We start from the raw sequence: 72,089 nt of genomic DNA on the forward strand, positions 1-72,089 counted from the left end.
ACTGTAAAAGAAAACCACTCAGAGCTTCTGTGTGCTAAACGGTTCTGAATAAAAGCTCCAGTGACAAATGAAGTTATATAATCAGGTATAATACCAGTATAGCAAATATGAAAAGACTAAATGTTATGGCTAACTTATGGCTACTCTATGAACAAGTGAGAAGAAAATACTCAAGTTCAAGAAAAAGTTCAAGAAATTGTATATAATCAACAAAACATGGCTGCCTAAGCCGGTGGCACGCGGCCATGCTGGGTCCATGAAACACGGGCTGTAGGCTGGCCAGATTTCATTGTCCAACTGCAGTGTAAAAGACACAACTCCATACATCATAATGATCCCTACCTCCCCACTCAACCTGTTATCATGATTCAGTTTAGTGCCGCTGTTCCTTGGAAAAGAAAGAACCTCATCCATGTCCAACCATATAAAGTATATTTAATGTTTGGCAGATGTTCCGTCATTGTATGTCTGAGAAATAAGGTTCGGACATGTGGAGTAGAAATACCTCAAGATCTGTCCGGCAGGGGCTTACGCCCCTCTTCCCAATCAGAATACATGCACTGCATTTGTGTGTGTTGGGGGTCAGGAATAATAGCTGTTGGCTAAATACTCAGTGATTGTGTCCACCTTCAGGTTACATGTCCATGACTGTGGGCTTCTCTTGGGCCACAAGTAAATTTGGGCAGGAACAGTACCTGCTCTAAATCTTGTGGTTTAGGCAGTCGGTTTATACCTGGAGCCATGGCTTTTGTACAATGAATAAAGTGCTAGCTAGCAAAACAACTGCTAGCACATGGTCAAAACAATGGTTGTGGGCAAGAGCCTTTAGTTATAATTATTTCTAGGAACTTTGCCACATAAACAATTGCTCCTGGGGCTGTAACCTATATTTAAAAGACTAAATCTATTTAAATCTAAACCAATCTTATTTTTATCCAACTCTATTAATATGTTTGATGAATGAGAATAACTGATATATGAGAAACAAAACAAAATAAAACATTTTTAACCATCCATCTGTACCCTATCAAATCTTTTCCTAGGATAAATGATCTGAAAGTCCTTTTACAACTGAGCGACACTCAAATGAATGTGGCCATTGAATTACATTTTTTTTTCTGAAGATGCTGCTTTATTTTTTATGGGGGACAAATTATAGGTAAGTCAAAAATAAAGTACACAGCCCCTTGTAAAAAAAAGAAAAAAAGAAAACTGCTTTCCAAGCAGGTTATTGCTGTACATAGAATTGCTAACATTTCCTAGAAGTGCCTGAATAAAGACATGTTATCATAATAGCCTATTACTAGTTTACTGCACTTAGCACCAAAAAAAATCATGGTGTGGCTTTTATGAGGTGATCCATTGTCTAGTCATGTGGCTTCCCCAGTTTATACTAAAATATAATGGATCCATTGATAAAAAGAAGGGTCTGCAGCCTGGATAGTCCAGGTTTTTGTATTCTAATTTATATAAGAAACGTTCTTGTACCATCACTAGAATTATCATCATTCAAGAGAAAATAAAATTCTCTGCTGCTCACCTATCCTGATTCCTCGCTGTCTGCAGGGATATGCAATACACCCTCAAGGCTTCATGTTCTGGACTGACATCAAGTTCTTTGGCTCGAGAATTATTTTTCAATACTAGTTCATTGCATAAATCAGAAGATATGAATCACTCTGCTTTATTTTACTCTCAGGTATATACATTATACCTTATGATTAATGTCCAGAAACGATATTTATCTCATATTTATACAGCATTGACTGTTCTCCTGGCAAAAGCCCAAATCTGATCAGAAAGATAGTGGATGTGCACACTTTCGGCCTTTAACTAACCTTCTAGACTCTCTTCAGATACAGTTGGCCTCTGAATAAGTGTTACTATTTTGCTTATCTTCAAAACACAGCACCAAAGTTTATAAAGTTAGAGTCTCTTAAAGGAGCCACTTTGTTGAGGTTTCCTCTTCTAGGGCTGGTTAACATATCTCCGACATCAAGTTCCCACCATAATAGAGCGTAAATGCTGGCGAGAAACTGATGGCAGAAAATATCCGACATTCATGATGCATGAATGGTGAATTTGGCGCATCTTCACATAGGCATCATAATCCTCTACCTGTTCCCACTAAGCACTGGCCCTTTTCATTTATGCCCTGCCCTCTTGTCAGTCAAAGCAAAGAAATTACTTTCAGATTTATGTATTTCAATTTCTTAAAATTTTTGAAAACATCTGAATGGGAGATACTCCACTCTATTTTTGCTAGGGTCTTTAGACATTGGGTTAGAGCAGATAAATAACAGGGCACACACCAAAACTTAGATGTCAATGAAACTGATATATTTGGTATATTAGGCTAAATGGACACCGACGAGCCAATTCATGGCTGATTTGCATTAGTCTGGCATCCTTTGTTCACAGATCCTCATAAGATATAGTCTGTGGGTGATCCGTAAACAACGGGTCTAACTAGAACATGCTCTAAGCTTTATTGGAACAAACACGTCATCTGTTAAAATCATGGCCATGGGCACTGATACATTAAAATATATATACAGCTATGAGATGCAAACCACAAGACATGTTTCTAAAAATTAAGGTTTTTGTTCCTGTGTGCATGGGTTAACATTAATCTAGCATTTTTTATGTTTCTTTTGAAGTAATGGCTTCTTCCTAGCAGAGCGACTTTTCAGCCCATGTCGATACACACTTGTTTCACTGTGAATAATGACACACTCTTACCAGCTCCAGCCACCACCTTCACAAGATCCTTTGTTTAAGTTTTTGGGTTAATATGCACATTTTATATGCATTACATATGTATGTATGTAATATGTAATTTCACCTGATGAAGGCTCCGGGTCGGAGCCGAAACGCGTCTTGTTGTACCAACCAAATAAAGTACTTTTTATGGATATAATACCTCGATTACATTCCTGAGTGAAGCAGCGCCTATCTCATCGGGACTATACCTCGTGGATCTTTGCAATAAATAATTAATAAAATTCATGTTTTAATAGCTACATTCTCACAACTTTCCCTTCTTACCCAACTTTTACTTTTACGTTTACTGACCAGTGATGATTGGCCGAGCTTATTCTCATCTCCCGACTGAAAACTCCTCTATGCTGTGAAATCTCAGGTGAATCATGTGTTTTGGAGAGCAATTGTGTGAAATTTCAACTAAAAATGTCTCTTTAGTAAGAAGATAATAGTGACCTTAGAAATTTTGTTTTATCGAATCACAAATCATGTTAGAAATTTGCAGCATTTCTGAGTAATTGAGCTAAAAATGTGAATCCCCTTTAAATTGATCACTACTTATAAATTTATCTTTGGCTAGGGGAACATTTCCACAGAATCTGTAGAAAAAACACCATTATTACAAGATGTAATTCACATGATATACCAGGGAATAATTATGTACTATGTGTTTATTGCAGTTCCCTAGGGCTTTGCACTATGTAATTCATTTGGGTTGAGTAATTCAATATTTCAACATTTACACCCCCTCCTCCACCTGAATGCTACGAAAGATAACTCATAGATAGGGTTTTAGTAACAGACATTCTCTTTGTGTGGTAATGTTACATATGTGTCTAACCTTCAAAACACCTATAATAAGACTTTTTATTGCCCTTTTCATCTGTGATCACTGTCCTTACCACCCATTCAGTTTCCATTCATAATTCATAACTCTTTTATAATTATATGTATTTTTGCAGGAAAAATTTTAAAGCTCCAATGGGTCGAAAATTAAAAAATCAAGTTTGCCAATAGATAAATTGAAAGATAAAATATATTTTAGTTTTTGATTTATACAGCCTCAACGCAAACATTTGTGTCTCCATGGTTACAGACTACAAACAAAACTTGTTTATACTAAACATCCAGAAATATAACATTTGTTGTATGTCCTAAAATGCCTGGCAAATCCAAATATAACTTGTATTATCCAGATAGTAAATGGTGGAATAGCAACAAATGACCCAATCGACACTTTTTCAGCATTTTGCCACCAATAACAAATGTTATATAAAGCTATAGTTATCAATATGGTATCAATATAAACATGAAACAACCCTTACACAAGTCTGTGTGCCAAAGCATGAAAAAATTATGGGTGGAAAGATATTTTTTTTTGCAAAGTTTCTCTCTAAACCTTCAATAGTGAACAAAAATTTCTAAATACAGGTGGTCCCCTACTTAAAGGAAACCTACCACTGCTCGCATGATAAAATCATGCGAGCAAATCACCTGGTAGGCTACTTAATGCTGATGCCGGCACATAGTTTTGTTAGGCTCGGCGAACTTTAGTTTAGCTAAAAAAAATATTTTCTTACATATTTAAATGAGTCCTCCGGTGCTACCCTGCGCCATCTTCGGGCTGGCGGTGGCTTCCGATGTTTAATTATTCCTCCTTCAGGTGCCGAGAGCCGTGACGTCACCAAGCTCTCGGCACCTATCGCCGGCCGGCTGTGCGAGACTTAGTGTCTGCGCATGGGCGATAGGTGCCGAGAGCTTTAGCTAAACTAAAGTTCGCCGAGCCTAACAAAACTATGTGCCGGTATCAGCATTAAGTGGCCTACTGGGTGGTCTGCTCGCATGATTTCATCATGCGGGCAGTGGTAGGTTTCCTTTAAGAACACCCGACTTACAGATGAGTTACAAATGGACCTCTGGATGTTGGTAATTTACTGTACTTTAGCCCTAGGCTACATTAAACAGCTATAACAGATATAATAGGTGTCTGTAATGAAGCTTTATTATTAATCCTGGTTCTTATGACAATCCAACATTTTTAACCCCTTAAGGACGCAGCCATTTTACAGCTTAAGGCTCAGCCCGATTTTTTGGATTCTGACTTGCTTCGCTTTATATGGTTATAACTTTTGAACACTGTTACTTATCAAAACGATTCTGAGATTGTTTTTTCCCCACATGTTGTACTTCATTTTAGTGGTAAATTTTGGCTGATAAGTTTTGCGTTTATTTACAAAAAAAAGAAAATATGATAAATTTTTTGAAAAATTTGCCATTTTCGAAATTCTAAATCATTGCGTTTTCAGGCAGATAGATTTACCACCTAAATAAGTTGCTGAATAACATTTCCCATTTGTCTACTTTACATTTTCATAATTTCTGAAATGTCTGGATAATTTATTTTGACGTCACGCGGCTTACAAATAGAATATCGCTTTTCCGGATTTTCAGAATTGACTATTTTGGGGATAAATACAGTTTTGAATGAAATTTTACATATTTAGCATCAAAACCCCCTATATAATCTACCCATTTTCAAATCTGCACCCCTCAAGCTATCAGAAACAGCTTTTACGAAGATTGTTAACCCCTTGAGATCTTCATAGTAATTGAATCAAAATGGAGGTGAAATTTAGAATGGTCATACTGTTCCCTTATACGTTCATTTAGCACTAAAATTTACACATTTCCAAAATATAAAAAGAGAAAACCCACCATACAATTTGTTCTGCAATTTCTCCTGAGTACAAAGACCCCCCACATGTGGCTGTGACTTGTTTTATGGGCGCACAGCGAGACGCAGAAGGGAAGGAGCGCCCTGCAGCTGCCAGGATTTTAGTTTCCTCATTGGCCCCTTTTGAAGGCTATAAAATTTTCGCTTTTTCGTTATTGGGGCCATGTGACGGCATTTTTTTTGCGGGATGAGATGCTTTTTCCATTGTTACCATTTTGGGGTTGGTATCACCTATTGTTGAAAATTTAGGAACTTTTTTTGAGGGCAGGAGTAGAAAAGCATCAATTCTGTACTGGATTTTTGAATTTTTTTTTTTTGGTGTTCACCGTATAGACTAATAATCCTGTTATCTTTATTCTATGGGTTGATACGATTACGGGGATACCAGACATGAATATATTTTCTTACGTTTTACTAAATTTGTCAAACAAAACCCTAATGTGGGGAAAAATCTATAATTTATGTATTGCCGTCTTCCAAGTGGCATAACTTTGTTACGTTTTTGGCTACGGAGCTGGTTGATGGCTTGTTTTTTGCGGGACATGTTGTACTTTGCACCAGTATCATGTCTAAGTACATATGGTTTTTTGGTCGCATTTTATAGCATTTTTTGTGGGATTGAAAAGGTAAAAATCATAATTTTTGGAGGGTTTATAACAGTTTTTTTTTACGGCGTTTATCGTGGGGGTTCAATAATGATTTACTTTTATTCTACGGGTTGTTACGGACGCGGTGATACTATATATGTGGGGTTTGTGTTATGATTTAGACTTTTTTTTTGAGTTATATGTCTCTTTATATGTTTTGGGGGTTTGGGGCATTTTTAGTGATTTATGACTTTATTTTTTTATTGAATAACTTTTTTTTTTACTTTTTTACTTTTATACCATGGGATATGAACAAGCAATCCTCTGATTGCTTGTTCATGATAATATTCTGCAATACTGATGTATTGCAGAGTATTATCAGTGTCAGCCTATGCACTTGCATAGGCTGGCACTTTGCCAGTAAGATGACGTCACAGACGCCATCTTACTGGCAATTCTTGCAGGTAACTCTGGGGTCCAGATCGGACTCCAGAGTTACTATAGCAACGATCGGCGCCCCCCGAAAACGGTTCGGGGGGGCCGATCGTGGGGGAAAGACACCCCAGATGCTTGTTAGATGCCGCGGTCGCGCTGACCGCGGCATCTAAAGGGTTAAGCACCCGCGATCGGAGACAACTCCGATCGCGGGTGTTACACTGGGGTGCCGGCTATTAGTTACAGCCGGCACCCCGTGTTTCCCGATGCCGGTTCGGCTCTGATCCAGAGCCGAGCCGGCATAGGCGCCGTGGCGGATATATCCGCCACTGAGCGCTAAGTCACTGCGCTCCGTGGCGGATATATCCGCCGCGGAGCGTGAAGGGGTTAAAATCCAATTGTCACAGAGACCAAAAAAATTTTTGTCTGGGGTTACAATTATTAAATATACAGTTCCGACTTGCATACAAATTCAACTTAAGAACAAACCTACAGAACCTCTTTTGTACATAACCTGGAGATTGCCAGTAATGTATATCCGGCAGATACATGATTGGTGGAAATTTACAACTTTTTATATAGAATGTTAAAGACAAGACAATTTATAAATGCGACTCTTTACAGAGACTAGACTGGAGACAACTTAAAAGGAAAATAAAGCACTTTTGTGTCTATTTTCATGTTGAGGGTTTGAATTTTTTTACTTGATCTCCATTGTTTCAGTTAGTCAATAGAATCATGCCACCTACTGGCGAGTTTTGGTAAAGTATCTAAATATGACAAATATCCAATTCCCTATTATAATAATAATTAATAATAATTGCTTTATTTATATAGCACACAGATTACGCAGCGCTGCACAGAACTTGCCAAATCAGTCCCTGTCCCCAATGGGGCTCACAATCTAATCAACCTACCAGTATGTTTTTGGAGTGTGGAAGGAAACCGGAGGACCCAGAGGAAACCCATACAAACACAGAGAGAACATACAAACTCTTTGCAGATGTTGACCTGGATTGGACTTGAACCCAGGCCTCCAGCGCTGCAAGGCTGTAATATTAAATTATAAAATTATTTATTTAATATTTCAGAGCACTTTACAGAACATTGGCCGCATAGACAAATAAATGAAGACATTACAGAGTAATAACAAAGTCGTGTGAAATAATAGAAGCGAGGACCCTGCTCGCAAGAGCTTACAATTTATGATTTAGCTTCTTATGAACTTGTATCTACTGGTTTCTATGGTAAACAATCATTATTGAATCTAATAGACACAAAACATTGATCATATATGTCTGTGCTCTACAAACCCCATGTAATGTATAGAGGTTTGATGTCAAAGATAATCACACACAACAGTACAAGGCTGTTTTCTCCCTTACCTGTGTTTTTTATTGCTGTGTAAATTTAGCTTATTTGTCATTGAAACTCAATGGGATTTTATGTGGTTGAAAGGATTTTTAGGGTACAAATAAGTGCAAATAGTTTATTATAAGAAATATTTAATATTTAATAGTTATAATGTGAAAAAACAAGGTTTTTATGTAAACATAAGTCAACTTTATTGCGTAAATATTGGGTTAACCCCTCCTTATTTTTTAGTCTAATGCACTGGTATGCTTATTGTTTATTGTATGTAATAATACTTCACATAGAGAGGCTAACGACACGTTCTGTGTACAGTATATGAGCACTACAATTCAGTATTGTCTGGCTGTAACATAACAATGGTGACAGTGACACCGCTGAGCTGTGATCTTGTGACAAGAAATGGTGGGCAGGACTAACACGTGGAAAGCTTACAGTCCCTGCGGGGAGCCAGTATTGTCATGTCCAGTACTGAATGAAGAACCATGTAAGCTATGATGACCAGTCCTGCCTCTCCTTCAGTACATTTACATTTGGCCTCTCCTCAGTGATTAACATACCTACATTCCCAGCCATAGACATAGACTTCATTTACAGCTTCATGTCCTTCACCTCCCTGATGAGTAGACTGTACTTATTAGGGAGCATCCACATAATTTTTGGGTGTATCCACCAAAAAATCATAGTGCTTTATATCTATAAATCATAGCAGCACATATATAGTATTCTGCGGGGCTAGGTGTGGATTTTTATTAGGGCGGATTCCTACATACAGTTTTTGATAACAATGTTTTTTTTGTTTTATTAAACATTTTACAATAGAAGTTAAAATACTTTTACTGTTAATAGATCTATAGCCCATTGTAAAAGGCGCATTTCATTTCCCAGATCAAAGAAGTACAAAATATGACTGACAAGAAGAGTAGAGTACAGGCGGTCCCCTGCTTAAGGACACCCGGCTTACAGACAACCCATAGTTACAGACAGACCCCTCTGACCTCTGGTGAAGCTTTCTGAATGCTTTACTATAGCCCCAGACTGCAATAATCAGCTGTAAGGTGCCTGTAATGAAGCTTTATTGATAATCCTTGGTCCCATTACAGCAAAAAATGTTTAAACTCCAATTGTCACTGGGACCAAAATTTTTTTTGTCTGGATCTACAATTATAAAATATACAGTTTCGACTTACATAAAAATTCAACTTAAGGACAAACCTCCGGACCCTATCTTGTACATAACCCGGGGACTGCCTGTAATCTGGTGCCACTAGTCCTGACATCTTTGCAACTCAAAAATGCCAGGCCCTCGAGTAAAACTACCACCCAAGCCATCAGAATAGCAACCTGGTAGAAAACCTTGTAACTATACGGTCCATGGACTGGCTTCCAATTTCTTGTGAAGATATTTTTGTCATCTCCTTCTGGCTTTACCTCAAAAACAGTGAGATTAATTCCAGATAAAGGTAGACCTGGGATAACTGCCTTGGGAATCAATTTTGGTTTAGATGACAAGGTACCCAGCAATGATTGCAAAAGCAAAACACATAGGTGGGAATTATCATACGCTGGTTCTACCCAGATACATCAGGAGGCTCCAACATGCCAATATAGCCTGCGCCAGATGGCACACAGGTGTGTGCAGGATTGCCCCGCACCACCCAGGAACACCCTTTCAGGAACCTGGCTTCAAGTCCCAGGGTCAACATCTGCAAAGAGTTTGTATGTTCTCTCCGTGTTTGCGTGTTTCTTCCAGGTTCTCCGGTTTCATCCCACACTCCAAAACATACTGGTAGGTTGATTGTGGTCAATATCCTACATGAATATTTGTAAGTCAAAACTAAAATTGGAACTTACAGAGAGAAAACGAAGTTTTCTGGAAATATTTATAACTCTTCAGGATTTTGGACCCTTTCCTAGTTTTGATTTACAAGTACTGATCCAAAATACGAACAAGAATACTGCTTAGTTAATAAGGGCCTCTATCCAACTAGCTGAAGACACAATGGAGCACATTTACTAAGGGTCACACGCTGCACTTTTGTCGGACACGTTCTTGGCTAAAACGGCTTGCACAGGTACTGGGTGCGCTGGGATTGTGTCTTTTGTGGCGCAGCTGCGCTGACTTCCATGCGACACAAATTAGGGTGCGTGTCGTCGGAGGGTCCAACTGATTCGGAGCGAGCGACGCACGCCCTATGTTAAAGATGCACCACAAAAAAGATGGTGAACTCTGTCATACCAGTGCGGGGAAGCAAAACATTCATTATTTTTAGCGCACGATCTTAGTGAATTATAGATGGACAATGCACTTATATTGAACTCCAGTGACCGGGTAAGGAAATGTGCCCCATAAATGTGCCCCATAATCTGGTTTGCTGTTACATGCATGTATATCTTTAAGCAATATATAATCTAAACTTGTAAGTATTATTTGAGGGTTTACAAGGGTTCAGAAAAGGGATAGATTATCACTTTTACTAGAACTACAAGTCACAGCATACAAGCTGTTTTGCTCTCTACCTTCTTTGACCATTTTTAATTTCTGATTCGATTTATTAGCACATCATTATTCATGATGTACAAACATACAATTTATACACTTAGTGCTTGTGCTGTGCATACTGATACATATAACCGAGGGTCCTGGATCCAGAAATTCTACATTTTTATCGCTCTCTTCATGAATACTTGCAGGTGTTGAGAAAACTTGGTTCCTGCCAATAATTTCTTGCCTGTACTTTCTGTCATATTCCAGTCGCATGCACACAACTGGTACTTTGCACTTGGCTTTGGGTCGTGAAGCTTTCCACCACTGCTCCACTTACCATCTTCCTGTGCTGCGTTTCATGAGCAATTATCAGTTGTTTTTACAGGCTCTTCACATAATAAATCTTACAATTACACCAATGGCAGAGCCTGGCACAAACCAGCAGGGCCCTCACAGGGTATTAGAAAGCTTGAGAACGTGTCCACTCCCATAAGGCACTGGGAAAACACCTTAGTAAATACTGGAGGACGGAGTAACATGAGGTGCCGCACCGAATCTACTATCACTATACACCTGAAGGGTGTAATAAAGGGTAAAGCTGGACATTAAAAATGCATGACATCATTTGGATCAGAACTGAACCAATGTATCTTTTTACAGCTCTGCTACATGTTACGGACTGAACATACTTATAGAAATACCTACATATGAAATCTGTCTGCAATAAAATTGAATCTGGAATCAAGTCAGGATGATTTTCTGTGCCATAGGCATTAGATTAGAAGGGAACAGTTGACCCTTTTTCTTTATTTTTGAAAAATTTTGAATTGTTCCAAAATTGTTAGTTGCCGACAGGGTTATTTTGTAGCAGAAATTTCTGTTTCTGTTTTACTCGTCTGAATAGAAGTTGCAGAAATCCATGTGCTTTGCACCTAAACCACCCCATATTCCTGACCTAGCACCTGCACATAGCGTTTGCTCCATTAGAACTGCTGGGAAACAGGGTGTAAGGTTTAAAGTAGAATCAATATGTGGATCCAATGTTCTGTCCTTTATCCTATCGAAGAACACTACAGAGCTTCTCTCTAACTTGAAATGGCTGGTAACAACTATCTGTTCCAAATAGTCCATTGCATCATTTATTTTTAGTCTGGAAGTTTGTGGGTCTCTTTTTTGTTTTGTCCTGGTTTTGGGCTTGTTTGATTTATCTTAGAGGGTGATATATCAGGCAACGGCATTTTTTTTTTTTTTAAATAATCGCTTTATTGACACATTAACAAAATAACAGCATTGCAAATCAAGCAGCATTAGTTGAGGTAATTTAGAGATAACATTGTACATCATTATGTAATTATTCGCCATTCGTGGAGAATTCTGCACACAAGCAACAACCTTAAAAAAAAACCCCATCCCAACCCCCATCCCAACTTATACATATAACAATAACCATCCTGATGGAGTGGTGTCAGGAGAGCAATACAGTTGAAGAAAAGTAGTAACTAGGGCTAAGCTACACGGTACTCAGCCGTCTTACACCTGCGGATTGAGAAATCTCCTCTGACAACAATGGGAAGCGTGTAAGTCACTCAGTTACAATTAAATTGCATCACGATACAATAATCATGTTACAGCAAGTATTATACTCACTGGAAAGAGTAAGAGAAGAGTTTGTGAGTTATACAAACATTACAAATTCTCCAACAACCCCTTCTACACTTTTGCCCTTGTCTGCTAGGAACTGGAGATTATTTGTGCCAAACTTTTTACAGTGATTTGTTCCAATTTTTCATACATCTATATCTGGATCAAAAAATAATATCATACTCAACACTGAATTTCTGGTGAACTACTAGGTCAGTGGAAAATTGCACATTTAGGGGAAAAAAAAAGAAAACAGGCTTAAGATAAATGACCCCCCATAGGTATTTTCCCATAGACTTCTAAAGGGAATAAAACACACCTGAAATAAACATGTCAAATGCATGCTAAAAAATGGGGCCATAAAAAAAGCTTGTAAAAAAACACATTGATTTCATGGAGTGTTTTTTTCTTTTTTCTTACAAGCACTAAAAACATCTATAAAAAAGTAGAGTGTGCAGGAAGACTACATCACTATATGACTATAAGTCCATGGACATTTTCAATATTGAGATTATTGAACAAATTATGTAGATTATGTACTGAACTGTGTGCCCATAATGGTCTGTCTGATCCAATTCTATTTGATGCAAATTGATTCTATCAATTGCGATTGTATCTCTTTTGAAATGGATCTCATTGAAATGGATCTGTAGAAAGCTGGAAACATGTAAAGTCAAAGCCTTTATATTTCCCATTCATCTTAAATCAATTTACATTTTTTTTTATATCATAGATGATGATAGGTGTCCTGTGACCTGTTCTTTACTTTTGTGTAGCAATTATGTTTAATATTGTGTTAATTTTTATCCCTGTTTAAAACTGTTATATAAAACACGATTATATAACTATACGTAGAAGAATACAAATTTAAATAAATAGAAAAAATGAACATTTCTTTTCAAAGAGGAAAGATGATGCTGCCAATTTTTATTTCTGACTATATTCACCTCTGTAACCTAAGATTTTAATAACTCTATGCTTTAATAAAAACCACATTATTTTGCTACTTTACATTTTTAGTGCATATCCTTGGACTCAATTACTTTAAAGAATCTGATGAAGAAATTGACCTTAGTAGAGTGAAGTTTACTTTTCCTATCAAACAGAGGTGTTAAAACGCAGAACAGCTTTTCTCACTCAGCAGCCAGGCTCAGATTCCTTCCTTTGATGTTCAATCTGTTTGTAGCTGGACAACTTGAAACTAAGAACTGGTAGAAGCTATCTCTGGAACCGGTTTAAAGTTTGTTTCATATGAAAAATATTACGGTAGTATCTTTATTATTCGCAGGGTGTAGAAAAAAAAGAAAAACTCAAGTATTTTCGAGTGAAAAACTGACAACATATGAGGGAGGGAGTTTCAACGTAGTCTCAACATTGTTTGGCAAGTATAATCTATGTATATCACTATACACAATGGGCACTATATGTATAACATATATATATATATATATATATATATATATATATGTGTGTGTGTATTTCAAACGAAAAATGTGGCAGCGCTCACTATAGAACCAATTCGACTCAGGTGCACTTCCCAGGACTTGGACCAAAGTCCCTCCACATATAGAATGAAAGAAAAAGGCAGAACTCCGAGATATCAATGTGAACAACGTACTTGTTTATTCCAGCATGTGTCAAGCTACGTTTTGGCTCCTTAGCTTGAAGAAGGCTCCAGGTCTAAGGAGTCGAAACGTGGACACATGCTGGAATAAACAAGTACTTTTTAGTTCACATTGCAATCTCGGAGTGCTGCCATTTTCTTTCTATATATATGCCGTCCCTGGGTTACGTACAAGATAGGTTCTTTAGGTTTGTTCTTAAGTTGAATTTGTATGTAAGTCGGAACAGTATATTTTATCATTGCTACCCCAGCCTAAAGTTTTTTTGCTCTCTGTGACAATTGGATTTTAAAACTTTTGGGTTATCATAAGAACCAGGATAAACAATAAATCTTAATTACAGACACCTTTGATACCTGTTATAGCTGTTTATTGTAGCCTAAGGCTAAAGTACAGTGAGTTACAAACATCCAGAGGTCCATTTGTAACTAGAGGTCGTCTGTAAGTCGGGAGTTCATAAGTCGGGGACTGCCTGTATATATATGGGAAAAGTTTTGCTGGAATATGTGTTACCAAAGTCTGCCCAAAATGTAACTCTACTCTCTACAACCCCCCCCCCCCCAAACTGGAGTATGATGGTGACAAGTTTTGTAACTTTTTAAAAAGCCTGCCAGTGACACAAACTTATGAAAGTTTTTGCACAATTTAGCTCAAAAATATATTATTTTCTACTTTTGCACACCCCTATTACTTTCACACCTTATCCTAAATAAAGGAATTATTATTATCCTGACCTTAACCCCCAGTGATTGCATACAGGATTGTTTTGAATAAATGGAATAGATTTATAGTTAATTTACAAAACACAACTCACCAAAACAAGCCTCTCAAACATTGTCCTAAGAATAATTCATGCTATAAGTTTAGCTGCTTTCATATTTGCAGATTTATTTCACTATTATGCATTAGCATTTTTAAGAAGAATCCTATGGATGAGTCCAGAAAACTGAAGAAGGAAAGATCTTTGTTTTATACTTTTGACCCATTTATATCCCACTGCTAGTGCACAATGTTGACCATAATATGCAATAATAAAAATAGTCTAAAACTGCTTATTTTGTGCCAAATTTTAACAGAAATGCACATCAGAACGAGCACCTTATTGTTTGGTTCATTCAATCTGTTATTTTGGGATGTCAAATTATTTTCTTTATACTGTATATAACAAATAAAATAATAAATCAATGTATAGAAAACAATTATGTAGTCACTGTTACTCTAATTAGTAAATATATGGCTTTTCCATCAAATATATGGAAACAATTACACCATGCATAGCAGCAAGAAACCAAAGAGAATTGATTGGAGTAGCAAAGTCTTTGCACCCCAGGCAGTCCCATGTAAATAGATGCAGTAAAGCAGCTGCGTGACAGCATTCCAAGTAGCACACAGGACTCAATAAAGCAACGTATTACACATCCAGACCAGGGGCAGCAACATTCCTGGACACCTCCGAGCACTTGAAGCAAAGTTGCATTACAGGAAGTTTTCCTGCCAATAAGGTCCCAGCTAAAAAAACTAAGTTTGCAGCAGTAAATATTCCAGCAAAGGAATCCAGATTTATGGGAAAGAAGAAACAAAGCGACAATCCAGCACAGCAGTATTCCTAGAATGCCATTTTAATGCGGCCTGAGCCATCCCAAGTAATTAGACCCCCCTCCACCACATCAACCTCCTACTGGCCAACCTCCTCAGGGGACCACACCCCTCCATGGCTGGGCTTGCCAGCTAAGAGCAACAATTAGGAGATGTGTAGAAAGCCCCCCCCCCCCCCAGCCTGAGATTATCAATACTAGTGGCAGATTATTATTATAGAGCATGAATACAACTGGGGACCTGTACATTTGCTCTATGGGTGTCATATCATATGTCGTGTATGTCAGGAGTATGAAATAAGCTGCATGAAAAGTGGATGATAAATATATATTTTAATAGACTTCTGTATAATCATGGGGCAAAACAATAATGGTGTAACTTTCATTTTTGAATACAGGCGGTCCCCTACTTAAGAACACTCGACTTACATACGACCCCTAGTTACAAACGGACCTCTGGATATTGGTAATTTATTGTACTTTAGTCCTAGGCTACAATGATTAGCTGTAACAGTTATCACAGGTGTCTGTAATGAAGCTTTAGTGTTAATCCTGATTCTTAAGACAACCCAACATTTTTAAAATCCAATTGTCACAGAGGCCAAAAAAGTTCTGTCTGGGATTACAATGATAATTTATACAGTTCCGACTTACATACAAATTCAACTTAGGAACAAACCTGCAGACCCTATCTTGTATGTAACCCGGGGACTGCCTGTACAAAAATAAAGTTGTGATTGGTTGATGTGGATTTTTTTAAATTTAATTGTTCTTCTTAAGGATAATTGTAATCAAGATTATATTTATCTACATATATATATATATATATATATATATATATATATATATATATATATATGCATATACATGCTCGCATTTAGAATGTCAGCAGCCCTCCAAAAATTCTAAATGATTCAAGTAGATTTATTTTACATGTTATGTTTAGATTTGTATAAATATTCGTAGTGTTTTAATGGTGTAAATCTGGCATGCTAAACGAAGAATTACACGGTCTAAACCCCCAATTGAATAAAACACGCAACGATTCAGGTTCAAGACCCTTGGAAAACAGATTAATCTTATATATCTTAAGTTTTACAGTGATAATGTGTAATAATTTTTTGATAAGCAGTTTGGGAGATACAATAAATTGTTATAGCAATTAGAGAATAGATAGATGATTGTTTCTCCATAATGACAACTAGTCATGGAGTTTCCTTAATAGCTAGTTTGGGAGTTGCACTAGATGTCCAGCACTTCCCCAAGTCTTGACCACGTCAGCTGTTACACAATGCTTGCAGAACCTGTTTGCTCTTTCTTCTCAAGAATATGTGATAATGTGAAAAGCTTCCCATAATATCTGAAATGTGGTGTTAATGTTATGTTTAATTAAAAAATATCAGTCTTTAGCACAAAGTTTTTATCGATTGTTTTGGCTTATAAAAATAATCAAACATTTTATTGATTAATTATATTTTAGTATCACTATTTATAGGTGTCCCCCCCCTTTAGGTGTCCTTTTTTTCACCCACAGTTTTCTATTTCTTGTGAGATGCATAAAAAAATGGCGCAACAAGAAAACTCACTAGGAGGAATGTTTCACAGTAGTTTTCTGGTGTTTGAGAGTCGCCTCAGCACCATATTTGCGCCTTTTCTGTGACTGTTCGCTACCATCTCGATTTTAAAATTATTCCTACTAAGACCAGGCAATCCAGATGTGCAAGTCAGATTTATATCTGCAACTTTTTAAAAAAGTCACAAATGTGGTTGCAAGTCCAGTCCGCTCCTGGCATAGGAAACTGTTTAAAGCTAGTTGCATCCAAATCTGCTCCTTTTGTGTGACTTTGCAGAAAAAAAAGTTGCAGATATAATGCAGACCTTATAAGCTGGATAATGTTTTTCCAAAAAATGTTATGAATAAAACACCCTAAATAGATTTTTACTTATAAAAGATTACACTATGAACCTGCATTTCGCTATGAATTTCTCATCAGACTTACCTAGTATTGTCATACTGCACACCCATAATGCTTAATATACAGATATACTGGTACATGTTTTTTTTTTTAATTTAGATTAATTTAGATGCAATGCTATAATTATAATATAGTTGCATAATGGTTATAGTTTTTATGTATAATTATGGCTACTGTGCATGAAAAGAATATTGTCATCTATGTAACTATTAATTTTAAAAGGTGTCAATTCCCTTTGTTCAGGTTTTAATTTTCTGTCATTTTAGAATTTTATTATTATGATTATTATTAATATTAATACACATCGAGTTTTGACTTCAAAATCTACATTAAAAAAAAATTTAAAGCATGAGATCAAAATGTGTCACTGTATCTGAGTTAGGATAAAACCTCCTTGTTCCTTGTTCCTAAGCAGAGACAGCTGCAATTTGTCAGGAATGAAGCACTCCTCTCTTCTGGCAATGAAAGGAGTTAACCAGAACCACTGTTCTGCCCCTAGCCTTCACGTCATACTGCCCCGCCTTGTTCCATCCTCTTCTTCTCTATTGGCTTCCACCTGACCAATAGTGAAACGGAGTTTACAAGATGCAAATATCTTGGAGCAATGTGGGAATGTCCTGATATCTATTGGTCCTTTCTTTTGATGATGTCAGAGAGGAGGACGGGGAAAGCTTCCCATGTGAAAACATCTGGAGCCAATAAGAGCCTCCTCTTCAGACGTCAGCATAATGTATTCCCAACCTCCACTACATCACCGGCTATTTACATGATGGGTGGCCCCAGGTCTCTGATTGCCTGGACCAGCTCTCCGCCCTGTGTAGTCTAATCCTAGAGAATGTGACGTCCTACTGCTTTCCTCTCTGTCCCTCCCTAGAGTCTACATTGTCTTCTTGTGTGGTCTGTCAATTACCAAGCACAAGAGGCTTTCAACAGTTACTTTCCCTGTAGTATAAGTATTAGCCTCTGTATTGTGTGATGGCCTTGAGTGAACATCTGGATGACATCCCATCATACACAGGATAATCTGATAGGTGGGCACACAATATATTTTTATAATAAATTTTAGTTGTAACAAAAATATCAGATTTTATGCTTGAATACGATTCTTTAAAGTGTCATTAATAATGAAATGTCGTGAAATTCGCTCAAACAATGCAAAGCCCTTAAGTTCCATATAGAAGAAGTGATCTATATTAAAACATATCAGCATTACCATTATTATATATAAAGGGAACAAAGTATCTATAAAGTTATAACATCATTTCTTACGATCATATTTTGTTGTGTTTTAATAAATCACATTTTTTATGTATACATTTTATCTCTGAAATTTTTTAGAGAATCCTCTATATAAGAAAAATACTGGCAACCCATTAACAAACCAAAATATTAAAAATCAGAACTATAATTCATAGTCTGTTTGATATTTGATTGCAGTGTGTAATACAAGAGCAGATACACACAGACAGCACGTGGCTGCGCTAAATGCTATATCTTTTCATGGATTGGTGCCCGTAGCTGTCATCTTTTTTGGACTGTGAAACTGATACATTAAAAAGTAGAGCATGTCCTAGTCAGAAACATTTAAATGGATCTCTCATAGACTGTAGTTGAGGATCAGATGCCAAACTGGTGCAATTCGGCCATGAATTGGCATGTTGGTGTGCATTTTGCCTTATACACAAGTCTCATTGTAATATTGAAGCTTTTCTCGTTATGGATGTAAAGTACCTTTAGTTATTTGCTCTTTCACACTATCTAAATTTTGACAACATTTTGGTAGGTAGCCTTACATCTAAAAGAACTGATGTGCCATGAAACACAGATTTTCTGCAAAATGCTGTGTGTGACACCAGTCTAATAGGAAACTTCTCTAGTAACTTCCTAATTCTTCCTTCAAACACTTCTAAGTGCCTTTCTAGGCTTCTAAAAATGGCAGGGATCTTACACATTTTTATTATATTTTTTAAGGGTTATTTTTGTCATTTTTTTGCTATCATATTTTTATAAAAAATAAAAAAATAAAAATGAGTGAAGCAGAATGATGTGTGTGAAACCATCATAACAGAAATAAAAAGGATCTGCTATAAAAAAAAAAAAAATAATAGAGATTTTTATGTTTTACAGCAATAAAAAAATGACTGTAAAAATTGATGATAATATTAATAATGATGTGATACAGATAGTGGAAAATCCTCTTCTAAAATGCAGTCATTTCCGTTAATTGTGCACTGTGCAACAAGAGTTAAAAATAATTGTTATTCATTAATTTATAAAGGAAATAAATAAAAATGTCTTAAGAAAGAAAATCAAGAGCGTGGAAGATGTCCAATATTTGCTAGTGTAAACGCAGCCTTTCATACTATGCATAATAAATATTAGGATGATGCAGGTCAGTGTGTATTTGGCTCTATGCACTTTAAAAAAAAAATAAATTACATTATGTTATTATTACAATCCAGTAGAAAAGGTGTAAATACTACATATAGTAAACATTTCCACAATGCAGATGAAATAATATCTAGTTTTATAGCTTTATTATATTGGAAATATAATGTACAGGCAGTTCCCTACTTAAGAACACCTGACTTACAGATGACCCCTAGTTACAAACGGACCACTGGATATTAGTAATTTACTGTACTTTAGTCCTAGGCTACAATAAACAGCTATAACAGTTCTCAATGGTGCCTGTAATGAAGATTTAGTGTTAATCCTGGTTCTTATGAGAATCCAACCTTTTTAAAATCCAATTGTACAATTATAAAGTATACGGTTCTGATTTACATACAAATTCAACTTAAGAACAAACCTACAGAACTTATCTTGTACGTAATCCGGTGACTGCCTGAATTATGGAAATACAGCAGATTTATTGATAAGCATTTAATGATCATTTTTGGCAAAAATACAGATGCTAAATCTATCAATTGTTAGTGAACATCTAGTTACATGGAATGATACAAAGAAGTATTAATTGTCGTCAATCAAATGTTTGCACAGATGAAGTAATTTATAATAATACAATAATAATAATAATAATATAATAATTAGAAAAACTTTTGTCTTTTTTTGTGCCTATGGATGTTGGTGTTATTTGATATACCTTTTATATGATGTGGTATGATGTTTTACAAATGTCATGGGTTGTCTAAAATTGGATATTGGGTTAAAAGTACTTTCATTACTTTCAAATGTATATATATACTGTATATATATATATATATATATATATATATATATATATATATATATATGTATATATATATATATACACATATATATATTCATATATATATATATCTATATCTATCTATATATATATTCACACATCATAATTGAAGACTAGAAATAAAAAATCCAACTCTGCATATGAAATAATTATGTTGAATTAGTTTATTGTTAAACGTATAAATAAACAAAACAATAAACAACACATCCATAGAACAATGTATAGGAAATAATTAAGTGAACTAAAGTTGTTATTTCTCTCTATGAATCTTTATTGTCTTTACAATAATAATGTTATTCTCCTATATTTTCAACTAAAATAAAAAAAAATGTATACTTGAAGGAATAAATACATTTTGATGTATTTGTAATATGGAAAATAAGCACAAGAAGATCAAGCTTTTCAACATAAATGTGTAGGTAAGTGTGAAGATGCTCATAAGATATTAATGTCAGTAGTTATCACAGGGGTCATTTCCCTTGACTTCCTGTCTGTCATTCTATTGAAGAACAACACAGCTTCTCTCAAGGCTGCAATGGCTGATAACAGAGAACAATAGCCTGCACTTGTAGGCTATACAAATGAACAATGTGATACACTTGTAGCTAATAAGAATGGAATCATTGATATAATGCGGCTTTTGTGCTTCCTTTCATGTTTACAGGTGTAGTAATAGCGTGACGAGACCTGCAATGTACATAGGAATCCATAATCTATGGACCTGACATCTTACTTGCCCAACATCAGGCCCCTGTTATGATCAAGCTGTGACAGATACCATGGATGGTTACTGGAAGCCGTACAGGATGACTTGTTTAGGCGAAGCTGTGTGTCTCGTAAATGTAGCAGTGAAAAGTGGCGCAGGTGTAATAAGTGCAGGGTCTTCATTCTCCGCATTCTCTCCTACTGCCAGCGGGGAAAGTGAGGCATCGCTCAGCTCACACCTTGTGTCCTCACGGGCTCTGGTTTCAGCACTTGTCAGTTCTTGTAATGTGATGTATCCTTACATCTTCTGTCTATAGATATGAAAAAATCAGATTGTCGGTAACCCCTGCAACATGTATCATGCATGAATTAGAATTCTCATTAAAAGCGACGACGCTGCCTACAATTATGTTATCTGTGCCGCAAGGCAGTGTGGTACACAATGCGGGTAATTTATATTTATTTTTCTGTCTTTTGTTAGGTTGTTTTTGGCGCATTGGAATTTTTGCACCTATTTGAAATGTGCACTGAAGTCAGACGGACATTCGTTTTTTCGTCAGTAAAAGACATTTATCTTCTATTCCAAATGTCGCAAAGACATTTATCTTTTCAAATTGTCTAAAATCTGCCACATATTTGTGGCGCAAAATCCTCCAGACAAAACCCTACTTAAGGAAAATGTAGAAAATGGAAAGAAGTGACTTGAGACATTTGTGCGACATTATTGTAACAATTGTCGCAAAAAGATCTGAAAAAAAAAAATTTAACACAAGTAAAAAGTGAGATTGATAAATTACCAAGTAGCAGATGGGAAAAAGACAGGCAAAAACAAGACAAAACAAACAGATAAGATAAATGACCCCCAATGATACCCCAATACTGTACATATACTATACTATGAAATACATGGGGGAAATATGGTACAGCGTAATGCTTAGGTTTACTATTCTCATACATGTAGATATACTTGTGCAATATAAAATTGATCGGACTCACAGTTTTGCGTAGAGGTGCTATATACTGTCTTCTTTTGATCTCATATACAATTATGAAGAGGCACTGCAGGGGGGAAAACAGCACAACTCCTACGCATACAATCCCTCAAATATAAAAATAAATATTTATGTATATAGCGCCACCATATTTCGCAGCTTTGTAAAGATTATGGGGTACATCTACAGACAAAATAAGACATTAAACAGCAATAGGGGAACACAGGAGGATACGTTTGTGGTTATGTTACACGAAAAAGACAATACTCTTCTACCTGCCTGCTTTCTAAGAGCATTGGGTATAGATGTGGTGAATTTTGTCGACTAAAAAATGACTAATTCTGCCCTGTAAATCAGATGGATACTATCTTACCTAAAGCAAAATAAGACACGTGAAGGCCCTGACATTGTGTTTTTCAAGCACTAACAATACAGACCCTTTCAAAAATTGAGTGTAAAATGCAAATTCGACCTCTTAGCCTTCAACGTTTTTTTCATGCACCCGTTTTTTTTTGCAGATGGCACACTGACACATTCAGTTCAATGGACCCATGCATATTTTTTAGAAAACTCAGGTTCTATTCTTGTCCGTGTTTGCGGTTCAAGCCTTCACATAGAAGTCTATGGGTAGGTGAAAAATACACAGGTATTTGTGAATCACTTGTTAGGTAACAGAATCATGTGACCTTTCAAGAGTTTGGGAAAAGCCATCATTTACCTGCCTTGTACAAAAACGGATGACACATGGACCGTTTGCGCAGACAAACAGCTCAGAAACGGATTATACCCGATGGTGCACAGATACAGTTTGCATCTGGAGAGCAGAACCATGTGCAGGAGCCTTTGTATTCCTTATAGGGGTTTCCCAATATCCATTCATTATCTCCAGAGAAGGAGAGAAATGTCTAAACACTTGACAGCCGAGACCACCAGGAGTATAGGGATCTGTAAGTGCCCCCTATGAGTGAGCATTCTTAGTCAGTGCTCAATTCACTTTTTAATTGAAGCGTCTTACAAGTCAAGGGATTGCAGGGATCCCCTAAGCTGTGGGTTGGGAATCATTGTTATAAATAGACATCACATTTAAAGGTATATGTACATCTGGCATGTAGACTTTACATGGAATAGCACTGCACTTGCCTTTCCACAGATCCCCCCATTCCAAAAATTGTTGGGTATCCTAGTGGCGGTGCCCCCAGATAAATGCATGAGCCAAGATTATAATTGTTTAGTCACAGGATTATCCAGGTTTCTAGGTTAATGAACCCACAAAGGACGATACCTACTCCTTCCGTGAGCATAGCCTATAAATATCCGCCATCCTATCTGGGCCAGCATTTCCTCTAATTATCTCCAGCATGTTACAGAAGGCAGCATGGCTAATGGTATAATTCACCTTTATGGGGGAAGCAGCTACCAGAATAATCCCAGCTTATGTTTCCAGTGTACAGGAGGGCTGTGTCACACACTTCTCCCCAGAATCAGAGGATGTAGGGGACACACCGGGGACGAGAGATCTGATAAGCTGTGGGGTGTAATATCTAAGGCTTCACAGCGGGTAATGTTACTTACAGTACATCGGTGTTAGGTTTACTAGATACACTTACAGCTAGGAAGTATATGATCTGCGTGTCCTGCACATTTACAGGGCTTGCTTCCTGGCTGCCAAAGATTTATAGTGGTCACAGACTACACAGTAGGTTCAGACTTAACCCCCTCAATACCAAGGGTTGTAAATGATGGATAGGGCATGCAAGTGATGTCTTTAGGCTTTACAAAAACTCTGAGACAGGCCCTCAACTTGAAGGGAGAAGGTCAAGTATCTGATGGATATTACGCTTATTATAAAGTGCAATGTTATCGTCACTCAGCAGGGAATAGGATGTTAGCCATTAGTTCTACTTTTAATCCAGTTCTTTATAGTGGAAATGATTCTTATCAGTAATGAATAGTAACACTATCATGTTACTGTAATATTGTATAACATTGCACTTCTTATTAATATACTGCTGTATTTAATTGCTAGTATCTATCTATCTATGTATCTATGTATCTATGTATCTATCTATCTATCTATCTATCTATCTATCTATCTATCTATCTATCTATCTATCTCTCTATTATCTATCTATCTATCTATCTATCTATTATCTATCTATCTATCTATCTATCTATCTATCTATCTATCTATCTTTCTTTCTTTCTTTCTTTCTTTCTTTCTTTCTATCTATCTATCTATTATCTATCATCTATCTCTCTGTCTGTTTATCTATCTATCTATCTTTCACCTATTTATATATACCTATTTTTACCTAGTAATTGGGGGGGGGGGGGGGGGGGGGTCATCATGTGACAGCATATGATACAAACCAGGCCCCCGGTGGATCTATCCAGAGGCTCCAATGGTGTGGGTACAATTGAGGGGCACATGGTACACCCGGCTCAGTGCTGGACCTGGCATAGAAGCTAGACTGCATCTGAACCTGACACAAGGCTATAGCTAAAGCGCGTGTCCACTGTAAGGCCTGGCACCACCCCCAACCGGTGTGGGGGCAGAATAGGTGCAATTTGCTGATCTGCGCCGGTAATTGCGTCTAAATTGCATTGTGTACCTGTTTTTTTCTGACGTACAAGCCGTCAATAATCGCCCCCTCCAATATGTAGCAGTTTTAGACCTGCTCACATCATACAGGGTCAAATAAATTGCATGGCATTGTTATGCCCCCCCCCCCCACCCCCCACAGGATATTGCTATATGGAAACGGGGGAAGCTAAATTAGCCTCTGGGCCCTTATGAATGTTCCAAAGTGTAAATCTGTAAAGCAGATGCAGAATATGTTGGCTGTAAATGAATAAAGATTTATTATTATTATTATTATTATGGTCCATTCAAAGATAACATCTGTGCAGAGATGATATAGACTCCCCTTCTTTATTTGCATTTCATTTGGTGGTTCATTTTGAGACTGGGAATAGGGATGAGTATAGGGATTCCTGTGAGTGATTATTGTAGTGATTCAGAATATGTTGGTGATATCTAATTACAGCAAATTCACCCAATTCTAATTCATGTTTATTCTCAGAAGGTATCTATTCACTACTACTACTACGCCACCTGCTGGTACAATCTCATATTGCCATGCAATTATACTACAAAGATGTCACTTTCCGCAGCCAACTAATTAAAAAATGATTTTTGTGTTTGTCTTATTCATATTGTGACTTGTAACTTTAGGCAGTAGAAGCTTTTACAAGAAGATCACAGACAGCAGCAACATGTGATTTCACTTTCCACCCAAACAAGAAGGGTATAGAGGCTCCTGAGTGGTCGCTTCTCTAGTGACGTCACGCATCCGGGCCTTGATTGACAGCAGATGTGGGGAGCGGGAGAAGTGTGTCTGAAGGCCAGCTCCATGTGCGTCCGTGTAGACTGCTGACACAGGGCTCTGTGCCACTGACAGGAAGGACAGTCCCCAGCAGCCAAAAACAACCCCGGCAAACAATTATTAGTAGCATATTGTGGGCAGAGCAGGAGCAGCTGTAGCTATAGGGGGAAGTGTGAAATAGGCAATGGTAGCTTGTCCCCCCCTGCACCTCACCTCACACACACACACAAATTGCCATATGTTCCCCCAAGATATGAGGCTTCCTTCTACCAGATCATAAAGAATCCTTACTACAGCCGGGTCGTTCTGTGCGGGGAGGAAGAGCTTTGATCACTCCCAAGTGCTGAAACAATGTTCACTTCCTCCGCATAAATCTCCTGCATGAGCCCAGGCCAAATTGTGCAATTTGTGGTCTCTCACAAATGGCTGCGACCAAATATATATTATATTATTTACCATTCTACGTCCAGGTATAAGAGGGGCCCGTGTAACGTTAAGTGCTGATGAACTGTGCAAATAACATCATACAGGAGCTTTACACTGGGCCCGTGTTCTCCATTAATTCAATCATAACACAAGGGAAGAGTTTACAGGCTGCGAGTCCATAAATTGCGGTTATGATTTCTCACTTAAATCTACATTATATTACTTTGTTATGAGGTGAAAAACAGAAGTTCAGAGATTTTATTTGCATTGCAGATTAAATTCGGTTACAGAACATAGAGGGCAATTTATTACCCCCCCCCCCCCCCCCGTCAATTTAAAATATGGATTTTTATGACTTTGTGGAAAGTTCAAGGAACTTTGATGAGACTTAGACTCGTTGGAACGGATTAGTAAAAAATGAGTGTCTATTTAAACAGCAGAAAAATAAAGAAAAAGAAATACATTTGTGTCTGTGTAGGCTGGACTTTTCCTTTACATTTTTAGTAATTAAAAAAAAAATTTGGGACTGAATAACAATAGATAGTTTGTTATAGTAAATTTCATTGCGTTGTATGTAAAGTTTTGGGTATAAGTAATAATATTGTAATTATAATATTATTATTAATTAGTAATACATATTTATAATAGTAATAATAATAGTAATAATTATGAATATTCACAATTATATTACGTCATGCCCGTATATTACAACATAAACAAACTGTAAGAAACTCTATGTCAACATTTTAATATGTAAAGTGTAAGTAAAAACTTATTAAAACTACTTTGTCATCAAAAATTTTATTATTATTGAATTAAGTTATGTTTATTTTTATTAATATAATTTATATTTAATATTGTGTAAATATAATTACTTGTATTCCCATTTACTATTATTATTTCTAACAATATTTACAAGATATACATATCATATTAAATAAAAAAAAATGTAAATTACATTCAGTCCAGTTACTATTGATCTGTACCATAAAAAAGCAAAATATTTAATTAAATGAAATTACTATTTCACCCCCCAAAAATTTGTATCCATAATAAATTTATAATTTTTTTATTTCAAGATTTCAGTTTTAACAGAAATATCAATTCTAATTTTAAAATTAAAAAAGGTAAGAAAAAGAAAGAAAACCAAGTGTAGTGTTTGAACATGACTGTGAGTGTGTAGACATCTTCTCGGAGGTGGGGGGGGGGGATAACTCTCTGCATGTGGCTTCGATGCTCTGCACTGAGTAGCTGGATGACTATATAGTGATTTGCTATAGGCTTCCTATACTTTCTATGGCTACACAGTGCCTGCTCGGTGGTTAGACACACACTGACAGCTTATGCTCTGCTGAGCCTTGGTATGCAAATTTAGCTTGATTGACAACCATGCTGTTAACCAATTGAATCACTGCACCCTGGTGATTGGTTCCCAGCTCGATGACTTATGATGGGATGCGTCAGTGTGACGTTAGCCAATGAGATTGCGTATGTAAATTGCAGGGGGCTGTCCTTATGACATCAGAAGGAGGGGTTAAGATGGAGCATTCTGGCGCCCTCCAGTGTTCATTTATCCTATCTACATATCTTCTTTGGAACAGAATTGATGACTGACTTTCTAAACTTTTTTTTAAAATTCAGCTAAATATGTATTATGCTGGAAATAATACCTACTTCTTCATAATATTGTTTGCAATAAATATGGATAGGGACTTGAAATTTAGAAGTCTATTGAAGAGGTGCACAAAACTGTCAAAAGTTGTACCACAAATGCGATTATTCCTTAAACATTAACTAACATTAAATAACTTTTTTAGCACTTTTTTAATTATCAAAGCAGAACATCCTTATTATCTATTACCTCAAATCTAGCTATCATTTTATCTATCTATCTATCTATCTATCTATCTATCTATCTATCTATCATTTTATCTATCAATCATCTATCTAATTTCTATTTATCTATCTATCTATCTATCATTTTATCTATCAATCATCTATCTAATATCTATCTATCTATCTATCTATCATTTTATCTATCAATCATCTATCTAATATCTATCTATCTATCTATCTATCTATCTATCTATCTATCTATCTATCTATCTATCTATCACCCCTCTAATATCTATTTATCTATCATCTATCATCTATCTATCTATCTATCTATCTATCTATCTATCTATCTATCTATCTATCTATCTATCACCCCTCTAATATCTATTTATCTATCATCTATCTAATATCTATCTATCTATCTATCTATCACCTCTCTAATATCTATCTATCTATCTATCTATCCATCTATCTATTATCTATGCATGGTCTCATACCAATCTATAAAGTATCTATTATCTATCATCTATTCCTAATATAAATAGTGTCTCATGACCATTGATAATACATTATTCCTATCTGGTTTATTAAAACTAATTCACTGATTACAACTAATGTAATTTACATTTGTGTAGTCAACACTTGAAAACGGGTAAAACTGAAGTTACATTTTCTTGTTCCGCTGTTCCTAATACTGTCGCCTTCCTCTCCATCCTCAACAAGAACACTTTATAGCAATCATAAAAGGACATATAAATAAAGGCCCTGTAGGGATTTGATCGGTGGTTATGTTATGGCTGGAACGTAATAACTATATAATTTAATGTTCCATTATGTCTTTATCTCCCACACATCTCCATCTTGATTATTACCTGCTATTTATTTGTACAATATAAAACAAGTATCTTCGTATTAGTAATTAAAATGGTTGTTAACATGGGAAACATGAGGGCTGGGAAGCGGCTGTTGTGGTTACGAGCCCAGGGAGAGACGTGCTTTGTTCTTTTGCTGATGACTGCTATTTACACTCTCTCCAATGACTTTCTGCACACAAAAGAAGGAATTCCACAGCATCAAATTAGAAACTTTTTTCCCCCATCCAATCTTTCCAACACAAACTCCGCAAAAAAACTGCTGCCTCTTAATTTGCTAAGTGCTAAAAAACATCAGATGTAATATTTGCCTACAAGAGGTTTAATTAGAGAAAACACAGAAGATGTTATTTTTGGAGGACGAAAGTTACAGTCATTTTTTTCTGCTCTGGAATTAAGTGTTTAAGCTGAAAACTATTCAGCCCGAAACTGGAAGCGGAGTATAAAATACTCCTGAAATGGTGACATTTACTGTTAAAATAAGTATATGTATTACAATAACATAAGTAAGCAACATTTCTTATCTGAATAGTATTATTATTATTCATCGCTGTCATATTATATATTTTTTACATACTAATTTATAATAAAGTTATTCTTTTTTCTATAAATCTATCATGTATCTGTCTATGAATCTATCTAATATCTATCTATTATCTTTTAATCCATCATCTATTATCTATATTATCTATTAATCTATCATTAGTATCTATCTATCTATCTATCTATCTATCTATCTATCTATTATCTATCTATCTATCTATCTATCTATCTATCTATCTATCTATCTATCTATCTATCTATCTATCAATCATCTATATGTATTATTTATCTATTTATCCCAGCATCTAAATATATGATCTATCTAAACTACTTCTAAAATTATAATAGAATAGTAAAATATTATATTTCAATTGTATGAAATAAGTTAGTTACTTGCAGAAAACGTTACTAAAATATTTACCTTTTTAAAATGTATTCATTTTTTTTAAATAATTTTTTTAATATATTTATTTTATAGAAAATGCTAATATCTTTCTTCCCTCCCTACATATTACTATAGGTCACAGGCTACTTAAATACAAATCTCAGCAATTTTATAACTACAATAGAAGTCTGATTTTTTGGGGAGAAAAACAGAAAAAGAGGTTTATTTCTATTTTATTTTTATGACGATAAATCGTACAGTAAAATCAGATGAGGTTAGGAGGATGAATTAGGGTAATATATAAATGTACATATACATTAATATATATATATATATATATATATATATATATATATATATATATATATAGTTCAAAAGAAATTGAGAAAGGTTTGGGCCTGTAAGAGCTGAAGTCTTCAGTTATGGATTAAAAAAACACTGTTTTTCAACTTTATTTTTTGTGCTGCCTTTGCATCTTTATATATATATATATATATATATATATATATATATATATATATATATATAAGAAAACAACAGATTTGTATGTATGTAAATGATCAAAATATTGCATTTGAAACTTCGGAATATATATATGTATATATATATATATATATATATATATATATATATACACACACACATATATACACATATATCAATCAATGTATATATCTTTATCTATTTGTCTCTCTCTCTATAGATATCCATGTATGTGTATCTCTCTATATACACTTACATGTGTATATGATTGAGCCCTGCTGTTACCTGTCCATTTCTATTTTTTAATTTCCTCCAGCTTTCTCCTAGAATTCTCCCACCCTGTTTTCCATCCCCCTTTTCCTCCTCGGCCCCCACCACTACCATCACCATACTTTTCTCTCTCTCCACCTCTCTCAGTCCCCAGAGATGTATTTGCTGTTAGCTCTCACACTAATCCCGACCCTCTTTGCAGGCAGACTGATGCCTAGCAGGCTACCTTCTGACGATTGACATGGTTTGCAAGGTCTATGGCCTAACATATATCGAATTTCAGCCGCCTGGCTAGTTTCCAGAAGCTTGTGACATGCACCCTTGTAAATCATCAGTAAAATGTTTGGAAGGAAAGAGAATGTAACCCATAGAACACTGCAGGAGCCATCCACTAATTGCTACACGGTCACCGTCACTGCCACTTACTTCTTATTACTTCTTATTACAATTATAAGCCTCTTTTTATGAATTGTAGATGTATGTATCTCTACATATACAGAAACCGGACATACAAGACATGGCGGAGGAGGATCATACACAAATATTATCTATCTATCTATCTATCTATCTATCTATCTATCTATCTATCTATCTATCTATCTATCTATCTATCCATCTTTAATCTATCTCTATATCCCTCTAACTAGTATGGAACCTTTTTATAAGTACAATTCAAGAACTGAGTTAGCAAGCTCTGTGCAGCGCTGTGTGATCTGTGTGCGCTATATAAATAAAGGAAGGCTAAGATAGCAACTTTTTTTTCAATTTTTTATTAACAACTTTTTAGGCTTAATAAAAACAGAAGGGCCCTCCCCGGATGATGACATGGTCTTTGCACAAAAATAGAATTTTGCATTAGGGAATCAGCTGCAAACGTATATTTACCTTGCAGTGCAGGAAGGGGTTAATTCCCCCTACTTTATAGAGTGTTGATATATTCTACCTCTATCTTGGACAAAAATATTGAACCTCACCCCCTTCCCCCATCATTATCAACATGTAGAACTTTCTGGTCACATTTTGGTTATGTTTTTGAAGACTATACTATACTGAATATTAATATTCAGTTTTCATAGCACAACCACTTTTACAATCATTTATTTAACCAAAATTAAAAAGAATGTTAAACGTTTGAAGAGTTAAAAATTTCAACAAACTTAAAATACTCCGACGTCGCCACCAGAGGTCGCCCAAACACAATGCCAGTAAATTGACTTTGTGTCGAGAGCTTTCAACATTTAATATGGGAATTATATTTTTCAATGTTATACATTAGAGGAGTATAAAAGGCGAAAGAAAGTATTTCTATAAATTGGTTAATTTGATTACTAGAATTATATCAGATTCTATTGGCAATTTTGGAATTGAATTATAGCAGATGCCAATACATCCTTGGCAGCGAAGACCTAGTTTCCTTTAATAAACATGTTTTCTTCATTTTCACCCTATAAACGGACACATTTTCGGAGCACAATGGCTTCATACATTTACAAGCCAGTCTATACAAGGAATTAACACTCTCACAGGGCAGTAAAAACAGCTCAGAGGAAGTTTAGCCTGCGCTGGTTCAAATCCCACACAAAATGCTTGGAGTGAATTGAAACTATCACAATCAAGTAGTTATTAATAAGTGTTTCAGATGGCTTTTAATTACTCGAGACCATTAAAAAAATCCAGATGTTTGTGAGTATAGAAAGATAATTGCACAGGACCTAAACCTGAGGAAGTGCAGTAATTAGCTAAAAATCCCAATAAAAAGGTCTGTTTTTAAGGACTAGTGAAAAAAATATGTACGCTAGAAACTTTAATCCATCTATCGATCATCTATCTCTTCTCTCTCTAACGATATGATCCCTTTTCTTTCTTTCTTTCTTTTCTTATTTATACACATAATTTATTATCCCTATTTCTCGTGATATAATCTCTATGAACTATATATAAATATATTTACACATTATCTATCTATCTATCTATCTATCATCTATCTATCTATCTATCTATCTATCTATCTATCTATCTATATATATATCTATCTATCTATCCATTTTCTCTATTTCCCTTTGATCTCATTTATAATATATATTTATCTATCAATTCATGTCTCTGTTTTCTTTACTTTTCTTTTTCTACTCTGTAAAATATTAGGATATCTTATGCCTCAATATTTATCTACATAATTATGGAATAACGATATGTATAATACACTAACCTATTCCTCTATCGATCTACCAATCTTTTTCGATATTAGTAGTTCAAGTTAATGTCCCCAATGGAACAAATTTCATAATTTCATTAGCTAAGGTATGTTATTGCATATACAGATTATTTCATGTACTCGTTTTCCATGTCTTTGTCTCATTATCATTCTATCTGTCTTATCTCGTTATTTAGTAACCATAGTTCTACATATTGGTAGTCATTCCTGTTAACCATCTATCTATCTATCTATCTATCTATCTATCTATCTATCTATCTATCTATCTATCTATCCAGAGCAGCACAGTGTCTGAAACCCCTAAGCTTCAGAGTCTGGGTAAAAAACTCACATGAATATAAAGTCCAAAAAATGAAGCAGCACTCCAGATTCCAAATGGTAAAAAAAGGAAAGGCTTCATTCCGAAACGTCGCCTATTTTGGAATAAAACCCTTCCTTCACCCTTCACCTTTTGGAACCTGTAGTTCTGCTTCATTTTTTGGACTTTTTATCTATCTTTGTAACCATCTTAAACTCTACTATCTATTTACTATGTATCTACATAGTAGAAAGCTCCAAGCTGATCACTCATTGTGCATAGACGGAGCTCAGATTACTGCTTTCTTGTGGGTTTTCTTTTGTTAAACCACACAAAAGGAAATAGCTTCCATGAAGAAGCCCTTTAGCTATCTTTTCTATTGTGAGTTTGTGTTGCTCATTTAGTGCATGGGAAAGGGCTTAGGCCAGGTTATTTATTTGTGCAAAGAAAAGGCCACTCCCTGTGGTTTGGGTTTCAATTCAGTCAGAGCCTAGGGTAGAAAAAAAAAGAGGAACCGTACACAACTTGAGTCTGTTTGAACAAGTAATTCTAAAGGGTTGTCCTTTGTGAATGTTGTAGAGATTCTTCCTTGTGGTGTGGAGAGATTTGTCATATTTCTACATTACAGAAGTGTGACTTGTTTGTCTGTGCACAAATATTGACCATTTAAGAAAGCAGCCGCAGCATCGGGAGGCGGCTTCTGCAGGGTTTAACGACGGAGATTTCACGGAATGTTGGCTGTGTACATAAAGTAACCGATACGATCAGTCACAGCGGGGCACCGTGCCCAATGCATGCGACAATGTCTTGTGGGAGCGATGGGATCAGTCCGGCTGAGATGACAATCTCCCAGGCATTGCTGTAATGCAGGAAGTCTAGCTGGGTGTGAATTCTATTGACTGATGACTACCAGATTAGGCAATGTCTGTTTGAACTATTGGCCAATTACAAGCACAATTTCCACAAAAACAGAAGGGGTCTTGTGCTAATTGTCTTCCAAGTCAGTTGTTTTGTGTCATATTCCATCCAGAGAGGAGCGGCATGGGATGCTGAACATGATTTTAACCTTCCTAATAGTAATAACGCTATTTGTTTTTCTATGTCACTTGCAGTTTTACACCATGTTCTGTACAGGTTTTTGTTCTTTCTTTTTGGACATATAAAGGGAATCCCGTGTGAATTGTTCCGGTGCAAATCAATGACTATTTTCCCAAAATTCCTTATTAACATAGTATGACCAAAATATATATGTAGCCTCATTGTAGCATCTTCTGTTTAGTATAAAATGATGTATTATTAAAGGGGTTATCCCACTGAAGTTCTGAAAGGATACAAAATATACCACATGGATAAGCAAAATGGAAGAGCAAAAGTCACACATTGAATGGAGCACCATGTGTGAACAGTTTATTTTCTATAGGCAGCACAGTGGCTCGGTGGTTAGCACTACAACCTTGTAGTGCTGGGGTTCAAGTCCCATCCAGGTTAACACCCGCAGAGATTTCAAATGTGTTTGCATGGGTTTCCTCCGGGTCCTCCCATTTCCTCCCACATTCCAAAACATACTGGTAGGTTGATTAGATTGTGAGCCCCATGGGGACAGGGACTGATCTGGCAAGCTCTGTGTAATCTGTGTGCACTGTATAAATAAAGGAATTATTATTATTATTAATTCTATGATACGAGCGATATCATATAAGGCAGCCCCATAGTTACTGAAAACCTTCATATTGTCATTTATGTCCAGTTGCTTACAACCAAAGTATGCTAAATGTATATTCACATTAGTCACAATTACATGCACTATGGTCAATTATATATTATATCAAGTAAAAATTTTGTTCAGGAGTTAAAGAAACCCCAACACCAACATAGAAGCACTGCTCCTGCCAGTCTTGTATTGATGGCATCTTGTATATAATTCATTCCATCTCTGGCCTCCAAAGTCAAATGCTGGACAAGTCGAGGTTGGCTGAAGAAGGCCAGTAAATGATGTCGGGGACTACGGTGAACCAAATATGGAAATCTCACGTCTCTTCTTCTACTATATAGGAGGGACTACTATTTTCATTCATTAAAGGACCAGAGGACAGTCTTGTCTGCCTTGGTAGAGGAATATTCCAGAAAATGGAAGCAGCACAAGAGAATTTAATGCTGTGATACTGAGTGTAATTTATGTAATTTATTGTTGCCCTCATAATTTGAAGCCAATATTATAACTACAGTCAGAACATTTCCCTGAAACGTTATTTGATCCACATCTTTTAATTGATGTCAGTATTAAAATTTCTTTAAAAAATTATCTTTTCGTAAAGTTATGATAGATATACTGTAGGTGGCAGCGGAAAAGATAAGTTGTTTAACAGATTGAGGGGAGATGATTTTCCTTGAATGTGCTTGTGAAAATATTAATGCTATATCCACAGGATACTTGATAGATAGTAGGGCTACCTCTGGGACCTATCTTGAGGACAGAAATTCCTTGTGATGGGACAGAATGAAGAGCTGTCAGGGGACCCCTATTCCAGAGATATGTGCAGGTCCTATAGATATTTCCTAAATACCTGAGATGGAAAAATTCTATTCCAAATAGAAACAATTATCATCCAGCTTTTTTTAGAATAAGATTTGTAGTTATTTTGGCTGAGCTTTATTACTTACATAGTCTTGTTATATGTATGTCAGGAAATTCCTCTTCCTTTTCTATTGTCAAGTTTAGCCTTAAAAAGCTTTTTAGGTGAAACAGAGCAAGTCGCTAGTTGTGGTCACTTATCTTCTACAAAAAACAAAACTTCCAACCTTTATCCAACATAATAATGAGATTCTGGATTAGGGTTTCTGTTCATATAATTCATATTATTAAATCTTACAGAATCTCAATAGATAAACATATCTATAATAGGTTGGCTGTTTTGAAAAGATTTATCAGTGATTTTTGCTCATTCTGAAACCCAGATTCCCATTGATCCTATAAATTCTCATATCTTGAAAATTTTTTGGGAAAATCGTTAAAGGGGTTGTGTCATTAAATCAGATCACGCGGGGTCTCAGCTGTTGGACCTTCTTCCATCAGCAGAACAGGGGATTGCAGGTTCTTTATCTGCTCCATAGAACCGGAGCTTCTAGGTTTCGGCCACAATGCATGCCGATCCGGAATTTCCGTAGAAATCTACGGAGCACAGGATAAAATTCCGACCTGTTCTCCATTGACTTTTATTTGGACTTCCGATCAGTTAACAGGCAGACAAAACCTGGAAGCCCAAAAAGCAGACATGGAATACTTGCGTTATCCTATGAGGCCGATTACGGAGAGGTCCAACAGCCGAGCCCCCCCCATGATCTGATAATTATAGTTAATGACACAGCCTGGATAAATTTGATCAACTCTTCCCAAAACAATTAGGTAGTTGGTGTTCATCTTTAAAGTTGGCTTTTGTATATCAATGTGCTGTGTTATCATTACCTGTTTGTGCATCAGACTCGTAGTACAATAAAAAAAAATATTGCACTAATTTTGCAGAATGTGAAACCCCACTGACGGACACTTTCAGTTCTAATATAATGATTTATTCATCTGACTGCAGTCAAAAGCACTTTTCCAAAAACGGAGAAAGAGTAGCCTTTTCACATAAGGGTTGGCTGATTTGTGGTTTGGATGCTTTCTAGAAATTAAACAGAGTAGATGGAAAAAGGTTTGCATGTCTTTTTGTAGCTTTTGGCCGAGGCTCAAATTTTCATCCATTCCCTGCACTCTATCCTAAAAAAGCTGCCTGGTCCCCAGCCAACGCCATGGGTTTGCTCTCTGTAAGGTGTTGACAGAATGTTTTTCAGCTGTACTAAAGGCCACGGATTTTATGTCAGACTTCAAGATACACGGCTTGATAAACACTCCTGCCCCCAGCGACTGGCAGCATTCTTTTTGGAAAAGAAAACAAAAAATGTTTTATATAAACAACAGAAGTGGTATGAATAGCATAAAATAACACAACTCCAAAGGTGTGTCTAGCAGCTAAGCTTTCACAGTTATATCACTCTCTGCAGAGTTTATTTTTAGGAGCATTTTTTTTTACGTTTGTATTGAGACGCCAATCTAAACACGTCGGTTTTGTTGTCTCTTTTAATTGCTTGTTTTGTATTTATCATTATGCAATCTTAGAAGGTAAGACCACGTCACTAGTTACTATAATTTCTTAATATCTAGAGTCTGTAGCACTGAGCTTGTACAGAATAGGGACTTGTAACTTCCCATTGTTTTGCTCAAATTATTTAGTTAACAATCATATTTATTAAAAAAAATCTTATTCTTTGCATCTGAAAATAAATATAAGGGAAGCAAAATCAAGAAAACAACATAAATAGATTTAAAGGGTTTTTTCCAATATTTCAAGTTATCCCATTGGCTCATATATGTGGGTGATAACAAGCCGATCACTGAGGGACCAATTGCTGGGACCCCCACCAAACAAGAGAAGGTCCCATTCTCACTAATGAACATACATCTGTACTGATGCTCAATAGTATGGGAGAGTTGGAATTTTTGAGCACGGCATTCACCTATCTTCAGCACTCACTTATAAAGAGAATAGCCAGACCTAGCTGAGTGCTGTACTTGGCAATTTCCATCACTTCCATAACATTTAATGAAGCAGCAGGACACATGCCTGACCTGCTGCTCACCCATTGGTTGAAACGTGATCTTGTGATCGGTGGGGGTTCTTGTTGTGGGAGGAGCTTGTTGTCTTGATAACGTAGTAAAACTCCTGTAAGACAAAGAAACTGATATTGCCTGGAAAGTATCCTCCCCGACAACTTTCAATGTCCTGCCACATGCTTCTTTGTTGTCAGGGGTTTATACCATCTACTTTGCCGCACTAGTAAGTTGATGCAGGTTTGCCACCAGTGAATATTTGGTGGTTAACTCATAGACATGTGTCCCCTCAAGAGATTTCGATAAAACCTTTAGGTCCTTTAGGATATATGTTTATGACTATGCTTTTTGTGCAGTGTTAAATTTATTGGTGATTTATCAGTCATTTATCACTATAAAGACACCTAGCATTCAGCAGTGTTGACATAGTCAGTCATATTTTTCCGAAGTAATATTTTCATGCTATAAAAAAATATATTGAACATCAACAATGCCTGAATTTTTTGTGTTTTGAAAAAAAAAAATACAAAATAAACTATTAGCAGTGATTTACTTTATACATAAACTAAGATAAAAGGGGTTTCCTCCGGGACCTCCGGTTTCTTCCCACACTCCAAAAACATACTGGTAGGTTGATTAGATTGTGAGTACCATTGGGGACAGGGACCGATTTTGCAAGCTCTGTGCAGCACTGCGTAATCTCTGTGCGCTATATAAATAAAGGAATTATTATTATTAAAAGGGCACAAAACATTGACCTATATGTTGTGTGTGTGTGGTCCACTATCTCATCCGGGTGTAAAAAAGCTAACTCTATACATGACTTTTTTTGTATAGAGTGGAAGAAGAGTGAAGAAATCAGGCGATACCTTTTTGAGGCTTACTGAGTATATTTGATGGTGAGCTTTCGAGAATACTAGTTCTCTTCGTCAGACATGATGTTAGCATAGAGTATAGAGTGGTTCAGTTTCTTGGAGGGTGCTAAAAAAGTTACACCCACTGCTCACAACATAAAACATGCTGAGACTTGCTGCCACCTCCAGGGTAGAAGACATCAGAATCTCTCAGCTCAGAATCTGACCAAAATAAGAGCACATTAGGGCAGATGATACATTTAGTATTTTTCATATTGCATGTGACTTCAATGACCTTATCTTCATTTCTCTGTTTAGATATAGCATGCAAGAGATGTGAAAATTCTTGCACGTAAATCCTTTCTTCTTAAATTCCGCAATCTCAATGTATACATGAACGGCGAATGGTTTGCATGTGTGCGGTAGCTCCATCATTGTTGGAGGCTCCGTTGAATTTTCTTTCGATTTCTTTCCACCAGACGTTGTTCTTTCTATGCCAGGAACTTAGATGAAAACAGCATCTCCTTCAGGCAGAGCTGCCAAAGATTTCTATATGTGCTCTAAGTCAAATATATAAATAAATGGTAAATGGTTCACACATGTGTTGTGGCTTGATTCGGCTTGAAGGAGCTTGTAAACCTCCCTAGACTGCACCCCTTCTGATCTCCTCAAATTACAGCCAGCGAGAGAAGACTCTACTCAGACAAACCAACCTAGCAGAACCTCATGCATGTCAATGCATCATTTCTAAAGCAAACTAATCCCCAGTGGGGCTGATTAAAATGTTTCTTAGTCCAGGATTGCCATCTCCATCTCCAGAAGATTAATGTGATGTTGATCTTCTGTGCAGTGACCCTGCATAGATCATAATATCCAGGAGCCAGGATAGTAAGCCTCTAAAGTGACATCCTCTTCTCCTAATCAGCGTGGATGAGGATCTTCATGTAGTTCTTTTAGCTATTTTCAGTCATTGTTTGCTTGATGCGCCTCCTGAGTGGCACTTTCAACCCTCATATCAAAGCAACACAATTCTGTATGTTGGACTCATTATTATTATCCTGTTGAATGAACACAAGCTAAGTGAAGATCATTATGTGCACAAGGTCAGGTTCTTTCCGTAAATAAACGATTCCTTCTTATTCTCCAGACAAAAACACAAAAATAAGGAAGTTCAGTCAACTGCAGCAAATCCATATCCATGCACTGTAGATCAATTTGTAATAACCAAGAATCGGAAAAATATACAACAAGAGAAAAAAAAACTATGGATTGAACAAAACTATTCTAAAACCAACTAAATATTATTTGCTATACTTTATTGTTATATTATATATATATAATATAATATTTTTACATTCTTTACCTTTCTCCTTTATACAGCTGAATCAGGTGGAGAATTGTTATAGAGTCATTTTGTATGGCATGGGGAGCCATAAGACAAAACTGAATTATTGTAGCTTCTTCAGAGACAGCAACGTTCTGCAAATTAAAGAGAATTAATGGAAGCAAAGTTTCCTATAGGGCTTCCGATAGGTTTTGTTTGGTCAAAAAGGTACAAAATCTATGTGATACAAATAGACAGCATGAAAATATATTGGTATTATTAAACTATTTACAAAGCTGCTGGACCTCAATTCAATGTCTGTATCAGGCCCACAACTGTAAATTTCTGTGTACAGGTGGTCCCCTACTGAAGGACTTCCGACTTAAAGACAGCCCCTAGTTACAGACGGGCCTCTCTGGCCTCTGTGACCTCTGGTGACTCTCTGGAGGCTTTACTTTAGTCCCAGACTGCAATAATCAGCTGTAAAGTGTCTGTAATGAAGCTTTATTGATAATCTTTGTTCCCATGACAGCAAAAAGTATTAAAAAATTGTCACTGGGACAAAAAAAAAAACTTGTCTGGAGCTACAATTATAAAATATACATGTCTGACTTATATACAAATTCAACTAAAGAACAAATATAAAGAACCTATCTTGTACATAACCCGGGACAGACTGTATAATACTTGTCTCTTTGTAGGAGACACCATACAGCCCCCTAAGGCTCTGATTTCAGGTGCAGATACACTCCTTGAAGGTATTTTCCTTGCAGGAGGAATTTGACACCTATGATTACCACTACTTCTTGGTGATTGCCTTTAATAACATTAAAGTAGTTGTCCAGAAATAAAAAAAATAAAAAATCCCCTTATACTCACCTCTCTGCACTCCCGTTCAGCTGTGGCGCCTCCCGTTACCGCTGGCCTCTGTTTTTATATAGAGGTGATGTCACATCAACAGCAGCATGCTTGCTACAGCCTGACACTCCTGCTGTAGCAGGCGCATGGCTTTAGACACAACAGTGGTCAGCAGTAACGGGCAGCGCCATGGCTGAAGAGGAGCACGGAGAGAGGGGAGTATAAGTGGTTTATTATTTTTACTCCCCTTAAAAATCTTCAAACCTCAAACTCATATAGTCCGGAGGTTATGTTCATACCAGGTATTTTTTTTTTTAAATGGTAAAACTCTTTCATAGATCTGCAGAATAATATTGACCTAACCTGTTTGCTAACCCAAAGTGGTTTGTAGGAACTAGGCACCTGATAAGAGAATTAACAGTATTAGTATTTAGTGGATTGAAAAATATTTCTGGAGTGCTTCTTTAAGAGCAAATACGTTCCGATATTTTTTGGCAGTTTCTGGACTTGCTCCTTTATTTTGGCTGACTGACAACATTCCGAATAGAATTAGAGCCATCAAATAGAACAGGATATAACACAAACTATTAGCGGAGCACATTGTACCGCTTAGTGGTGTAGTGTAAACAGACATTAATGTTGCAACTAAATGTAACTGTATTGAGTTATCTTGATAGAAATAATACAATAAAACGTGACAGAACTTCATATTAGCCATTTCACAAAAATGCATTAAACAGATCTTGTGCTTTCTGATAGCGATAAGTCATCTGATCACTGTGACATCTGGTATCATACTAAACCTCCACAGTGTAAGCGACTGTCACCATCTGCTTGTTAAGGGTTAATTGGAATATTGTATTCCCACTAATTGAATTAACTCTGTAATGTGTTAGTCCAGGGAAATTTTTGATCTTGCTTGTATTTCTTTTTGGAACTAGATTTGTGAATATGTTCAAACTTGAATGGCGGCTGATTATCCAAAATAATGTGTGTTAGAATCATAGAATATTTTTATGTCCATTTCTGTGTGTATATTTGATGGTCTATTTTACTTAAAATTATAATGAATAAATATAATAACTGTACTATTGTTTTGGATTATTTTTCTTGTTTACTGTGACAAGGGGGCGTGGCTAGGCATGAAAGGAATGTGCCAAAATGAGCAAGTATTACTTTAAAACCAGCTTTAACATCTAATTTAAAACCAGCTCAACAGCCCTTTACTACAACATCTGGGCTCTTTCACATCGACGTTGTTTTTCAAGTCCGTGGTTCAGTGTTTTTAATGGACGCCTCCATTAGCGAGTCTGGCGTCCACTTGGTGGATTTTATATGCGCATGTTTTTATTCTATTTTGTGAGTATGTTTTAATAAAATAAACTCCATATATTTGAACATACTACCCTATCTGCTGCTTAATCTCTCCTATAGTAGCTGTACACTATTTGGCTACAGGATGCAAGAAAACGCAGCTTAAAACCGTCTGAATAGCGATCTATTCCCATCCAAATACCGTTTGTGTGGAAGTGTACTGAAGAATTTGGAACATAGTTGGGAAAGGAGTGAAATCATCGATTTATCAAAGGATATATAAAAGGACACACAAGGAGCTCCGGTCAGACTGTTTTATCTTAACTACTCTACTTGTAATATCGTACCTACATGGAGAGACCAGCGTAACACTGAATCCCTATGATCTTACTATAGAATGTTGCTGGTGGACAATTATCAAGGCTTGTTTGCTAGTTTTCTGGTATACAAGCTTAGAAATAATCGAAACTGTCTGGTGTTTCCCCTTTCCCCACAAAGTGGGTGCTCTGTGCCTGCACACTCACCAATAGCGCAATTTTCCGGCAGGCCAGGCCTGGCATAGATTGGTAACCAGTGCAGCCGCCCCACTGAATACATCAGGGACCTTCTCATGTGTTTGGTAGTGCCAGGGATCGGGGTCTTCATCATACGCCGGTGGAGGATAAATCTCCTCCATAGTCCCTTTGTGTGCCAAGTGTAGAGCCTCCATATGAAATTGTTTCAGAAAAATATCCCATAATATCAATATCTCCGTAATATGGCATCCAGTTCAATATTTCAGGAGGATGTTTGCATCTGCTCGCCACTAAAAAATGTTTGTGCCATGTAACGTGTAATAAAATATGTCAAACTATCCTTATGTATTCAGATTTTTTAGGAAATTGGTGTGTCCAATCAAAAACTAATTGGTTTCCCAAATTTATAGTTGAGTCATGTTTTTTAACCTGTGATTTGTTTGTCACAGGACTCTTGGATTGCAGCATATAGGAAGCATGGTCTCTAGACTAAATAGATGTCTATTCTCATTTTGTAAATGGAAGCACTGTTTTCCTGTGACCTTTCATACCTAGACTGATTGTGAACCATATCAATCGTTGCCATGTGGATGGGAATAATTAATGGGTTAAGTGAAGTCTGGCCGGTTGTGAGCTGCTTAGGGCAAGTCTGCCTGCCCATTTCAGCTTTAACCTGACCCAATATAACTCCGACTTCCTGAGTCAGTAGAGACTTGGCGAACAGAAGACCTCCATTGATCATAGCCCAGGGATAATTGCTACCATGGGTACTAAGCCCTTTGACTGTTTTCATCTTATGATCATTTAAAATTCTGTCAAGAGACTAATTTTACCTTCTTGCAAGAATTGATGAACATCCAGTTGTACAGACAGTTGCAGATGTTGATTTCATAACGACCTAAACTATTATTGTACTAAACATGTCAGCATTCAGCCTTGTGTATGGCAAATATATGCGTAGTTGCTATAAGTAACTACATGTTTATGCAATCCATATGTTTTAATCAGCTTTAATTACTCCGTTGTGTATTTATGTGGCGCCAAAGTATTATTGTAGGTTAAAAAATTGTATAAATGACTGGAATAGCCTATTCTGTAGCTTCTCCATTGCTGGAACTATTATGTCACGGGGAGATGATGAATTTTGTGTCACCTGATTCGAGAAACTCCATGAAAACAGCCAGTAGGCCTAGTGATGTGGAAAGCAAGAAATTTATAAATCAGTTCTGTGGCATAAAGTAAAGTAAAACTAAATAATAAAGAAATATTAAATACATTTAAATACAAGTACCGTATTTAAAAAAAACTACTTCAACGCTCATTTTTTATTCCTTTATTTATATACGGTAACACACACAGATTACGCAGCGCTATACAGTTTGCCAAATCAGTCCCTGTCCCCAATGGAGCTCACAATCTAATCAACCTACCAGTATGTTTTGGAGTGTGGGAGGAAACCGGAGGACCCAGACGGAACCCACTTTTTATGAATAAAAATGTGACAGTGGACATAAAATGATCTGGACCCAGAGATTTATGTTTATGGGCCTCTTAATAGACCCTATAGCCATGCATGACTTTTGGCAACGTTTATTTCTAGCATTTTATTTCCAGTCCCTTAAAGGGACATTGCAACAGAAATTAATCTTGTAAACCACTACCACCTTACAGATCATGTTCCTTCTATTCCTCAATATGGTGCTGGCCCATAAAAGGAACTTAAACATGTCAAACACTTGTCTTTACGGAACACTATCATTTTGCGCCTAAAGAAGGATCCACTACAATAATTAACCCGTTGGTCCTTTCTTTGTGGTCCATGTGTAATCAGTGTGTGAGGTCTGAAAAGACTGTCAGAGCCGCAAACACGCCCAGGAATAGGACCTGCTCCAAAATTTAGATGGTTTAGATTTAGATGGTTTATTACGTACATTTCTGCTCATTGGTGCTTTTACAAACCGCTTGAAAGTATGATCCCTTTGAATTGAGAACTTTGGGTGGTGCAAAGGTTTCACTATACACAGTTTTCCAGTTTAGTAATAAAAGTGTGGAAATCCCCAGACGATACACATAGGGGTACATTTACTTACCCGGACGCTTGAGTTCATGAGGTCTGTCGATCAGGCAGTCTGGGCCGATTCACTAAGATCGTGCGCCCGGTATCCTGCATGTGTCGCTCCTCGATCAGGTTCGCCAGAGTTCACCATCTTCCTCCCGGTGCATGTAAGTGCTTGACTTGCGACACAATTTGGAAGTTAAATCCCGCGGTTTGTGCGAATCCGTCGGAATGTCCGATGGCAAGCCCCCAATTTGTGTCGCATGAAAGCTGGCGTGATTGCCACACAATCCGATCGCGTGTGACACAATCGTCTTCTAAATACCTGTCCCAGCAGCACGTTCCCCGAAAATGTCAGAAAACCTGAGTAAATAAGCCCTATAGTGTATTAGTATTTTAGTATTATTTGTACATTGTCTTCTTAAAGGCCCATTGGACTAGGCTGAGTGTACATCTATAAAAGCTACTTCTGTGAACAAAAGTATGGGGAGGTGAAATTTAACATGCCCCATCCCTCTTTACTTTGGAATCATTACACTATTTCTTAATTACTTTGTAAGGGTTAACCTTAGAGTTTTTACATTGATAGCTGAAGGGGAAAGGTAATCAAGTAGATATCAGAGATGAAGTAGGTAGTCCAACACTTGATACCCCCCCAATAAGCTTATTGACGGGGTGACGGCACCAGTACTGTGGTCTCTTCACTCTTTACCAGAAACGGCACCCTACATATTATTGTAGCTATGTCCCAGTTGAAAAGAACTATGTGACTTGACTAAGAAGAGGGTGCAGTGCTAAGAAGAGTGCAGCTGGGGGATGGGGGTTCTGGACCCCATAACATGATGTTGATGTCCTAAGGATAGGTCATACATAAAGAAGTTTCGGAATACCCATATAAGTCTTTACCCCTCATTGGGTGTTTCATTACTTTCTACAGTAACAACACATTTTATAGGTGAGTATGGAAACCAATTTCCATTCATAGAACTGATAAGAAGTGATGGCCAATCTTCATCAAATGGATTGTTGAGCAGCACTAACATTATTATCGTGTGAACTCTTATTCTCTTATCCTTTATTTGACCTATGAAATTGATGGAGCTAAGGATGATAGAACATTAATTATATTGGCATTTTGCTCAAAATATCTGCAATAATAGAAGTGAAATCTGTGGCGTGACTGGAAATAATGTCTTTTTATGATGATAATATATTTTGTTCTGGGCAGTTTCTTTTTATTTTCACACTTTCTCATCTTTTTTATCTTTGTCTGTAGTTTTAAAACGTATTTGTAGTTTGAACCAAGAAAGGGGCAGACTTATTAATATTAAAAGTTAGACAGAATAAAACTAGACCTGATAAGCAGCAACAGTTTTCAAAATGGCGTAAGCTGTAGGAGAGATTTGGAGCCACTAAACATGTCAAACATTTGTCTTTACTGAACACTATCATTTTGCATCTAAAGTAGGATCCTCTACAATAATTAACCCGTTGGTCCTTTCTTTGTGGCCCATGTGTAATCAGTGTGTGTTCTGAAAAGACTGTCAGAGCCGCAAACACGCCCAGGAATAGGACCTGCTCAAAAATTTGCGGCCCAGGCTTTTAGCTCACATATGGAACATGGAAACCCCGGCTTTGTGTATGAGCCCATCGAAATTAATTGGGCCATGTGGTATCCATTGATACAATGGCCCACATTTATTAAAGTGCTGGTTTTCTGTCTGACTTTCCACAGAAAAGAACATGCAACCGCTTGCACAAGTATTAATGTTTGCGCCAGTTTTGGGTCGCGGATGCACTGTGTCCGCGCCACCACAAATATTCTACACCTAAGGGGATGTTCTGGTGCCAATTCAGACCATGCGCCCCATTTATTACTGGGTCTCCACAGAATTGTGTTGCACGTTCTATGTAACAGTGGGTGCACATTTCCCGAGCAGTGCATGGTGCACCAGATTATTGAATACTGACACACAGTTTTCAATTATCTGGCGCACACTGTACTGCTCAAAGAAAGTACACCACCTATTTTTAGACCAAAACTGGCCCAAACAACTCTTAAATACATGTGTAAGCTCCAAAGACGTTCTTTCTAGGGGGTTGGTGTGGATAGTTGAGTAGCAGGAAAAAAAATCATATCTTCAACTGTGGAAGCTCCAGTAAAGGCCAGTCCTATAGTTCCTATTGATGTTTATTCTCTAGATGAGCACAGTGCCAATTCCTGGCCTAAACTGGTCACGCGTAGAATTAACGTAGAATCAGCACATACAGACTGGAGTCTGCAATCCACCAATGGAGCTGCAGAGGATGATTCAGGGATCGGTTCGTATGTTTTTGTAAGATCCTGCCTACTCAGGACTATTTCCTAGATTGTGATATAAGAACTTAATTAGCAGGCTTTCCTGAGCACACCTTGTGATTTGTAACAAAATCCAAGTGTTTGGGTTGTTGCCGATTCTTGATTTCCATTTTAATCCATTATCTAAGGGTAGTAATTCTCTCCAACAGCTAAATGAGGCTCTTTACATAAAAAAAGATTGGGGACCTCTGAAAGTAAATCAAGCAATGTTTTCTGATCCTATTTCTATGACATGAGCAGTTCTGTAGTTCTGGCCAGCTGCTCAGCTCTCCACCCTCCATGTGAAAATACATAAATGAATATAAATTTTAATGGTTGGGATTGGGGGTGATAACTGCTGGCCAAACACATTTCAGCTAGCAGTTAGCAAATGGGCAATTTTAGCTAAACCTTAGATTATCCACACATAAAGGAACATGCAGCAATTACATTTGTAATGGGAAATACTCTCAAGCAGATTGAGCTAAAATTCAGAAAATAATTTAGCAAAGGAATCTAGCAATGTTATTATGTCTCAGAAACATGCACGGCTGGGTGAACACTGGCTTACACTGAGTGTGTGTCCACCTTGGGTTCTATTGTGAGAATTGCCACATTCTCTGCCTTTCTGCCAGACTATAATGAGTACTTCCTCCATGTGCACTGGAGATTATTGCCCTGCAGTTTGCTGTGGGCTTTAGATTCAGCAGGAAAATATTTGTGAACAACTTTTCGTTAACAAGAGTCGAAAAAAGTCTTCTTAATCTCTGTGCAAATGCACTGTTCACTGCAGGAGAAAGAAGCAGCATAAAAAGGCACACATAAACTGTATTAATTTACTATTGTCACCTGCTGTATTCATTTCCAAAATTTAGCTTCCTAGATTTACTTATGCTTTATAGCACCGTTAAGAAAGTTTAACAGGGTAAGTAGGTGACGCTAGCAGGGTCACCCATATTATACTTAACCTGTTAACCCTTGGTTGCAGCCACCAGGAGGCTCTGTGAGTGGTGGGTCACGTGATCCCACCAGTCAGCAGAGCAGGGACATACTGGTAGGTTCAATCTCTGCTGGCTTCACGGAGGGGCTTCAAAGTAATTACTGTCTACATACCACCTCCATCATAACCAGTTCCCTATTTGTGGTTTAATGGGTGTGCCAAGGACATCCGCATGACCCTCCAACCACTCATAGCAGGTCAGTCCCTGTGATCTATTGATAAGAGACAAAAGGGTAAACGACTAAACAATTGAGCCATAAAACTCAATAACGGAATGAATATTAGTTATCATTGCCACAAATTTTCCATATTGTAAATGCAATGCAAGTACATGACATTCTGTATGTTTTATGCTTAATTATTCGCTGTGGGAGTTTGCACTATTGAAGCCCTTTACATGCCCTATAATTAACAATATCTCAGGTCTAAAATGTAATTGGTTGTACATATTCCAGACCTCACCATTTATTTGCCTTGTAGTCTTAGACAGCAATAATAATTGTGTATCTGTCCCATTATGTATACATTGTTACTACAACCATGACCTTTCGCTTAATTTGTTGTTTTTCCATAAAATAAGTGTCACCATGGACGTGCTCCCAGACTCTTTTCTCAAGTCTAATTTGTCCAGATAGTTTGAGATGATGAATTGGCTGCGCACAGGGAACAATTTAATGACTGTACAACCTGACGCTGAAACTGCAAGAAGCCAAATAGCATCTCAAGTATTTCCAACTTTTCACCAATTGGAATTCTTTATTACGTGCATCACTCAACACTCGGCTATGAACCAAAATTTTGGGTTGCAGGATACATATTATTTCTTGTCCATCTTTGTATATAAAATTAGGCTCGGGTTTATGTCATAAGTGCGCTAGCATATGATAGAAGCCCTGCGCCCCTGGCACAGCTGAATATATCAAGAGGCTTAGGCCTCCTGATGTATCCGGCGGGTAACTGCGCCAATAGCCAAATCTAATCTGGCTAATCTAATCAATGTGAACACACGCAAGGCCTAGGTAGAGCGCAGACGTGAGGCAGGAATGCTGCACGCCGGCCCAATCTGACCCCGACAATGCCTCCTTGAAGGGAAATTAATCACAATTACTGATTATTCAGAAGTAATTAAGACTATGGAAGCCCGGATAAATGCCACCTATTGACTGTATTCCTATAATTCAGGCCTCTTTTCTAAAGAATGAACTTATGTGATAAGGAACAATGTGCTGAGTGGGTAGCACTTCTGCCTTGCAGCGCTGTAGTCCTTGATAAGAGTCTCACCCAGGTCAACATCTGCAAAGAGTTTGTATGTTCTCTCCGTGTTTGCGTGGGTTTCCTCCAGGTTCTCTGGTTTCCTCCCACACTCCAAAACATACTAGTAGGTTGCTTAAATTGTGACCCCATTGGGACAGGGACCAATTTGTCAAGCTCTGTGCAGTGCTGCATAATCTGTGTGGGCTATATAAATAAAGGAATTATTATTATTTAGCATTTACTATTGCATTTAGTGTAAATATGTAGTTTTAGATAAAAAAAGGCCATGTACCTGAGCCCTGTACGATGAGCCCTTAATAAGCCTGTCACCATGATTTCACTTTAGAAATATGCAAATGAGGGGTTCTGGCACCACATAGCACTGAACACAGGAGTGATAAGAAAAGAAGCTGATCGGTGTAGTTAGGGTGTTTTTATTTGGAGCCAAACCATGTGGCTATGGCCCCCAAAACACTTCAGCCTAATTAGCATTTTTCTAAAGTAAACTTTTGACATGGAAGTAACAGAAGGAAAGTAAAAACAAAGCTATGGGTGGCATGTGTGGGCATATTCCTACAAATCATAGTATTTAGAGCAGGTGGATTAACTGTGGCATTGGATTCCTTTTCAAGGGGTTGTCCTAAAGTAATAAAAATGGTGAGGTTGCCGGGGAGGGGCTGCATAAAAAAAAAAGAGTACTTACCTTGTCAGCCGCTCCTGGTGTGCCATGCCATGGTCCCTCTGTGCCTTGCCCCTTTTTATTTACAGGGAAAGGAAGCTCCGATAAGGCACTCCCACCCGCCTTATCTGCCAGCTCAGTATCCGGCACTGGGACAATTTGGGCGTGCCCGGCTGTCTGGAAGTCATCCAAGTGGAGATTTTATGACCCTGTAAACAAGCAAGGGCACAGCATGGAGGGACACTGGGAGCGTCGGAAAGATAAGTACAAGTTATTTTTTTATGCAGCCCCTCCTCAGCCACCTACCTATTTTTTATTACTCTTGGACAACCCCTTTAAGCAGATCTATCTAGAGGGACCTGTATGTTTCTCAATTTTCCCAATACAAGGATACTTAATTTTTTTTTTTTATAATTGAATATTTTTCTTTTTATCCATCATTAGATGATCCCATTAAACATTTATTTAGACATCAGTGTCTGTATCTGACCTGCTAGCCGCCTGGTTCATTTTATGGGTTCATCTCATTTTAAGTAGTGAAGATTAGAAGCGTGTGAAAGTCCAATATTGGTTGTCAAATACATGCTTTTCCATACCCTCATCTCAATGGCTGGCAGGCGCTAAGTGGCATGAAGTGAATATGAATAAGTTGAACTTTGTTCAGGTCCCAAAGTGCATTAAGTCCATATCATGAGTGACGCCCTCATGTAGGCCGAGTGGAGAAAGTTTCTGTGTGTTCTTTAGAAAGGTGGAAGGTTTAAATCCCTGCGCTGTAAATCAGGCATGACTCCAGCCTGTGACAGATGAAAGATGCTGCCAACATCTTTTTTTATGAATGTCACATTTGGTTTTCGACAAGTTGTATTCTTAGATCTTGCAAGCCACTCTCACAGCTTCAGTCTAAACCATGTGTCAGCACATTGCAGGGGGTTCTCTGCTCTCTGACAATGGGCTTGCTGTTATGACTGCTGACTGAGGAATGTTCAGCCCTTCTGTTTTAGTTTTTAAGGAGCACTTTGCATCGCAACGCAAGCAGTTTAGTTTGGTATTTTCCTCTTTTCCGGTGACGCTTGGGCCTGTGATTATATGTGCTCATTGCCAATGTACTTCATAATGACTGCAAACAGCCACAAATAAATCAAACGTCGCATCTTGATTCCATTCCTAGCGCTCGCAGCGGTGACCTGCACTTCCCCGCTCTTGTGGGAATGCTGCAGTAGAGCGGGGTCAGAGTGCGCCCAGATCACTGCCAATGAAATCATGACATATGTCTCAAATTATTTCGGTACTTTATAACTTGTTTTCTTTTTTCATTACAAATTGGATGTATGTATTGACTATAGAAGGGGAACGCAGCTATTGGTGGGAATGCAGTAAAGTATTCAGTTTTTTTGCTGAGGCTGAATTACTGTAAATCTATCCCAACTGTTAGGATGCCAGAGTGGCTTTAACATAACAACCGGGGAACTAATCTCAGGAAAACTGGATTTCCAAAGGAATTCATACGTCTATTCTTTTTTTTGGCTATTTTCAAAAATAATGACATAGTTTTCTGTTCTGGAGAATATGTTAGGCAGGGACGACTATGGAAGGTGAACTTGATTATTTTTATGATTGTATTTACCATGTCTTATGTATTGGAAACTGTGAACAGTGGTGATAGTGACCCAAAGTGATAACACATGGGGGTATCATCAGTATATATATATATATATATATATATATATATATATATATATATATATGTGCGTGTATATATATATATATATATATATATATATATATATACAGTATATATTATACTTGGTAGTAGTGTTATTGGATGTAAACACAGATTTAAAATTTGCTCTTTACTTCTTAGGGCAATGATGACGTCACATTTGAATCATAGGGATGCCACAATTTGAACCTCTCAAGAACCCACTGAAATGTATCTCGTTTTTCACCCTCACCCACCATAAATCAGGATTTTTCTTCTTCGTAACCATTCCAAGGCTTTTTAATTGAAAAAGAAAAGTGATCCATATTTGTGTTTGGTTTGTTTTTGTCCCTCACTGATGATGCGCTATACATGGACATCATAACTGCAGGCAACCTCTGGCCTAAAGAAGGATGCCCAGTGTCGGACTCGACTGCCTAAGGTTCACCAGTAAAATCTGTAAAAACCTACATGAAAATATTTTCTGATATCCAGTTGCAAATTACTATAAAAACCTGACCCATAGCTTGATTTCTAGTCTTTGCCTTGGACTGTTCTGGTGCTAGGAGCCCTGTCATTAACCTGCTAACTGGTTTTTGCCTTTAAAGTAGGCCCTCTTAACTCTGTGAGCCAGCAAGATTTGCCCATAAAGTAGGGCCTGGGGCCCACCAAACTCAGGGGCCCACAGGTGAATTCACCTGTGTGACAGTCCAAGCCTGAGGAAGCCTGGATCTGTGGCACAGGAACACTTTGCCAAGAATCCCAAATCATAGACAACCCCATAAATTCAGCATGACTTGTTGGGGTTAGATTGTGTACATCTTCAGCAAAATTAAAGTGGTTGTCCTATGTTAGGGCTTTTTATTTATACAGTAAATCCCATGGGGTATAAAAATAACAATCTAGCTATAATCACCCCTCTCCAGCTCTCCGATTTAACATGCACCACACAGGGATGTAACTAGGAGAGGCTGGGCCCCATAACAGGCTTATACATTGGCCCCCCTTTCCCCATGCAAATATATATATATATACATACAGATTTGAACATACAAATGTTTATACATTCACACATATGTATACACTAATATATACATACATTTATAAACTTATATACACACACATTTATACACTTTGACAGTTATATGCATGCATTTATTCACTCATATATACATTTATACACATATTGTATAATCATATATCATACTATATCATACATATAGTATATACACTCATTCATTTTATATATATCATATGCACGCATACAGTATGTACACATCAAATACATACACATTTAGTATATACATATTATCAGGGCTGATTCTAGACTTTTTGCTGCCTGAAGCGACAATTGAAAATGCGCCCCCCTGCTACCTCACACACTAGTAGTCAGTCAATGACACAGACATCTAGTACCCTGCAGGTGATGATTTGCTCCATCAGGAAGAGAACTTCTTTACAATTTCTCCCGGCCATGGTTTCTCTCTATTGAATTCACAGTCAATATCATGCAGCACAACTCCACACTGCATCCCTAAAAAAACCACAGTCACAGTATAAGCGAGCATGTTCCTAACTATATTTTAGTCCCCTGAGTAAATTATAGCATGTACAGCACCCACAATTTATTATGTACTTCAGACCCCCTGAACCACAGCACCCTGCTAATTTATATACACACCCAATTTATTTATATACAGTTTCCCTAATTTATTTATAACAGCCCCATATACATACTCTGATATTTCATTATATATAGTACTCCTTATAAAGCCACCCAGTTTTATTAAAATCAGGCCCCTACATACAGATCCCCCAAAGACAGTATAATGAGACACAGCCTCCCCCAGTGGTCCACAGTATACACAGCCTCCCCAGTGGCTCACAGTATACAAAGCCTCCCCCAGTGACCCACAGAATACACAGCCTCAGCCAGTGGCCCTGAGTATACACAGCCTCCCCAGTGGCCCACAATATACACAGCCTCCCCAGTAGCCCATTGTATACACAGCCTCCCCCAGTAGCCCACAGTATACAAAGCCTCCCCCAGTAGCCCATAGTATACACAGCCTCCCCCAGTGGCCCACAATATACAGAGCCTCCCCCTGTAGCCCATAATATACACCGCCATGACACCCAAAAAAAAAATAACAAACCTTGTACTTACCTTTGGGCTTCTGCTCCAGCTCTAGCTCCAGCTCCAGCACACCTCCAATGCTCTTCGTCCTCTCCTACCGACGACCATGTTGTGTATAGTGACACAGGCCCTCCCCTCTCCATAGAAAGCTTTTGTGGCATGGTCGCCCGGCCAAGTGTGGAGAGACATAGTGTGCTCACCGTACCGTGACCTGGTGCCATAGACCTCTATTTTAGCTGTGAGTTTGTGCGGTCAGGTTACGGCCACAATAACAACTGCAAGTAGCCTAAGTATTAGTTATTATTAAAGGAAACCTACCACTTGAAGTGGCAGGTTTCCGATGGCAATACCGGGCACCAGCTCAGGGTGAGCTGGTGCCGGAGCTTATTTTAGTTAGTGTTTTAAACCGCGGTATCGCGGTTTAAAACACTTTTTAAACTTTATAGCCGGCGCAGGCAGGTACGCGCTCGGCGCTTACCGTGCGCGCGGCTACATAGGAAGTGAATGAGAGCCGCGCGCATGGTAAGCGCCGAGCGCATACCTGCCTGCGCCGGCTATACAGTTTAAAAAGTGTTTTAAACCGCGATACCGCGGTTTAAAACACTAACTAAAATAAGCTCCGGCACCAGCTCACCCTGAGCTGGTGCCCGGTATTGCCATCGGAAACCTGCCACTTCAAGTGGTAGGTTTCCTTTAAGCCTACTGGCTAGAGCGAAATGATATCTTTTTATACAATAAAAGAGTAACTTTGAAAAACCATTAAAACTTTTTAAAAATATGCGTAACAAAACAATCTTGTTTCATAAATAAGTAACCTCCCTATTAAGAGCTGATTCCAGCTGATGTCATGGTGCGGTACTCAGCATATGAGTATTTGTGGTCCGGTGCATGTGTAATTACAGTAAAATTAAAAAGTTTTTTTCCATAGCTATTTAAGAAAAAAAAAGACTAGGGCCAAATTTATGACCTAAGTTTAATGTCTCAATGAACCCGTATCCAACTGCATTAAAATGCACTACTTGAAACTGTCAAGCATCTTGTCTAAGGAGCGGCTTCCCGTTAATAATGATGTTTATATTTGTGGTCCGTAGCTGAACCACACAAGAGTTTAGGATGCAGAGTGGGTCACATAAACACAGATATTTAATACAAATGTGAAAATTACAACTTTGGCTTTTCTGCCCACTGACTCTTGGCAGGCAGCGTTTTATAACTCGCAACAGATACACATGTACTACAGCAAATGCTGTAAATGTTCAGTTTACAGCATGTAAGTGCTTAGGGGACTGATTTGTTAGGGATATTTACATGCAGTTTTAACTCCTTCCATATTTGAGGAATATAGCAAAAGTATCAAACATTTCTTCGACTTTGGTGCTGCATTAGTTCTATTTTGGCGCACACTGTGCTTGATTATAGGGTTGTTGAATATTCAGTAAAGGAGATATTAATAGGTGGGGTAATTTAGCTATAGAAAAACACCTACCATTTTAATAGTCCTTGCTTCAGCATTTAACAGAAATCAGCATATGGTGGCTTTCATACAAATAAAGGGGAGTGGACACGGTCGGTGGGGGAGTGGGTGCACTAGCTATAGCCAGCAACTTTTCATATGTGAGCCTCTTGATATATCTATTCCCGTAGGGTCGGCCGGGCTATCATACTCCTGCATGATAAATACCCCCATAGACTTTTATTGTGCATGGTCACAGAGCATGCACCATGCTTTACCAGACCACAACTGAGCCGACCGGCTGCAATTTTAGAGCAGGTCCTATTTGTGCCTGGATTTATTGTGAGCCAGTCTGCCCACTGACTCTTGTTGGGATGAGGCTTAGCTGGTGATCTTAGACGGGGCCCCAAGCAGTCCAGCACATGCATGTAGTGTTGTGTATGAGGTCTTACACTGTATATTATGTATATTACTCAATAATAACCAAGATTATGATGAAAAAATTAAATACTTTCACAATAATGTATAGTAGAAAAGTGGTCCCCGAATATTCCTTCAGGTGGAAGATACAAAATCCAAGTCCAATAATAAATAATACATCTTTATGTATTTATCATATTGCACAGCGTTCTACAGATCGTGGGGCACATATACACACAAAGCCAGACAATACAGTGTAACATGGACATCATTTCAAGGGCCCTGCTTGCAAGAGCTCAGTATCTTTGAGGAAGAAGAGGGGGGGGGGGCCCTGATGTATAAGGTCCCAAACCAGTATCTATTTGTAGTGTAGCCTTTATACTGACATGAAGATTAAAGGATAATGTAGTGTTGATGGTGTAAATGTGAGATGAGGGAATGCGATAAACTGGCCTTAAAGAGATGGATTTCCAGGGCACATTGGAAACTTGGGAAGTTGTGCATTAGTTTGTGGGGTGGGGCATTCCAGAGAATTGGTGCAGCTTGGGAGATATCCTGGTGATATGGTTGTGGAAAGCTAAGATTATAGAAGATATTGACCTTATATCATTGACAGAGAGAAAAGCGGGGGGTGGTATACTGAGATAAGGGAGGAGATGTCTGAGGGCTACACACCGTTGAGAGATATGTGAATGAGAATGAGTCATCTGATCCGTATTTAGAGGTTTTTAGGAATCCAGTCCAGTGACTGGCACAGACTAGCGGCACCTGCCTAGTACCCAATGCCTTGTGCTGTATGAAGTATACATCATTATAATATTATATATAATACATACAATTAATATTTTTATTAATAAATATTGGTGCTTTTACTCATCACGTCACATTCTTACCTGTAATTGGTACAATGAGTGAGACATATGACATCAGGACTGTTGTCTTGAGCAGAATGTGTATCAGGGAGCTTTCAAGATTTGCTTTCATGCCATGCATTAGCCCATAGCATTTTTGTATTTGTTTTTGGATAGCAAACAGTATTACTGCAATTGATGTCGAAAGAAAATAAGAAGCACTTAAGTTAAGTGCTTTTGTTTTGATTTCTAAGTGTTAATGGAGGGAACTTCTTCCCATCACACGTCATTACAGCAAAGATTGGGATCAGTGTTAAGTAATATGAGAAGTATCAAGGTACAGCATTTATATCCATCATCTTATGGTGATAATATATATATATATATATATATATCTTTATCTATCTATCTATCTATCTATCTATCTATCTATCTATCTATCTATCTACGAATGGAAAAGGCAGGCAGCACTCCAAGGTTCAAATCAAACGTGAGTGATTTTTATTGAAACGGGTAGCGACGTTTCGGTGTTGGACACCTTTTTCAGGCTACAAACCAGGATCAAGCCGAAATCCTTGGAGGCATTGCACCCCTCCTTCTCAGGAGTCACTTTACTGTGCGGACTTGAACTTTTTCCATTTTATCTATCTATCTATCTATCTATCTATCTATCTATCTATCTATATGTGTATATACATATATCTATCTATATCTCTCTCTCTCTCTCTCTTAATCATACAAAGAAACCACTTGGGGGCTTGGTTGGGTGTCAGTAGTATCATGTTATTCCTCTGGGTATTGGGGATGTCATTGGTCAAGAGGAGTCCAGAACTGCATTTCCTAACTTGGAGTTCTACTCCCAACTAGTTCTGAAACCATAGTTTTCAGACTGAGCAGGGGACGCCCTTCTTTCAGCACACAGACCACTTCAACATCACCTTCTGTATTTGACCCATCTAATTTGTTCAGAAATAAAATCAGAAGAATATTACAAAATTATGAATAAAATTGAGTACTCCTTATGCAATAAATTGTATGGCACTGTATTGCCATTGGTCCATTCATTTCTCTAAAACTACTGAGACTGTTGAATTATCGGTCCCGAGGAAGTGAATGGAGCGGTTGTCATGCTCGTACAATACAGCACTCCTCCATTCACATTGGGTCACAGGGATGTTGGTTCTTGTGGTTTCAAACACTTGTCGAGCGATTAAGAGGGTGATTTATGGGACACCCCCTTTGAATATGAATATTAACCAAAGATCGATCATTAGAATTGAAATCCATGTTAATTCTAAATAAATGTCTGTAGGTCAAATGGAGATAACAAATATGTGGGCAGTAGCTGTTGCTCTTCATTCACAGCTTCTTATGTTTGCATCTTTCCTTTTTTCTCTTTCACTTTGCTAGTAATGGTGAAATGTCTGCTCATCCTTATGAAAACATCTTCCAGGACCTGCGCTTCCCACCTATTGTCTTTCTCATCCTTAGGGCATGGAAGTGGTTCTAGAAGCATGTGTTGGGAAACCAAGGAAAGTAGCTTTCAGCAAGGAGCAAGGAACAGTAAGCGTATCGACAGGCATTTTTTCGCACATTTTTTGCTGTCAGCAGATTCTATTTAAGTTGTTTTTGCTCATTTAAAACTGAGACATGAAAACTAAATTGATACCGGGATGATGACAGAATGTGATTCAAACCAAACAAACAGACATATCGCTTCAGATTCCTGCAGTTAGGATCTTTCGCCAATCACCATTGAAGCAACACGGCCAAAAGCTCTGGACGAAGGTTCTCATAGGCATCAGGAGGTTTATATTACAGTCGGGGAAAGTCTTACTTCTGGAATAAGAACTTTACAAATTCCATATTACAAACTTTTGTTTCTGTGGTTTCTATTACTGCAATTTAATTTTGTATTTATTACAGCTGGAGAGACACACAGAGTAACATTTTTACCCTAGTTTAAACTGGTGCACCTGTTTTCTTCTTTTTTTTAACCTTTTATCTCTGCACGTATTTTCCATGTTCATGCCCAGGGCATTTCTTTTGTTTATTCCGCTATGGCCCACATTTATCACAACTATTGCAATGTATACTATGGGGCATATATATCATACGCTGGTGCTCGTGCGCCCTACCTCTGCATATTCGCAGCGGGATACATCAAGGGGCAGGAGGTTGCAAAGCGTTTGTCCTACGCCAGGCAGGGCGTAGAAAAAAACGCAGCCGGCGCCACTTCACATATGAAAAGTCGCTGGCGGCAGCAAGTGCGCGTGAAGGTGGCAGATTGAGGCAAATAATCGCAAGTGCTAGCAATAAGCTGACGTGGCGCAGAGGTCCTGATAAATATGCCCCTATGTGTAGTTTGCCCATGGAGTTGCAGAGTGTGTCAGATTTATCAATACTGGCATATGAGGGGTCATTTACTAAGGGCCCGAATCGCGTTTTTCTGTCGAGTTCCCCGTATATTAGCGTTTTGCGCCGATTTTCCCTGAATTGGCCCGGGTTTTTGGCGCACGCGATGGGATTGTGGCGCATCGGCGCGGCATGCACGCAACGGAAATCAGGGGACGTGGCCTTCAGAAAACCCGATGTATTCGTAAAAAACGCTGTATTTAAAAAAAAAAGTGTCGCTTGACACGCGCTTACCTGCACCCAGCAACGGATCGTGAACTCCAGTGAACTCTGACGGACTTCAGCACAGCTTCGACACCTGGTGGACATTGGGTGCACGACCTTATTGAATCGCCAGAAGACCCGAATCCTCCACAGAGAACGCGCCGCTGGATTGCGACAGGACCGGGTAAGTAAATCTGCCCCATGGTGTACATAAATTTGGTGTCCCCCGCACTTCTCCGTGAGAATGCACCAATTTTTTACACCAAATAAAGGTGGTGCCCACTTCCAGAGCAGTGCAAGGTGCGCCAGATCATTGAAGACCGTACGCCAGTATTCAGTAATCTGGTGCAGCATTCACATTCGGGAGGCAATCTTGATTTTGACAAATCTGGGCCAATGTCTAGTGATATCACATATATTGAAGCATGTCCAAAGACTGTAGCCTGGTGTGATGTTTGTATAAAAATCTTTTTTAGCGCATACAAAATGGAGATTACAACTAAAAGTCATACATATGTTTTACATATGTCACCAGCATCCTGTGCTTTGTGGTAAACATCTGGGCACATGCCTAAAGGCTTTCACTTTATAATCACATCTAAATGTGAAGCATATTGTATATCTGGAACAGGCTCTAAGAAGTTATAGCTAGGAGCCTTCTGAGCAAAAACAGGCAAATCTCTATGAAGTAATGTGAAAAAAAAAAGCTATGGGATCTTAAAACCTACAGTTTGATTATATACTGTACATGTGAAAGTCAGCTGGTGCCAACTTACATACAATCCATGTGAGTAGTATGTGGTAGAGTTTGATGCTCCTAGGCTCAGAAGCAATGGATTGTTCTGATTTGGTGGAATATTTCAATAATTCCATTTCACTATTTATATCTAGAACTTTCAAAAAGTTAAATTGTGGATACATTGAGGTGACATTAAAGGTCTTAGGGAAGGGCATTGTTTAATGCTCAACAAAAATGATAGTATAAATTAATACAATGCACTATGCTGGTAAAACACAGGCATGTGTAAGTAGCATAAGCCTTACCATCCTTATTTTTCATTTTGAACACTTTGTTCTGTCTGCTCCCTCTTACATCTTTTGTAACCTTAGGCTTCATACCGGTCCCCATGGACGTCTGTAGTGCCCGTCACTGTGTGGTGAGCACACGTTGTCTCACCGCACCATCACAGTGCACGGCAAAATATAGGACATGTCCCATATTTTGCTGTGTTACAGCACCGATTGCTTGCTTCTCTATGGTGAATATGGAAAGCAAAAGGTTTTTTAGGAGCTATGTGTATAAGCGCTATTAACCGAATTCAGGAGATGAAGATGAAAAAATGGATAAAGGCTGTGATATGAAAATATTATGTGTAATTTTATTATAAGTAAAACAGCAGAATGAAGTCCAAATGGTTACGCGTTTCGGGAAACAATCCCTTCCTCAGACCATAACTGGAATAATAGTAAATACATGATGATATAAATAAATAAACAGACAATAAAATAAATATTAGTAAAAAAGTTTTTCAAAAAATGCATGATTTGGTAAGTGAGCCAGGATTAAAAAATATACAATACAAAATATAAAATGTATATAATATTGAAAATAGAAACGGCATATAGAATGCATACGTCGACAAATGGGTAAGTCTATAGCATCTTATACAACAAAGCGGTACATGTATTGTTACATATATACATAAATGGCTGGGATGAATCAATACATCGACTAATTAATATTATTAAAAACCAATTGATGGCTAGTTCCTATTAATTCATATTCATAGTATCCTCTTAATTCATATTAATATTAATATTATTGGTACCATAATTCGTGATACTTCATATATCTACATATGTATGCAGGTGTTTCAACTGCTTCAGAAAGATCCGTGGCCAATAACTTAAAAGGTACGATACCAATACAAGACACTGCAGTGAAGAACTGCTAAAAAGGGCTTGTTTGGGCTGAAAAACGGGTACTTACATGTTGTAGAGGACCTGCAAGACTTAGATGCTGTTTGCTCACCGGAATCTACGTGAGAGCTGAATTTATCGCATCCGGGAGAAAGTGGCGCATGCGCAGTGTAGGAACGAGACTGGCGCATGCGCAGTAGAAAATAAACCGCGGTTAGACGGCAGCGATGTGTGATTGAAGTAAATAGGTGACATGCGCTTGCGCACTGCTGGGGATCACGGATGAAGTATAGACAAATGCTTATATTGGAATGAACGTCTAGTTCAACGATCAGATCGAGGGGGGGGGGGGGGAAAGCAAATGTTACATGGCATAGAGAGAAATGACACACATTGGTGGTAACAATAATCATTGATGATATTAATTGGTAATAGATGATAAATAGATAAATAAGAAGATTACAATGGAAATAATGGATAAATAAAGAAATAATAGAAAAATAATAATAATAATAAAAACATACAGTAAAAAAGACAAAGGGAACCGAAGTGAAAAATTAAAAACATAAGCTATGTAATTGCCACTTTTTTATACAGAAAACTGATGATGTGTACATCCTAATGGAAACACCACGTAAAACAGAAATGCTAATGTGTTTATTTGATTTAGTTGCCAGGTGTCTAAACTGATAGACCCGGTTGGTATGATTAAAAGATATTTTCTAGGGTTTCTTTATATCTACTCACCACGTTATCTTTACGATATCACGCGAGGCGCCGTCCTCCTTGTTGTCTCTTTTTGTCCTCCATATCTCCTTACAGTTCTACCGGCAGAGTTCTCTCTGTCCGGGTAAGAAGACAACTAGGAACCTCCCGGCTGACTAGGAATTGGGACTCCTGGACCCAACTCTCTCACACGTGAATCGCTATCTACCCATCCAGACACCCTTCAAGATGTGCCCTAAAGACCACAGGTTCCGTGAACGGGAACGGATCTTCATGAGCTATACAACAGCCAAGTCCGTGATGCTCGATAGTGGAAACACCATAGCAAAGGTTTCGGTCTCAGAGGAAGAGGTAATCACGAATTTATTCCTTGACCTTGAAAAGGCTCTGAAATCTGAAACCCAGCATCACCTTGATAAACTTTTTCTTGATACATACCAATCTGAGAACATTGTCCCAAGAGGACTGAGACTCCGCCCTGAACCAGCTTTTAAAAATGACTGTGACTTTGTAAAAACCTGGGACTCTATTCTTCACAATTGCTCAATTGCATTACTTAAATGCTTGTCTGACAAGAGGTCTACACTTATCAATGATGCTACCCTTAGTATTGATACCACCACATCCAAACTAAAAACCTTTGAAAAACACCCCCTGTTTGACAAGCTAAACAAAAAAGTGGAAACAGTGATTGAAACCCTTGAAAAAGAAATACTTACCAAAAAAATAGGAAAATTGGAGAGAGATAGAAATGACTACACTGTAGGGAATATCAAATATTGGACTAGGGAAAATAAAGATAAGAAGATTTCAGATAAACTACTAGCCAACTCCACCAATCATCCGCATGATGCTACCCGACCCCACCCCTATAGGTCCAACATCAACCCCAATCGTACTTACACTGGGAACTACAATAGGAATAACAATACCACACATAATGGTCCCCGCCGCCACAAGACCAACAACTACAATCAAAATACCACCTACAGTCGCACATTTACTGCAACATCCGAGTCACACTTACGCACAAAACCTGTAATCAAAACCAAACAGAATACCAATGTAAAACGTACTATAGAAACCACACATGATTCTGCTCTGGCCAAATGTCCCTTCAATTTTGAATTACCACAACCCAACTTACCGTCCGGTGTTTTCAGAGATTTCAATGACTCCATTCTCACCATTCATAACACGAGCTTCCTCTCCAATAGTTCCCAGGATGAAGCCACCTTCTTTACTCCGAAAGTTAACTCACATGCCCGTGCCACCAATAGGATACTCTCACATAACGGTCCATCTTCAAGCGAATCTGGCCCATCTTTTTTAGGTCTTCCACAAGAAGTCAAGAGAACTCCAACGTTCCACTACAAACCCAACTTAGGCTTGGAAGAAACAGTCCACTTAGCACCACCACTAGGCATGAAAAGAAAAAATCCCATAAGCGAGGAAGTAGAGGAGGAAGACGCAGACCCAAACACTCCGTTCTCACTAGAAGAACCCCTAACAGAAACTCAGAAATGCAAACGACTAAAGTAGATCAACCCCCTGGAACCAATCCCAAGCCGACTAACCTCGTTTCTACGAGTTCAGTGAAGATATTTAATCTTTCAAACTATGTGTTAGAAGACATAGAATCAAAAACCCTGAAAAAAGGCCTCTCTTTTTGCCCATCTTCTAGTTCAAATGACTTCGATCTCTTTGTAGATCTCAATAAATTCATTCGCAAACTTACCTTAAAAAGGCATTTTAATATCACTAGCACAAACCAGGCCACGATTTTGAACCACACCGACTCACCAGTTCCCCCTGGATCTCCACCCACCTCTTTCATCCATACTAACTTAAAACCAAAATCTACTTTTTACCCAACTCACCACAAAGGGAATTATATAGACACCTTCTATACGTTAGTTTCCTCAGATTTTCAAAATTTAAAGCCCAACTCCAAAAAACGACCTCCTATTAATCACAATTTGACATCAAAAGAAAGAACAGCCTTGAAAAAACTCTCTAGCAACAACGAGATTGTTATTAAATCAGCAGACAAGGGGGGTGGTATAGTCATTCTTAATAAACAGGATTACATCGCTGAAGCCGTACGTCTGTTATCCGATACCAACTTTTACTCGATACTCAAGAGTAACCCCACTACCATCTTTAAAAAGGAGCTGTATTCCCTTCTTGAAGAAGGCACTATCTCAGGTGTACTTTCCAAGAAGGAGGCCCAGTACCTCAGAATAGATGAACCTTCCACTCCTATCTTTTATTTCTTGCCAAAAATTCACAAAAACGCCAAACATCCACCTGGCCGCCCTATCATTTCAGGCATTAATTCTCTTACAGCCAATCTGTCGCATTATGTTGATTTATTCTTACAGAAGTATGTTAAGAAACTTAAGTCATTTACTCTCGACACTTCCGATCTCATCAGACACATTCTACCAATACCCTGGGAAGACTCCTATCTACTCCTCACTATGGATATATCGTCCCTATATACAGTCATACCTCATGATCTGGGGACCAATGCCATCTCTCATTTTCTCAACAACGATCCGGATATGTCAGATACCCAGAGTAGCTTTTTACTCAGGGCCATCACATTTATCCTCTCTCATAATTACTTCTCATTCCAAGAACAATTCTTTATACAGCAGAGAGGCACTGCCATGGGCAGCAAGTTCGCTCCTAGCTACGCCAACTTGTATGTGGGTCTGTTTGAAGAACTCAATATCTTCACTCATCCTGATTTCAGCAAATGCATAACCTATAAGAGGTACATTGATGATATTTTTATCATCTGGAATGGTAACAGAGACGAAGCTCTCAGCTTTATTGAAAACATCAATGACAATGATTGGGGTCTAAACTTCACCTCGAGTATGTCACTCAATGAAATCGAGTTTCTTGATGTAATTGTTTTTCATGATAATCACCAAATCAATACGAAGACTTTCTTCAAGCCTGTTGATAGTAACAGTTACCTGGACTTTAATAGCAATCATTTCAAAAAATGGAAAACAAATATCCCATACGGTCAGTTTAAACGTATCAGGCGGTACTGTACCAATAATAAAGATTTTGAAGCACAAAGTAAAATTTTGAGCAATAGATTTAGGGCAAAAGGTTATCCTCCTCCTCTCATTTCAGCAGCACAATCTAAGGCCAGCTCTTTGAGCCAAACCGAATGTCTAATAACGAAAGAAAAATCTGTCAGTGACCCCCACAATGAAGTTAACTTCATCACGACTTTCTCTGAGGATGGTGGAGAAATAAGACGTATACTCAAAAAATATTGGAAGTTACTTCTCCATGATCCACACCTCACAAACATCCTACCAAAAAACCCAAAAATTACCTTCAGAAGGTCTCGTACCCTGAAAAATATACTCGCCCCCAGCCGTTTACGCACCACCAAAAACAATATCATCCCCTCCTCTTTCTTTCCCAAAATTCTGGGTAGTTTTAAATGTGGCCACAAGCTATGTAAATGCTGCGAGACAATCAGCCATAGAAAATCAGTCTTTACATCCAACAACTCGGGCGAATCATTTCAGATCCACCACTTTCTTAACTGTAGCTCTAATTACGTCATCTACCTTATGGAATGTAGCTGCAAATTACAATACATTGGACGTACAATACAACCTCTAAGGGAACGACTTAACAAACACCGAAGCAACATCTGTAACGGTTTTCTATTGCATAGTGTATCCAGACATGCCGCCCAACATCATAAACGTGACTACAGAGAATTCAATATTACTCCGATAGAATATATTCCTCCCTCCACCCCACAGAGGTACAACTACCTCATAAAACGAGAAATGTACTGGATTTATAAACTTCAAACCCTTGTACCAGCTGGCCTTAACGAAACCCTAGAAAATATCTTTTAATCATACCAACCGGGTCTATCAGTTTAGACACCTGGCAACTAAATCAAATAAACACATTAGCATTTCTGTTTTACGTGGTGTTTCCATTAGGATGTACACATCATCAGTTTTCTGTATAAAAAAGTGGCAATTACATAGCTTATGTTTTTAATTTTTCACTTCGGTTCCCTTTGTCTTTTTTACTGTATGTTTTTATTATTATTATTATTTTTCTATTATTTCTTTATTTATCCATTATTTCCATTGTAATCTTCTTATTTATCTATTTATCATCTATTACCAATTAATATCATCAATGATTATTGTTACCACCAATGTGTGTCATTTCTCTCTATGCCATGTAACATTTGCTTTCCCCCCCCCCCCCCTCGATCTGATCGTTGAACTAGACGTTCATTCCAATATAAGCATTTGTCTATACTTCATCCGTGATCCCCAGCAGTGCGCAAGCGCATGTCACCTATTTACTTCAATCACACATCGCTGCCGTCTAACCGCGGTTTATTTTCTACTGCGCATGCGCCAGTCTCGTTCCTACACTGCGCATGCGCCACTTTCTCCCGGATGCGATAAATTCAGCTCTCACGTAGATTCCGGTGAGCAAACAGCATCTAAGTCTTGCAGGTCCTCTACAACATGTAAGTACCCGTTTTTCAGCCCAAACAAGCCCTTTTTAGCAGTTCTTCACTGCAGTGTCTTGTATTGGTATCGTACCTTTTAAGTTATTGGCCACGGATCTTTCTGAAGCAGTTGAAACACCTGCATACATATGTAGATATATGAAGTATCACGAATTATGGTACCAATAATATTAATATTAATATGAATTAAGAGGATACTATGAATATGAATTAATAGGAACTAGCCATCAATTGGTTTTTAATAATATTAATTAGTCGATGTATTGATTCATCCCAGCCATTTATGTATATATGTAACAATACATGTACCGCTTTGTTGTATAAGATGCTATAGACTTACCCATTTGTCGACGTATGCATTCTATATGCCGTTTCTATTTTCAATATTATATACATTTTATATTTTGTATTGTATATTTTTTAATCCTGGCTCACTTACCAAATCATGCATTTTTTGAAAAACTTTTTTACTAATATTTATTTTATTGTCTGTTTATTTATTTATATCATCATGTATTTACTATTATTCCAGTTATGGTCTGAGGAAGGGATTGTTTCCCGAAACGCGTAACCATTTGGACTTCATTCTGCTGTTTTACTTATAATAAAATTACACATAATATTTTCATATCACAGCCTTTATCCATTTTTTCATCTTCATCTCCTGAATTCGGTTAATAGCGCTTATACACATAGCTCCTAAAAAACCTTTTGCTTTCCATATTCATATCACTACGGTTTCCTCTGGATTCCGGTATTTGGAGCAAGTGTGAGCTGCTGACGTTAACCTTATCGGAGAACATAAGGGAAAAGGGGTGAATACCTCCCCCCCTCCCCCCATTCTGATTTTATTGCACTTATTCAAGTGCCCACCAGGTGAGCACCTTCTTTATATCTACTCACCACGTTATCTTTACGATATCACGCGAGGCGCCGTCCTCCTTGTTGTCTCTTTTTGTCCTCCATATCTCCTTTCTCTATGGTGAAGGGAGGAGTAAGCAGCGCTCGATCCCTACTCCTCTCCAGTGCGACATACGTCGTGTGAATGTACCTTATAGGATAGTTCAATCTACGTCTTCTATATTTGCCTCCCTTTCAATGGTAAGCCGAAAACCACATTGTATAGGTTTTATCCATGCATAGAACTATAGTTAGAAGAGACAGAATAGTGGGAACCAAGCCTTATGGTGTTACTGATTGTCAGGAAAAATAGGTACCCAGCTTGAAGTTGAGAGAAGGATGAGTTGTACACCTATAGAGTATTACGCCATGGTTCTTCTCAGGGGAGATTATAATACTCAACTGTAAGATGAAGATCAGCTCTGGCCTTATGTTACACAGTGACCTGATACAAGTGTTGTTTTAGCAGTAGGCCCATCCGCAAGATAGAGGACAAAGCAGAGTCTCTTGAGCTAAGGTCAGAAGACATGGATAGACTCTTCAGAGGGAGGGATTACGCTAGGGTTAACTCCCTGAAACTAATCTTTCAGCTCCTGAATGTTGACAACCAACTTCAATAGAAGAGTATTGTTTGTGATCTGCAAAGTGTTCTACAACTACATTACCAATGAAAGACAGTTCCAGACATCACATGTACTTGGACTAGATCTATGAAAGTTAGTTGTGTGGCCACTGTCATCCATTGATCCATACATTTCTCTCAACCACAACCATGTAAGATCTTGATCTGCATATATTTTTTTCTCAAAAACACACACAAGAAATGAATGGTTTGAAGCTCTGGGGTTCAGAAAAATCTGACTGAACAGACACAAGCCACTAAAAAGGCCTCCTGCCGTTTATGTGGCAGAGTATTAGCTAGGCCTCTCCAAGTACCCAGGCTGCTTTTGGCTGTGCCTCTTATTACCACATTTTAGTGTATAATACAATATCTGTATATGATTTAGAGTCTTAGCATGACAAGATCTGGAATTCTGCATCTCCATGACATGCTCTGAACTGCACTAACACCACGGACACCTGAAAATAATACTAGTTCATGAGATCACTTCACATCTGGACAGTAACCAGAGGGGGATCATTTTCACTCAGACATGGATTCTAGGCTTTAACCTTAACTTAATATGCCCTTTTAAACAAGACATTGCATCAGGTCACATCTGTCTTCTAAACCTTTCCAATCCATATCGAATAAACTACTGTAAAACTAATAGCTGTGATCTAATACGTCACCACTCCATTTATTCACTTTTAATAAATGGATTAACCATTTTTCCACTATGGGCTGCATGTTGAGGTCAAGCAGTGACAGGGTAAGGCCCCATGCACACAAACATATATAACGGCCGAATGCCAACAGTACGGCACCATACCGTGCAATCACCACAAAAAAAATAGAGCATGCTCTATCTTTCCCCTTGCATACGGTCCAACTCCACAGCTTCCTATGGAGAAAGGAGGGGTGTTGAGCCGGCTGTTAGTTAGATACGTCCCCTGGTGTAAAGTTTAGAACTCCATAGACTTGGTTTTAGCTACTATCTTTTTGCACCACAAATTGAACCGCAAAATGAGTCAGAAAAATAGAAGCGCCAGAAGCAGAGTCACAAGCAGCGCCAAAACTAGAACAAGTCGATTGTGGTGCCGACACTTCATAAATTAAGGCGCAAGAGGCGCAGGAATGGGAAAAAAACACTGCCAGTTTTCCAATTGAAAGGCCACAATAAATTACCCCTAGTGTAGTCAGGACAGAGAATATGCATGATAACATGCGTTGGGTATAGTGCAGCCGTGAAATATGTTGTGGGCACTTTATCAATACACGTGCAAGCAGTTTGCACAGACAAAAAAATGGTGCAAAGTTTTTAATAAATGTCTCTGGGATTGCCCTACACAGATCTTCTTAGATAAGTGTGGGAGGTGAAGGAGGTCCCTGGTGAAAGAGGCTTGTTACATGGGATGTCATGTTTCTCCTCTTAATGGGTTCTATGCTGTTCTCTACATGCAGGTTGGAGGATGATGGGACTTGTTGTTTTGTTGAGATTATAGGTGAATTATTGGTGTAGTAGGTGAATGTACCAAAAACTGCACCAAAATCTGTTACAAAAACCACTTCCAGAAATCCTCAAAGGAATTTTTTTTTCTCCAACATCCTCCATGTGAATAAATACTTTTATAAATCTATATCTTCAGGGATGTGGCGTTGAGTATCAGTTTTGTCAGATGATGTTCACTTTTCCTTCTCTGTAGAATCAAATGTCATATACATATGAAATCCTGTGCCCCGTGACAACACTTTCTATAATTTTATCTGTCTGTTCAGTATAGGGTCCCTTTACACAGATCAATGATTGTTTGGTTTTGTTTATTTCCTATCCAAACATGTCCAAAAATCTGCAGCACATCAACGTATCTAGTCAGGGGATGTTCTGCCAACAAATTAAACTGTATGGGCAGAAATCTGTGACAGTATTTTTATGATGGCTTTCCTCCCACACTCCAAAACATACCAGTAGGTTGATTAGATTGTGAGCCCCATCGGGGACATGGACTGTGGACTGTGCAGTGCTTCGTAATCTGTGTGCGCTATATAAATAAAGGAATTATTATTATTATGTGAAATAAAAAAATCTTCACAATTTGCTCTAAGGGTAGAGCAACCCTGGTCTCTGTATACCTGAAAGTGGAAGCATTAAGTGTCTTCTTATTCAATATATTCTATATACTGTGCAAGAAAATACATCAAAGCAAATTGTCTCATTGAAAATACTGCCTGAGTTGTAGATAGCATGTTGTAAAGCAGAATTTGGCGAACCTTTATATCAATTTACTCAGTAAACATTGCTGTGTATCCTACTGTTTGAAGCTTGGGCATAATATACAACACAGTGGGTATGGGATTTAGTTAATATGGTCATTACACATATTAACTGGAGCCAAAACTTTACATTGATGCAGAAAAGACACCTCTCTATTGTGAATCCAGGACATTTCCAATTGTTGACTACTGTGACTAAACACATTTATTAAAGAAGTTTTATCAAAATTTTTATTAAAGCAGTTTCCTGTCTGATTTTGCACTGAAAATGTATTTATAACCTGTCTGCGCCAGTTTTGTGTCGCGATTGCAATGTGTCCGACAAGACAGAAATAAACTTGGGCTTACTTGGTGTTTGGGCCACATTTATCACTGATGTACGTCACAATTCTGTTTGCGCCACAACTCTGTAGCATGAACAAAGTGCACCGAAAAAAAATGGCGCACACTTTCCGAGCAGTGCAGGGGGTGCAAGATTCATGAAGACCATGCGCCAGTTTTGGTTAATCTGCCGCACCCTGCACACTCCACAGTACAGACTGCACTAGTTTTGATAAATGTGGCTCAAGATTTATACATGATATATGAGATTTATACAGATGCTATCTACATACTGCAATAAAAACCTGCAAAGTGTGCAGGTGCAATTTTTGCTGTGGATTATGGCTGCAGATTTCATCCTGTAATACAAACTCTGCCTGAAAATTGAACCTTAAAGCATTATGCATCTTTTGGATGTTGTACTTAGTTCATGGGATTCATTTCACTGTATAATAACACTTTGATTAGTTTACAGAAGTGCATGTGTTAAAGTCATAATCAATACTCAGACCACAGATTTTTCTTCCCAGGGCTATTATAACAGAGGAGAACATGGATTATCCTTAATTATATATCCCGTTGTGTAAAATTAGAATAGAACCTGATTGATGTGACCTCTGACTGTACCCAGGAACCATCTGTCCGCTACTCCCACTCACTTTTTCCAGCAATACAAGTGAGTGGGCAGTGTTGGAAAAAGCAGCGGTGACCACTCAGTAATTTAACATGCTGAAATGTAGATACGGGATGGCAAAGAAAGAAGAAGCATAAAAAAAGGATTTTACTTGCTATTGTCTATTTTTCACTACACAATGAACGACTTTAGTGCAAAAAAAACCCCCATTTCTTTTCATAGATCTTCTATGAGGCTCCGTACACTCGACACATGTATGGAATCAGAATATTTTTCCATAGAATGTTATGGATGGGGCCTTGACATATGCTTCAGATTTTGTACAAAAGGAGTGTTTTTCTGTTGGATCGTTGGAAATGTGGAAAAAGCACTGGCACCATGTTCCATTAGACACTGTTATAGACAGAGAATACCACTGTGAGAAACACCATGCAGCGTTACAAAGGTTCAGTACTTCAAGGAGTCCATATGTCATTGTGCTGACTGCTACACATTCCCCCATATGTGGAGGTTCAACTGCTGGATAATTCCACGCTCCTATTCTGCCCATATAGCTCAACTTTTGATGGGGTATAATTTGTACACATATTATGGTGTACAATGTGCAGCATAATGGGGCACAGTTACTTAACTCCATGTGCCAGTTTTCTGGCAGACTTTGCACGTTGTTTCATGTGCAATCTGCTTGCACATGTTTTTAAGAAGGGTCTGCTCCACCCTTTTGTGTCGTGGCTGCACTATTATGCATGTGACACAAATTTCGTCATTGAAAGGGGCTCCGTCGGACCATGAGCCAGATTCAACATGCAAAGTGTGACAGAAGTGTCGCACGCCCCACTCTGTTGGAGAAGTGCAGAGGGTGCCAGATTCATAAAGAACGGGAGCCAAAAATTATGAATCTGCACACTACACAGGCAAACTGCACATAATACAGACTGCACTGTTCTTAATAAATGTGCTCCAATATGTATATAATGGTTCACATCCTTGATTCCTTAGTGTGTCAGGTCTGATGCCAGGGTCCCCTGATACTGTGGGGCCAATGCTATGACTGCTACCCCTGGGCTATTCTTTTGGTATTATATTACACATGAGAATCTTATCAGATCAAAGTTTTGGAATTAAACACATAGCTGCAGATAAAGATCCAGTTCCTGCCCATTACTTTCACTACTTATATCTGGAGGGTTCGACTGATACCCATCACAACGTATGGCCAGAATTGTAGATGTTTGTTGTCAATTTACAATTTTTTATATTAATCTTTCATGTCATCTGCAATTGTCTGAAAAC

Source organism: Engystomops pustulosus, chromosome 5 (assembly GCF_040894005.1).
Source record: "Engystomops pustulosus chromosome 5, aEngPut4.maternal, whole genome shotgun sequence".
Taxonomy (NCBI): Eukaryota; Metazoa; Chordata; class Amphibia; order Anura; family Leptodactylidae; genus Engystomops; species Engystomops pustulosus.